At 31.8% G+C, this 61,080-nt stretch overlaps 2 protein-coding genes across 3 annotated transcripts; both read left to right on the top strand.

Moving 5' to 3' along the window:
- The first annotated feature begins 2,993 nt into the window (after positions 1–2,993).
- LOC148281075 (hatching enzyme 1.2-like) lies at positions 2,994–39,749 on the top strand. 2 transcript variants are annotated; one of them, XM_088227342.1, is made up of 8 exons: positions 2,994–3,211; positions 4,148–4,310; positions 26,705–26,878; positions 30,835–31,029; positions 31,310–31,419; positions 32,702–32,891; positions 36,550–36,686; positions 39,539–39,749. In XM_088227342.1, the coding sequence occupies exons 2-8, from the start codon at positions 4,214–4,216 to the stop codon at positions 39,629–39,631; spliced, it is 996 nt and encodes a 331-aa protein (XP_088083468.1). In that variant the 5' UTR covers positions 2,994–3,211; positions 4,148–4,213; the 3' UTR covers positions 39,632–39,749. The 2 variants fall into 2 exon arrangements, with proteins under 2 accessions (XP_088083468.1, XP_088083467.1); XM_088227341.1 differs by having other exon boundaries at positions 3,646–4,310.
- Positions 39,750–45,123: 5,374 nt separating this feature from the next.
- Positions 45,124–60,984, top strand: LOC148281074 (uncharacterized; the record flags this gene model as incomplete). The annotated part of the gene is made up of 4 exons (XM_088227340.1): positions 45,124–45,216; positions 56,120–56,458; positions 58,624–58,859; positions 60,791–60,984. Coding segments are annotated over exons 2-4 (644 nt in total), but the record flags the coding sequence as incomplete, so codon positions are not given.
- Between the last annotated feature and the right edge of the window lie 96 nt (positions 60,985–61,080).

Genomic DNA, 61,080 nt, shown 5'->3' with positions numbered 1-61,080 from the left:
TTGCATATTTTTCCCTGTTGAGATGCGTGACCGCTACTGACCACAATATATAGTGTTGGCGAATATCCAGCAATTATATTTTTTTGCTATCTATTGTTTAATTCTATAAACATATACATTACAACTTTTTAAACATTTGACAGTAATGGCGAAGAGACGCGTGCAGTAAGAACGAGAGTGAGTAAAAAAAATTTTTTTCACCTGTCTGATCTAAGGTAAGTCATTTTTAAACATCACATAAAGTTGAAATAAGACACATTCTTTATACTGCACAAAAAATATATTATAAAATTATACATATCTCCTTCATTATTTATATGTCAGTTAATTAATATTTTCGTTGTTTTATTGTAACATTAACTCCTGAATAATCCTGTCAAATAATCCTCAAGGGATCATTTTGTACACGTGGTAGGGCAAAATGATACTTTGGTAGAGGTTTTTGCTAAAATTGGTATAGAAATAACATGCTGAATAATAACACAATTTATTGAATTGTGGTTGATTGAAAAATAATTACTTAACTAGTCGTATTATTAAAAAAATTGCATTTTTTATGCATTAAATGTCAATTCTCCCTTAGAGGGATCATTTTGGACACGTTTTCCTTACATAATATAACATGTGATATAAACCAATTAAAATTTATTTTGGTAATTTGTAGAAGGAAAATCATATACGAGTACTATGTCTTTTCAATTGATTCAAATTTGTGAACTCTATTCGGGATTGTCCAAGAACTATTTTCGCTCTTTAATTTCATGGTGGTTAGAAGAGTAATCAGACAGTTGCCACAATTTTGTTTAAAAAATTCACGGACAATATATACCGTATTTTTCTGTTCATAAGACGCCATTTTTTGCTCTAAAAATCCAACCTTAAATTGGGGAGCGTCTTACGGTCCGATGCTTTTTATCGTCCGCAAAATGCGGTATTTGTCATGCCATGCCGTATTAAATAGACTACATGAACTCGGCAATAGTTATTCCTACGCATCAGATATATGCATTTAATGTAGTGTATTGTTTCTACAGAACAAATCTATGAAACCGTTTCAAAGATGGTGAACGGTTGACATACCTTGATTATTATTTACAAGGCTTATACAATCTGCCAGCAGATTTGAGAATTTAAAAAAGTTTTGTTTGAACTCGTTTATTTACCATAGCTGCTCCAAATTTGACTTACTTTGTCCTATTTAGAGATTTTTTATACAAAGTTTAGCGACTGCAAAAAAAACAATTTTAAAACGCTTTAAAATGAATCACTTGTCGGTACGTAATAAGTTTATGTTCCTTTAATTGTGTTTATGTTATTATATTAAAATATTGAATTGATCAACCATATTATGAAAACCGCTCTTCTCCACTCCTTCACTCTCTTTCCTTGTCCCTTCTTCTACTACTACTACACACCATCACACCATTTCCCCGTAGGCAGAAGGAATGAACCGCCACTCACGTCTATCCTGGCATACATTCCTAGCTTCTTTCACATTCATACATATTGTCGTACATGCCCTTTGGTTCTGTCTACTCTTGACATGACCAGATTTACGATTTTGGTTTATCTGATCATGCCACGTCTTCCTTCGTCGTCCTCGTCTCACTTTGCCGTTCATTTTCGTCATATATACTCGTCTTACCATTCGTTCTACATGACCAAACTATTTCAGAGACCCTTTCTTAATCTTATCAATTATACTTGGCTCAGATTCACACTCTCGCCTGATTTCATCATTTGTCACCCGGTCATATATTGATTTCCCACACATTTGTTTAAAAGATCCCATTTCAACCGCGTTCACTCGGCTTTCATCCTTCCTCTGCCTATTCCATGTTTAACTTCCATACATAAGTGTTGGGACTAAAACTTCGTTGCCAGTTTAGCTTCGATTAACATATTTTTATTGGCAATTACTGTGCTTAGTGCGCCGTTCATTTTGTTGCCCGCATTCACTCTCCTTTCAACATCTTTTTATACTCTTCCATCTCTTGAAAACATGCTTCCCAGATACATTCCCTTAACCTTAAGTGCTCTTTTCTTCTCTTATCTTATATATTACATTATTTTTTTCTCTTTGCCGTATAACATGTTCTCTCATTATATTTGTAAAAAACTTTAACTGGATGTATGTACAGGTAAACGACTTTTTTCGCCAGGGTTCCGTTCCGAGAGACACTGGCGTAAAAAAATATAAAGGTTAGGTTCCATGTCAAAATTCTAAAAACAATTTTACATGTTTATTTAAAACATATCCTATATTTGTTCTAGATAAATTATAAATATATTTAATAAATACAGTTTAAATTTGTTTACAAAATATATAATAATCTTTTTATGTAAATAATGTTTTTTTTATAATAAAAATTAACTCACCAGTTTGTCGGTACTAAATTAAATTCTCACATTTTTTTGAAAAAAGCATCCAATTTCATTTGCTTTGATTGTTGCTTCCTTTCTTGCAGAATCATAAGATAAACTACAAACATTTGAATATTCTTTTAATTGTAATAATAATAAAAAATATATAACATTGTACCTTTTTATTTTTCTTAAAAACAAAACGAAAACTTACTCGAAAACAATTTCACATACGCAATAGGCTGCTCCCATACACGGTAATAGAATAAAACAACGAGTAAAACTGTGTCTGCTATTAGAATCGCGGCGCCCACTGTTGTCTGGTGTCGGCCGAACCGGGGAATCCCACGCCAGCACCAACCAGCGTAATTGTAAACCGGCGTAAATTGAACCGGCACAAAACAACGTTTACGTGTACTATTATTCATATTCTCATATAACCATATTTGTTTTTCCTAAATAAATAAAAATAAAATATAAAATAAAAACTTTTCGATAGACGAATTTCAACCGGACTCTATTCATTCGGATGATGGGTCACGTGTGTAAAGTGTTACTTCAATAAGTATTTATTTGATACGTGCATCTGCATACTTCTGACAAAGTGTAAATAGTGTTCTTTAAACAATACGGTACTGGCATACGTGCAATAGTAAGAGTAAAGAGCTTATCAGTGTACAAAGCCTGATAGATAATAAGCTAACCAAACATTTTCAGTTGTAATTAAATTAAATAAAATTCTTAATAATTAAAATACATTTATAGTTTTCTTCTACTTAAATTTATATAGTTTTTCAGTGACCGGGTTTCGTCGTGACTAACATCGTCAGACTGGGCTCTATACTATGTACGTATTTTAATTATTATACCCAACTAGAAACCACAGACAAAACTTACTCTTTCATACCGATATCCATAGAACTAACTATGGTTTTCATTCCTCTATGCCCAAAACTTTTAGGTCTGCCAACAAACATACCAGTCTTGATTTCTTTGATAACAAATTGTCTTCTTTCAATCGATCACTGAATCAAATTCAATTATAAACACCTCTCTCCCGCTTCCACTCCCACAAAGTCTACAATAAACCATTGAGTCTTTCTATTTTTTTATAATAAATTTCCATGTATAAATGTATCCATTAAAATGCCCATTGAGCGTATATATAAATAAATAAGTAAATTATAATTAAAATTCAGTTCCATCGAGAAACGTCAGTAGAAAAACTCAAGTTATTAAATAAAATTCAACAATATTTTTAATTTGTCCAATTTTTTGTAGGAAAGGACTGGATTACATCCTCCAGGGAGCTGTTTATATATATTTTTTTTTAATTTCAAATATAGGAGTTGCTTTATTTTTTACTTTGCTTACAATGTACAAGGTTTAAATTCAAAAAAGTGGCTTTTTCTGCAATCAAATTTCTTTAAATTTCACTAAACGGTTGGGATCAGAGGGATATACTTATGTGGGCCAATCAGAAACTTCTCAGCAATTGCTCGTGTGGAGAAGAAACTACTTAAAACTCTTCAGAAGAAGCCTGCCTGTTGGCAGTAGTCAACAGGCCTTCCGTTCTACTAAAGAAGTGTTTGGCATTTTGTTCCCTTCTTTGGATTATTTTACCAATTGCCTGCACTATATTGATCATGTATGATACTACCTCTCGTATGAGTTCTTTATTACCTATCACCGATGGGGTGTTGCATAGATCTTCACCCAGGCTTCTGCATTGCGCCCCTAGCTGTTGTCTTTGAAAGCTGAAAAGGGGACAATTTATCAACAGGTGAGGGACATCTTGAAAAGTTTCACCGTCGCATGGGCAGCTGTCAATCTCGGAGAGTTTGAAGCGATGCAGGTAGCTCATGAACCCACCATGACCCGTAAGCATCTGAGTGAGCTCGTAGCCAGCATTCTGCATTCTCCTGAAATCATAGGCATGGAAAATGGTAGGTAAAAACATTTTAGTTATACTTCGGGTAGTCTTACTCAAATAACGATCGTTCCAGATTTTAAGGGTCGTGCTTTTTACTATCCGTTTTGGGCTGAAAATCAGGGGCGGTCTTCTTAAACGTAGCTATATTAACATATTACAACAGAGGTGAAGAACATTTTACAGAAGGGAATATAGAAATCTAGGCATCCAAAGGGCTTATGACTTGTCATTGGCTGGTTTAAGCATTTATCTACAAAAATTTAGACAAACTCAAAACACTGTTGATAAATCCACCTGGTCCAAGAAGAAGTATATAAATTGAAAAATATTTTCAGGCGTATGTAGGTGAAATAATTAAATCATATGAATCTCACCCGCAACGATAAAAATTACAGCTCTTCACAAACGTCGACAGATGGAAGAATCGAAAGAATACTGATGTTCTAATATAAACAGAATTGTGAATATAACACTGCGTGTAAAGTGGCCACTTAAACTAGCCAATGACAGGTCATAAGCCCTTTGGATGTGAATATATTCCTTTCTCTAAAAAGTTCTTCATTTGTTGTTATGTGTCAAATAAAATTCATTTGAAAAAATGGTTGTCTGCTTTGAAATCCTTATTTTAGGGTTTTAAAATATTGTAATTTTAACTAAACATCAAAATATCCGATACTTATCAAAAAGGAGAATGTATTTTGTATGAAGTAGGCAGTTAATATACATTAAGATTGGCCAATATTTTTTTTTCCGAATTTTGAAATGAAAGGTGTCTAAAAAGTTGCCTTTTAGATTACTCAAAATGCTTTAAAATATTTTAAAAATATTCGATATTGCTTTTGGCCCTCAACCAGAGCTTGAAGTTTTCGAAAAAGTCATTTTTTGCGCTAAACCGGCTGTCATTTCGTATTTAAGTAAGAAAAACAGTTCAATTAAATTTTATAATTTGAATTAAACCTTATTAAATAAGCATCTACGCGGTACGTTGTACTTTATTTTGAAATAAATGGGTAGCATTGCTTTAATGATCTATTTTTTTCGTCAATATAAGCCAGGCGCTCAACGGAATCAGTTCCGCGGAGTGTAAAACTTTTGCATTTCGGTAGTTTTAAAACGTGTTCGAATTTGTAATGTAATTAAGTTATATTTTTACTAACAAAAAATAATTTTATCAATATAGGTAATTAACAAAACGTTCATACAGTGATAAACTTCAAACCTCGGTTGAGGGCCAAGAGTAGTATGGAATATTTTGTTAAATAATTTTAACTTTCAATGCGATCCAAAACGCAACTTTTTAGACTCCTTTCACTTTAATGTCTACGCGACTTTAAGGTGCCCCGAGAATCTCAATAAAGTCGGACATGCAGATACGCAGGAATATCTCGTGAAAATGAAGACACCTACTAAATTAAAAAAATATCATTATAAGTATATATCTAGAATATAAATGTTTGTGAAAGCAAATAATTCTATCAAATCCCAAAAGGAACACAACCAGAAGTCAAACTAGAGGATGGGTCATAAGGTTTACCCCTAACTCTAAATTTGGGCAATTTCTATCGGATGATTTGCGAATTCAGAATATAATCATAACTTCAATAAAGACACTGGATTAAAAGTACTTCATGTTAAAAATAAAATATTAAAATTAGACAACTTAGAAATCTTAGAAATTAAAAAAGCTATTCATAATAAGAAAACAATAATTAATAACCAAATAAACAATATTTCTTTTAGTCCTCTCCTGTCTAATTTCGAAAAAAGTGATATCAAATTACCACCCGTGTAAGGAAAAAACGACTTGATTTATTGGGTCCACGTGTAGAATTTAGTGAACATGATAATAGTAAAAAGGAATTAATTCATTTGTTACGTAAACATTTACGAAGAAGCTTGTTTGCTTTAAAACCGGTCGTTGGAAAAAAAATTAATAAAAAATTAGTGGTTAAAAACAAAGTTGTTTTATTTATTTTTTTAGTTTATCCAAACTTTTGTAGACAAAAACTGGATTCAATCCCCTAGGGAGCTGTTAATATTAACATATTAGAACAGAGATGACGAACATTTTATAGAAGGGAATATAGAAGTCTAGGATTATACAGAGTTTATGACCTGTCGTTGGCTGGTTTAGGTTGCCACTTTACACACTGTGTAACATTCACCATTCTGCCTATGTTTGAACATCTATATTTCTTAATTTCTTCCATCTGTTGATGTTTGTGAAGTTAAAGATATAAAGCCCTGTAGATGTCTAGACTTCTATATTCCCTTCTCTAAAATGTTCTCCATCTCTGCTGCAACATGATAATTTTATTTCGCGTTAGTAAATATTGGTATTTAACTACTCACCGACTTTTTATGTCTCAGTATTTGCATGTTGGTATGGTGAGTGTCCTGACGAAGAGTAGGGTACGTTTTGAAACCGGTAGACATTAAAAGTCGGTAAGCGATTGTATACATAACCTTGCTCACATTAAATAATAAGTGATAGCTCTTACGCTTTTTGAGAAATCTTAGAAAATCCCGGAAATTAAGAAAATCACGTCAATTTGTAATTGGATTCTTTAAAGTATCAAAAGCAAAAACAACTAAAAATAACATAGAGTTTTGAAAAAAAAATATCTAAGCCTAAAATTTTTTATAGAAAATTACGCAAATACCAGTTTATTCGGAAAAATCTACGGTTAAGTGAATGTTATCATTGTCGATAATTATTTTACTAAAAATACAATATTATAAATGTTTTAATCTATCTTTCATAGATTCCGAGAAATACGACCCCAAACATTACCCTCTGGTGCGTTTGGAAGAAAAAAATATCTTTTTTTACAGTTTTAAAGTAATAAAGGTCCAGTAAAAATAATATTTTTTGCTAATTATTTTATTTTTGCTATATCATTGACCACGCCCCAAATACGTCAATTCGTTACTGACTATTCTAATTTTTTAAAAACATTGTCACAAATCTTGACGTCACAACTGTCAAGGCCAAACATACGACGTATTTTTTTGAAGTTCTTTTTTAAATTTATGTATGAAAATATTTCTTCACAATATCAATAATAAACAATACATAAAGAATAACAACAAATAACAAGACCAATTGAACGTAGTTATGCAGAAAGCAGCCAGTCTACAATTTGAAAAAAAGTTATCGAGTGCAGTAAGGTCAGTTCTGTTAAAAACAGCCAGACCGCTTTCATACAAAAAACTGTATAAATTACCACCTTAAAATGGTGTCACAAAAACGGAATTTCTTAATTTGCGAAAAACACCCACAGCACTAGAAAAACCTCACGGTAATTTGAAAATCATTAAAACTAGACGATTACGTAATATAATTCTTGTTTGTAATTTAAAAAAAAACTAATGTATTCATTGTTTATCATTTGTCAAAGCCAAAAACATTCCAACTAGTGAGTAGTTTTGAAAAATTCACTCTTTTCACTAGGGTTTTATTATCTTGGTTTCACGTTTCTATCGATGGCTGCTTTTTGCATAACTATGTTCAATTATGGATTTCATATAAGAACAAAAATAAAATATGTTTAAAAAAAACAAAACGTACAGTTCGCTAGGGGTGAAAGGAAGTGGGATGGGAAAATAGGGAAGGAAGAGAAGAAGAAGAAATAGTAAGTAAATATAAAATAATGAAAAAAGAAATAAAAATGTACACTTACAACATACATACATATACAAACAAACACATATACATATATATACATACATACGTACACATACACACATACATATGCATACATACAAACACATACATATACACACATACATATACACACATGAACATGCATATAAATATTTACACATACATACACATACATAAAAACATATACACACATGAACATGCATATATATATACACATACATATACACATGAACATATACGCATACGATTTTGAAAATACAATCATTTATCCTAGATCCATTTCATAAAAGTTGTCCTAGGTTGAAATAAGCTGCCACAAGAGCTGATCTCAATAAATAGTCTCAATAGGTTCAAAAATGGACTAGATTTGTTTCGAAAAAGTTAAAGCACGCCAACAACTAATTTTCGTTATAATAGATTTGAGCTGCTTGCTTAAAATTAATAATATTTAAAAAAGTAACAAAAAGAAAACTTCTAACAATGCGACGAAAAGAAAACAGAAGAGCAGAGTTCGGCAAACAAATTTGAACCTCAGAGGCAGACGGATACAAATCAAAACGTCAAATGTTCAACAATAGCCAAAATAATATATTTTCTCTGTGTGATTTCTAATCATTCAGAACATTAATTTGTACGTTCAGTATTTTAATACATTGGTTCTTTCATTATTAGACTAACATTTCTTCAAAAATTTTAATTACTTAACAACATCATTGAATAAAAATTTAATTAAAAAAAAAAACAGAAAATAATATGAAGATCCCATTGGGTTAATAGGTAAGTAATTTTTTTAAAGTTTTATTTATATTTAACTCATGATTTACGATAACTGAAGAAAAATTGTGTTACGTAAGTATTTTTAAAATTATTGATACATGTTATAAAACACATGAATGACGTATTTCATGACAATAAAATTTATGAGGGCATTTTAAAAATGACATCGATTATTTTACAAATTCAATTAATTAAATGGCTCAGAAAATTACTATTTGTTATATTTTATTGATTTAATTAAATAAAATAATTTAAATACTTCCATTTGCATCCAATGGTGCATAAGGGCACTTGATCACACGTAGCGTATCTTGATGTTTTTCATAAATTACTTAAGAGATTAGGAAACAGTTTACTGCATACGGAATATTTCAATTAGAACTAAGTTTATTCTGGAGTAATACAAGGATCAAGCCTAAGTCCACTACTATTTACCATCTTTATAAATGATATCGCGAAGGTCATCATCTTCTCCCAATTTCTTTCATTTGCCGATGACTTAGTTTATTCTGAAGTAATACAAGGGTCAAACCTCGGTCCACTCCTCTTTAACACCTTCATAAATGATATCGCGAAGGTCATTAACATATTTGAATTTTTCAAGTGTTAATATGGAAATATTTGAAAATTGCTATTTTCCTTTTTTTATTTATTATTTATTATGCAATTTATTGCATTCAGCCGGCGCGACGGTTGGCAAGCCCAGTCAGAAAACCCAGGCAGAAAAGCAGTCGCCATAGTAATATCATTTTATTTTCTCTATTTATTTATTTTTTTTATTTGGGAAAAAAACAACAGTTTATACATATATTGTCTACAGAAAATAAAAATAAATACAAACAATTTTTTTTCCAAGTTATTGATTAAATATATTATCGGTGACAAAATAAAAGCAATTTAATAATAAAGAAATGTTAGGCACTTAGAAATTGCAAATAAAATAGAAACAAGATAAATTAAAATTTATATTAAAAATTAATTTAAAAATAGTTAAAAAGGTACAAAATATAACAATGAACATACGAGTACATACATAATTACTGACATCGTATAATTAAGCGGGTGTACTGTCTATAAGGAATCTTCTATGTTTCATATAGGAGAGATGAAAAATGTCAGCGTGACCGGGTTTTTGTATGAGATACTCCTTGTTATTTTGCAAATGCAATATATTTTATTATTTTTTTATAGTAAACGCCGATTTTTTGCCAGTGAACTTCAATAATTTACGAGGAAAACAAAAAACAAACCGACGCGAACGTGGACTTAGAGATTACACACGCGTTGACCTATGACTGCAATAACTTAAGCATGTTCATTAATATGTTCATTGTGATCGCTAAAATGCTTAGCACGTATTAAGCACGTCGATAGTTATTTGAGATTGAGCGACAGGTCAGCTGACTCAGCGCGTTCGCGGTGATTTGGTGAACCATACATTTATTTGAGCCGAACGGTGTGATCCGTATCGTAGGCTCACTACCATAACCGTTACGCGGCTGAGCCCGCGACATTCACGTGAAATAATATATTAGCTTATCTTTGAGCCGGGACAAAACTCCACCTCAAGTTCTTGAGCAGCAAGCTGACCTGCAGCTCAAAAAACAACGTTTGACAATGTTTTGAGTATGTCCAAATGCTTGCAGACTAGCGGAATTTTTTCCCTAAGGAGTTGTTCATATTTAAATTTGTTGCAAAAGAGAGGGAAAACAGTTTTGAGAAGGGAATATGGGAGTTCACTTCCACATTAATTTATATTTATACTTTTACATTGTTTGTATTCTTTTTTTTATACAGAAAAATGTTCCCTCAATGGGGTGTCGCGTGCCGAGGGAAACATTTTACAAAATGTAAAACATGAATTAGATTATTTATTTATTTATTTATTTATTTATTCACACTCTTTATCAAAATACAATTCCATATTCACTTTGCCCAGCTAACAAGGGTACATACCCCGTTCCAAGCTAGGCAATTACATTTTTATATATTATAATATTTAACAAATTAATATAGAGCACAGACAAACAAAATATACACTTATTCGGATACACATTTTGATTCATATACATACAGACATACACACATATACACACATGTATATATAAATATACACATATATACACATGTACATACACACACACGTACATACACCCATGCGCATACACATACATACATTCATAAAAACATAGACAATTTATTTATGCGAAACTTCATGGTTGTCATCTATAAATATATTTTTTTTTAAATTATTCCTTATTTTTTATTTTTGACATCCAGTAAGGTTCTCCAATCCGTGGCATGCATCAACTTTTCTGACTCCCTACGACCAATGTCATGAAAGAGCGAGGTCAACACCTTCCGTAACTTGACAACACTCCCGTCTTTCCACGATTCTGGCAAAAGGTTATGGACCTTTTTGCCTACGTTATAGTGTTGTCTCGATGCCAGAACAGTGTTGACCCCTTCACTTAGTATCAGATCCCTATTAGAGTATCTTGTATTATGGTTGTGGTTGACGCTTGGGTAAATGTCTCTCTTTATGTGTGTAACCATTACCGTTCTCAATATATACTGTTGAATAATATTCAGTACTCTGAATTCTTTGAAGAGCAAGTCACTTGGATATCGAAATGTTTTTTTTAAGATGACTCGGATTAAAGATTTCTGTGCAATTGCTACAGGTTCAAGGGCGGTTTTTGTGCAAGCTCCCCAACCAATTAGACCGTAAGTCAACACAGAATTTGCCAGTGCATGGTATAGGTGTTTCAAGTCCGGGACTTTAAGTATATTTCTAAGTGGGATGAAAAAATGTATTAAGCGCTTAATTTTTGCAGTTATAGTTTCAATTTGTTCATTCCATCTCAAATACTGGTCTATAATTATTCCAAGATATTTTATACTTTGAACACTACTCAGTTTTTTGCAGTTGCAATTTACCATCACTGAACAATTATGTAGTTGAAGTTCGTGAATTTCATTCGGTTGCCCGGCGGAAGTTGCACTAAAACGTATGAACTTTGTTTTATCCGAATTTAAAGTCAACAGGTTTTCGTCTAGCCATTTTTTAATATAACTTAAGTCATTACTTGCTTTTTTATGAGTTTCTGACCAAGTTGATGCGCTATAAATTATAGCTGTATCATCTGCAAATGAAATGATTTGTCCAAGTGATGGCTTGTTACAAAGTTCGTTAATATATATAAAGAACAGCAGTGGTCCCAAAGTGCTCCCTTGTGGAACACCAAATGAGAGCTGAGCAGGTTCGCTCAAGTCACTACCCACTTCCACCTTCTGAAATCTTCCACTTACATAGCTGTTTAACCATTTATATAACTGCCCTTGGATTCCTATATTATGTAACCTTTTAAATAGAATTTTATGTGAAATAGTGTCAAAAGCTTTAGCCAGGTCCAGAAAAATAGCCAAGCATTTTTCCCTATTGTCTAGATGTTTAGCTATTGTTTCAGTCAACTTAGCTATTGCGTTTTCAGTACCCATGCCTGTCCGAAATCCATATTGGTTTTCTGAGAGTAAATTATTTTTTTCTAAATAGTTATTAAGTTTTAGTTTGACAATTTTTTCAATAATTTTAGAAACAGTATTGAGCAAGGAGATTGGTCTGTAGTTTTTAATACGTTTACTGTCACCATTTTTATAAATTGGTATTACAGTCGATTCTTTCAAATGTTTCGGAAAAATTCCTATATTAAAACTAAGATTAAATATAAATGCTAATGGTTTTGCTATATTTGTTTTAATTGATTTTATAACAATTGAATTTATTTTATCTGGACCCGTAGCTGTGCTAAGTTTCAAGGAGTCTATAGTTTTTATTATTTCAATAGGTGTTGTTGTAATTTCTTTAATTTTATGTGCTGAAGCAAGAGATGGTATATTATAAGCCAGGGTGTCTTCGTTAGATTTTAATTCACTAAGAATTTTTTGGGCTAAAGTGTTTCCAACAGAAGTAAAATAGTTATTCGCATGGTTTGCTATCGATTTAGTGTCTGATATTGAAGTTGTGTTATTTATGTCAATACTGTCTATTTGGGTAGTTTTCGATTTTGAAGTTCTTGTAATTTCCCTCACTATTTTCCACATCCGTGCAGGGTCGCAGTTACTATTTTCGTAAATCAGTTTTTTGTAGTAGTTTTGTTTCGCTAATCTTATATTCTTTTTACACAAATTTCTATATTTCTTATACTCGTATTGAATAATTATATCGCTAGGATTTTTACTGGCTTTTACATGTAATTTATTCCGTTTGTGAATATTTTGTACTAAAGTATTGGTTATCCATGGAGTGAATTTTAGTTTTTTGTGAGAGACATTTTTTGTGGTCGTGTGTTTGTTTATGTATTGAGTCAATGTTGTAATGAATGCGTCCATTGCCATATCCACGTCATTCTCCATAAAAACTTTTTCCCACATTTCGTTTTCTAGATCATTTGTCAAATCAGAGTATATTATTTTTGTAACGCGAGATTTTTTTTCCTTTGTAATGTGAGATTCAGATTTGGTACATATGGCAATGGTGTGATGGTCTGTTATATTAGAATGAAAAGTAAAGGCATCGAAACCATATATTCCTTTTGTTATAATATGATCGATACATGTATTACTTTGCTCTCTAGTAATCGCATCTGAAATCAAATGTAGACCCTGTTCGCCGAGAAAACAGGTATATTCATTTGCTTGATGGTGTTTATTGTTAATCGTGTTTATGTTGATATCTCCAATAACGATCTGTTTCCTGTGATCTCTCATGTCATTGAGTATAGACTGAAGGGAGTCGAGAAATGGGTGAATATTAAGAAACGATGGCGACCGATAAATAGCCAGGATTGTCAAATCATTACACGTTAGTTTTAGGCAATTAGCTTGAGAAAGTAACATTTCATCCACATTGACAATAAGTCCTTCCTTAACATATACAATTATACCACTACTTCTATTTATACATTTGATAGAATGATGCTCAATATAGTTATTAATCGTTTTAGATTTATAGCACTCATTTATCCAACACTCGGTGAGGATAATTATATCGAATTTATCATTAAAATTATCCAAGAAAGTTAAAAAGTTATCTAAGTTTACCGTACTCCTTATATTTTGGTGAATTATTTTTAAATTGTACCCATACCAGTCATATATCTTTATTTCTTCAAGGTTATCTATTGTTATATTATTATACATTTTGTCTAAAAAATTATTATTACTGTCCTCCATAATTAAATATTAAAAAGATATGCGTCAGGTTTTGAAATATTTTTATGTTGGAGAAAATAAATTTATAGTAATTAAAATGTACACAAATATTAATGGTCATTTGACTTGTGTAAATGTGATATGGTCGATAATAATAGATATGAGTAGTTATTATCGTTTCCTTGTAAATTTGAATACATTGGCATACAATTTTATTTCCAGAAAGTAAGAAAATACGACAGGATATTAAATTAACGGTTGTAAGATGCAATAATTTAACAATAAAATAGTATGGATATTTAACAATAGATGGTGTTTTAATTGTTTCTGTGATTTTGTAAAAGATAACATTTAGGCATAAATACAGAATGAAAGGATAAAAGTAGATTAATTCAAGATAGTTATAAAGAGTACAATGGAATTGAAAAACATTTATAGAAGAGGTTGGTACATTTATTCTAGTCACAAGCCAGAAATATATTTTACGGTTATCAGAGTATACACTAGTAATCGACATATTAATAATATATGTATAAATGATGTTTACAATATTGATCATCATATTGATGGCGTCTGTTTTACCGACAAGCGTTTTGATAATATCAATAATTCTACAGAATGTTTTTGGGTATACATACTGTAAAAAAGAAACTGTTTCCAAAAGATTTTTAAAATAAAAACATAAAAACAAATTTAAAAATAAAGTTTCTAACACATTACTTGTTTTTGAAATACTACAAAATAATTGATAAGTGCGTTCCTCATAGTAATAAGAAATGAAATTTATATTATTTATCATCTTAGTGGCGACTGTTTTACCGACTAGTTTTTCAATAAACGCGCTCGGTATTGTCATAATAACGTGTGACATTTGGTTAACATAGTAAAGTTGAGTCTGGAACAATTTTGTATGCTTCAATGGCATATAAATTATATATAAATGAATAAGTAACATTGAAAAATTTAGCATCGATTGTTGAATGATTTTTATTTCTTTAGTATAAAGTACTATCGTTAATGCCAAAAAAAAACCTTTTTTTCAGTAAAAATAATAACTGGTTTGTATTAAAAGTGAGTGTAAAAAAGATAATTCTATAATAATAGAAACTTAATTTAGTTTTCAAGTTCTTTCTAATAATAATAAATATTTGATAAATCATAAATCTTGTGAGTGTGAATTTAAAAACAATATTCATATCTAACCTGGAACTACTTAGGGAGTTTATCTTCAGATAAAATTGGAATGATCGGAGCACCGACATCTTTTCGCATGAATATCTTTCCATTCCTGGTCCAAACAAATTTATACTCTCGGTCCTTTCCAGCTTTCCTCGCCAAGTAGTATAAATGTTTAGCCCGAAATGTTAGTTGTTCCGCTATGTAGATCTGCCTGTTCGTTCCTAAGAAACCGACCTGTTTGGAGCTAAGTTTATCCTCCGGCTTCTTATTTGAATTGTGGTTTCTAACGTCTTTCAGTAACACTTCTTTCTTCATTCTTGTGTTTAGTTTGTAGATAATGGGACGCGGAGTGTTGTCTTCTGACGGTTTAGTGTTGGCTCTATATGCAGTTTCAACATCCAAGGCAGTTATCGATGTCTTGATAGTTTTACATATTCTCGTGAAGCTGTCCATGATATTTTCACTTTTGTCTTCGATTACCCCTGTTACTTCGATGTTGCAGGATTTCTTTTCATGTTCCTGTATCTCAGCAATTCTTTCCAGTTTAGTCACTCTATTTTCCAGTTCCAGATTTTTTTGTTTCAATTCATAAATGGTTTTTTTTGCAATATCGAGATTTTCTAGGACTTTGTTCCATCTATCCCCATCTTGTGCCAAGTTCTGTTTTAATTCGTCGTAGGAGTCAGCAATTCTTTTAACTTCACTTTGTAAAGCAGAAATTGCATTTCCTACATCTATGCCTATAGAGAAAGGTGGTTGAGGAGAATTAGGTTGCACCACCAAATCCTTGATTCTTATGTCTTTTATAGGAGCCATTAGTGTTGTGGATAATTTTTTTGATAAAAAACACTTAAATTTTGAAGAGTAAAATTTAAACACTCGTACCTGTCACAATAGTATTGTTGTCCAATTTATTAGCTATTTAACAAAGTTAAAATAATAATAACAATTAAAAAAACGTAATTAATCCAATTAACATAATTGTCATAAACATAATAAACAATAAAAAACTAAAATAATCATAAAAAACAACCAATTTATATGGACATGACAGGTCATAAGCCCTGTAAATGCCTGGACTTCCATTTTCCCTTCTCAAAAATGTTTTCCCTCTCTGTTGCAACAAATTTTAATATTAACAACTCCCTAGGGAGAAAATCCAGCCAGTCTGCAAGCATTTGGACATACTCAAAACATTGTTGAATTAACTACCTGGTAAAAGAAGAAGTATACAAAATTTTAAAATTGTTTGCAGGCGTTACCCAGTAGGTGAATTGGTTGAGCCGGATGAATCTCACCCGCATGCCAAAGGTTTCAGCTCTTTTACTTCACAAAAGTCAACAAATGGTAGAGTTGAGAAAATGTGGATGTTCAAACATAGGCAGAATGGTGAATGTTACACAGTATGTAAAGTGGCCACTTAAACCAGCCAATGACATGTTATAAGCCCTGTAAATGCCTAGACTCCCATATTCCTTTCTCAAAAATGTTTTCTCTCTCTGTTGCAACAAATTTAAATATTGTTTAAGTTACCCATGCTTAATTCTATGGTTTAAAAAAAAACCTTATATTTCATGATTTTCTCACAAAATTTTCGACTTTTTTAAAAGTCTTAATCACGTTTAAACCCTTTTTTAGTATATTTTTAAAAACATGTAGGTTAACATATTAACTTAATATATGTTGAAAAAGAGAGAGAATCTTGTAACCAAAAACTTCCTCAGAGACGTGAAAAATGTCAACTCCAAAAGTATTGTTCAACATAGAGATAGTCCTTCCGATTGGCATACACGTTGGTCCTATATATTGGAAAGTAGAACAGTCAATGATGCGGAACATAAAAGCTAATGCTCCACATAATTGTAGAGTTGCCAATCATACCGCCCAACAATCGAAAGAAATGCATAGTTAAATACTCACAACGTTTTAATGACGTCATCCACCGCTGCATAACGTCCGTTAGATAACGGTAAAGTAAATCAGGGTAAGTGTAAATACAGAGTTAGTGTAATGTACCTAAGTTTCGATAGTTTTTTTTTAAAGTGAAATCTAGTTATAAAGAACACAAGGTCATTTAATAAGTTAGTCAATAGGTGGATTTTTTGTGGCATTTTTGCTAGCAAAACCCTAGAAAATAAATTTTAATATTTTATTTCAAATTCAGCCTTATTTCAAAACAAAAAAAAAATGTTCAAGATTGTTCATTTAGAATATAAATTAATTCTCATGATTATTGGAGTCAGTAATAATAAATATTTTTTTCTATAAGTTACACTAAAGCTAGCGGTGCCCGTATCTTAACGGCCGAAGTGAACGGTGATGCAGGGGACAGCCGTCGTAACAGTGACTAGAGAGTGGTTTCCTAGGAAAACGGTTTCGATAACATTTATTTACACCGTTTTCCTAGGAAACTACTCTCTAGTCATTGTTACGACGGCTGTCCCCCGCATCACAGTTCACTACGGCCGTTAAAATACGGGCACCGCTGTCCTAGGAAACCCTAACTTTACTGTAAAACAAGTTTGTTTGTCCATACGCTCGTTTTTTGTTGTTTTACCGATTTCTCAATATTTTAACAAAATCGTTATAAAATATATATTGATATTGATGTTATCTGGTGCAGTAAGGTCAATTCTATGTCATGATAAAAATAGCCAGACCGCTTTCATACAAAATATGTACCACCTTCTAAAAATTGTGTTGATCATAAAAATATCATTTCTCAATTTGCGGAAAACACCCCAGCACTAGAAAAATCTTATGTTGCTTTAAAAATCATTAAAACTGGTCAAATACATAATTTGATTCTTGTTTGTGATATAAAAGAAAAGTGATATAGAAAAGTAGTATTCATTGTTTATAATTTGTTGAAGTCAAAAACATTCTAACTGTTGTGTAGATTTGATAATTCACTCTTTTCACAAAAGCGCCTTTATGTCAGTTTCCCTTTTCTATGGCAGGCTGCTTTCTGCATAACTTCGTTCAATTGGAGTCGATAGATTATTATTTTTGTCAAAAATTTTCAAAATTATTTTTAATAATATTTTTAATTCATCTCTTAAATTCATATGCCACACTTACCCTGATTCACCTAACCTCTCTTTTGATAAACCGCAGCATTAGAGCCTTGGCCGTTGGCAAATTTGTTGGGTTTGAATCGGGTTGTGATCCCGTGGGGGTTGTGGTTCAAGCCCCACTCTGTCCCAACTTGATTCCCATTTTCTAATCGTGAGTTACTTAAAGCTCGTTAAAAATGGTCCCACAAACTGAGAATTTACTATTTAAAAAATATTTTTCCAAGGCATCATGAATAAATACTCTTTTGTTTCATATGACATGTACTGTTTCAATAAATTAATAATTTTAAATTTCAATGATTTTAAAATCATAGTTATATCAATTGGGATAAAATCGGTACCTGTCACAAGCATTTAAAAACTGTTCACAAACATTCAAAATATTGATGATCATGTAATACTAAAAAATAAATAAACCACACATGCATATAATATAAAGGTACATTGTAAAAAGTAATAAATAAGTACAAATGTTAAAAACAGGAAAAACATAAACTACATATTAATAAATAACAATATTGAAAAAAACCTAAAATAAAAAATAATGATAATTACTTTTAAAAATTATGATTTAATCATCAGAATAAGGAAAATAATTATTGAAAAATAGGTTGAACCTATGTACCTACACGCGATAATATAATATTATTGTCTCTTCTGAGTAAAAGGTAAGAACATGTTATTTCATCATTCAAATACTTTTTTCTGGTTAAGGTGGATCTATCCAGCATCTGAATCGGTTGAATAAAATAGAATTTAACGTATTTAAATTATTCAGTAGTTACTATTTATATTTACCAGCTTATAACAGGTCGGGAGCCCTTTAAATGTTTTTTTGTAAAATGTCGCGGTATAAATATTTTTACATTACGGTTAATTTAAATGTTCATTTTACTTTATTTTACATAAATAATTAATAATTACTTTTATTTTACTTTATTTCGTTTTATTTTATCTTTTCTTTTTTTAAATTTAATTTAATCATTTTTTTTTTATTTTAATTTAAATACTTTATTTCATTTTATTTTACTTTTTTTATATTTTTTGTTTTTTTTTATAAATTTTAAATTTTTATCATCATTATTATCCTTTGTTTTGCATATTTTTTTAAATCATTTTTGTCACTTTTTTTGGCCCTGGATTTGAAGACGTTTGAGTTACGGGCTGCCTTCATTTTTGAGTATCGGCGGTGCCGTGACTTCAGACATTTGGACTTTTTCAAAATATTTTTTTTCGTTAAACCAACTGGCCTAAGAAATATTATCAATACGATCATCGCTACCGTGCCCCCTTCTCTTCCGCATCCAGTTCTATATTTGTAAACTAAATTCAGTGATTTTAAATCTGTTAAATTAAGGTTAGGTGATTTCAACGTTCCAGGTGCAAGTCTCTGGATCTCTCCTACATTATTAAACGTTTCAGCTGTTCATTTCACAAAAGCCAATAGATGTATAAGTTGTGGAAATATGTACAAAGGCAGAATAGTGAATATTACACATTGTGTAAAATGGGCACTTAAACCAGCCAGGTCGTAAATCCTGTAAATGTCTAGACTTTCATACTCATTCTCAAAAAAAATCTTCCTCTCTGTTGCAAAAAAACAATATTAATAATTGTTGAATAATTGTATTATTTTATGTAAATAATATGATAATAAATAAACAAAAATATATACTGATGTAATAACTTATATTTATTTTTAAAAAATATATATTTGGACCCCTGTATTTAGTAGCCTTACGTGTCATGTACAAGGCTAAGGTACTCGGAAAAAAAAAGTTTTTGTTTGTCTTGGAAATGGGATGTTCGATCACTGATTTTGGTTTATTACCTTTATGAGTCCAATCACCATTGTTGCAAAGTTCAAGAACAATGGCGCGTGATAACTACTTTTTACTACAGTGTGAATATCGTTTATATGGATATGGATAGTATAAATAACTTATATTTACAAATAAGTTATTAATTTAAAAAATACTTGGTACACTTCCACAAAAAAACAAAAAATTTACATGTAGAACATAAAGGTCAAAAGTTAGATAGATTAGAAATTTTGGAAATAAATAGGATAAAAAATAATAGCGATAGAATTTTAATAAATCAGCAGATAGAATTTTAAAACTCACCCTTATTAGCCCCCTTAGTTAGACCTTGTACATTGTAATAAAACAATAAATATTTTTCATAACATGTCCTCTTAAAGTACACCGCCAACACGTGTTTCGATCATTTGTCTCAATCTGTTCCATTGCAATATTGCGTATTGTATTTTTTTTCAACTTATTTTTAAATGTACCTACAATGAAGATAACATTTAGTTTTATATAAATTATCTATACACTGTATAATATTCACCAGTCTGAAGATGGCCATTAGAGGGTGAAAGCGCTAATTGGTCAAAATAAATAAGTGGAAGTGTACCAAGATTTTTTTTTAAAATTACTAACTTATATGTAAATATAAGTTATAACATCATTAAAATGGAATTCCATCAAGAATTGTCAATAAATAATTTAAATGAAATAAAAATATACATCATTTGGTGCTCAGAGTAATAATTCGTTCTAAATTTTTGTTTGTTTTTTAGTTTAACGACAAACGTGTAATGGGCGGTTTCAGTTAGCGCTCGCAATTCTCAACCTTAGTAACTACGGCCCGTTGTATTGCTGTAACCTGTGGCTAACTTCGTAGTAATTCATCCTATTATGCTTTATCTCCGTATGGGCGACCCTATTAGGTTATTATTTTAGGGTTTGGTGGAACGTCGTAGTGCGCTATGAGTAATTAATTGCATCATCTGAATGGCATGTGATGTTAATAACCTTATCTCCCTCAGTAGATTCACCACTTTTTTTTATTCTGAAAAGCGTTTTTTTATATATTTATTCTGCTTGAGTAAGAAAATATGCTTAAAACTCTTTTCTGTTCTCTAGTTTGCCCGCACCTAGAGTATTCCTCTGTTATCTGGTCTCCATATTATGATGTTCACATCAAGAATATTGAATCAGTTCAATATCGATTTTTGAGAAAGATAGGCTGGAGGTTGGGCTTATCCAGACACCTATATACGTATAATAAGTTCGAAAGTACCTTGAATATATCTTCTTTTCAAGACCGTCGAAATAAATCCGATCTAATAGTCCTATTTAAAATTCCCAACTCACTCTTTGATGCGCCTGAACTACTGAACTCAATAAAATTAAATATCCCAACTAGAAACCTCAGACAAAACATACTCTTTCATACCGATAACCATAGAACTAACTATGGTTTTCATTCCCCTATGCCCAGAATTCTTAGGTCTGCCAACAAACATACCAGTCTTGATTTCTTTGATAACAAATTGTCTTCTTTCAAACGATAACTGAATCAAATTAAATTATAAACACCTCTCTCCCGCTCCCACTCTCACAAAGTCGACTATAAACCATTGAGTCTTTCTAATTTTTTTATAATAATTTTCTATGTATAAATGTGTCCATAAAAATGCCCATTGGGCGTATATATAAATAAATTAATTAAAGGTTTTTGGCGTATATATTGTTGTGCTGTATTTAGTTATAAAGGTGCTAAACATGCTTTGTTTCTTTGTTGTTCTCAATACGTATAATTTTTAAATGTTAATATTATTTATGTTCCGAATTGAGTTTTGTAACTCCGGGGAATATAATTCAACGTATTATACTTGTAAAATACTTTGTATTATGTGATTTAAAAATAAAAATAAATAAATTAGGTGTAAATAAGAAGGGTATGATTTCGATAATAATTCACGTGCCGTTTTGTTAATTTATACAGAAAAACTAAATAAGTCAAATCGATTTCTTATCAATATTTGTCATACTTATCATATTTTAATTTTTTTTATGTCATGACGTGCAAACAAAAAACAGTACACCTGTATTTTTAAAATATAATATTGCTTTAATAAATTGAAACTGTTTTTTATTTAAAATAGTGACAAAGCCTTATAACCTATTGACACAAAATAAATAGTATTTATTATAATGATAATTAGATATACGTTAATATAAGATATTCTTGTATCATGTTGGTACTATTTTAAGACCTTATAAGAAAAATATAAAAAAATAATGATAATAAAACATTTTTAATTCAATTCAGAACGAAGTAGATTATGAAGTAGGAAGAGACAAAATAGATAGCAAGCCATTTATTTATTTATTATCCTATAAAAATTCTGTTATATTGGGTTGAACATATTTTAGCTTTCATGTAAAAACCTGTGTTCAGCTGGAATTTTTATATTAAAATTGAATATGATGTATTACTAAGCTTGGGTATAAGATATTTTAAATAATAATTCATTAAACAAAAATGTGTTGAAATATCTTCTTGATACTATATAGTGCCTTTTAAAAATAAATTTGTGAAATATAAATAAAATAAATGTAATATAAACCTGTCATAAAAAAAAAATGTGTCCTACCGGAAAGCCTTTAGACTTAGTGGTAACAAATTCTTTTATGTATGTTTTATTTATTAAATAAACGCTGCTCTGCAGCACTGAAACTGAAATAGGGACAAAACAAGGAAAAAATAGTTGGTTTAATTAATTAAATTAAGGGATTATTTTTTTATTTTTTTTTACAATTTTAAAAAACCCGTTAGGGTTACATTAGAAATTTAATATTGTCTAGTCATTTTATGTCTCGTCTAGTCTAGTTAGTTCAGTCATCATGTGCTTTTTCAGATTGATTTTAAATTTGTCTCCATTAAAAGTTTTCAAGTAGTAAGGTAGGTCGTTGTAGTGTTTAAGTCCATTATGTAGTATTTTTGACTGTCCTGTGTTTGTCTTTGCTTTTTCAATATGATAGTGTTTTTGTTGTCTGGTGTTATATTTATGTATGTCAGCATTTTTGACTAATATTATGTCGTCGTCTTATATGTTTCCCAGTGTTATTTTGTGCACAATTTTTAAGGTCTCAATTTTAGTCAAGTAGTTTATGTCAAACTGGTGTGTTTTTTTGTACAGTTCAGTCGTAGAGGTCAGGTAGGGTAGGTTGAATGTTAGTTTAAGAATTTTATTTTGTTGTCTTTGTATTCTTGTTATGTCTGTCTTGTTACCAGTTCCCCAGAAGGCGATCATGTAACTCAATTTACTTTTGACATAGGCTTCGTACATCATAATTTTTTCCTTTCTTGATATAAAATCTTTAATTTTGTAGAAGAGGCTATGTAGTGATGCCATTACTTTTGTGAGTCCGTCTATGTGTTTTGTCCATTTTAATTGTCTGTCCATTGTGAGTCCTAGGTAAGTCACATGTTCTAGTTCTTTAAGAGTTTCGTTGTTTATTTTTATGTTCATGTTATGGTTCTTCTGTTGTGTTTCGAAATGTATTATATTGCATTTATTGGCATTTAGTGTTAAGAAGTTTTTGTTTGTCCATTCTAATAGTTTTTGCACGTCATTGTTGATGGTTTTAGTGGTTTCAATGTCATTTTTGTTTTCATATAAAATTCCTAAGTCGTCCGCATAGATTGTTTTTTTTCCCATTATGTCACTGTGTATTATGTCGTTAATGTATATTATATAAAACAATGGTCCTAATATTGATCCCTGAGGTACTCCAAATTGCAATGTTGTTATTTCACTTTTGTGTTCTTCAATTTTCGTAAACTGTTTTCTTCCTTGTAGATAGTTTTTAAATATTTTGAGAGCTTGTCCCTTAACTCCTGTATGTTGTAGTTTATCTAGAAGGGTATCTATGTGGACTGTATCAAATGCCTTCTTGAAGTCAAGTATGAGTGCAGTCACTGTATTTCCTTTATCAATTTTGGTTTGTATACATTAATATAAAATATTTTTTTTTTAAATAACAAAGTGCAGCGACCCTGTAGTACGGTTCGACCTTTACTGTCCGACTTTCTAATTTTCATATTTTCAAATCAGTAACGTAACTTGTATATAGGGTTAAATACAGTAAACAAGTTTTTACAATAACTGTTTAACGCATGTGCGCAACCTTCGGTTCGCGATACGTGTGGATTCGGCCCGCAAAAGTGTGGAATTTCGATCGTATATTTTTTTAAATAATTTTAAAACACAAGCCACAACCAAATCCAAAAAAAACTTGGCTATGGACCCATGAAAAGTCGAAATAATTTACGCGCGTGCATGGGAGTAAGACTTGTTAGTAGTGGTGCAGGTGTTATATGCAACATGGCGTTTTGGTGTATTTTAGGTACACCCCCTCTGGAAGTTATGTTTGTCAGGAGCTGACTTCTACGAACCTACTACCCATTTGAATTATGGATTTAAGCTATTTGTTTATAAATAGTTTGTGTTAATTGGAATTTCAAATTACTAATTTTATTTATCACCGTCAGTGCACCTCAGTATACTGTATAAAGTCAATGTGTCTGTCACCCTTAATCTATTTCTTCCAGTTCTGATGGCAATACGGTATATAATTTATTTATTTATTTATTTAACTTTTTGTACATAATGTTATTTGTACGTTGGCGGGCTTATTGCCAAATGGCAATTTCTTCCAACCAACCGATAAAATAAAAGTTTTATTTTTATAATTCAAGTTACAGAACATATTCAATAGAAAAAAAAAAGATTTAAAAGTTAAAAATATATAAAAATAGAAATAAACGTATTTGTTTATAAATTACCTTAAATAAAAACTATTACTCAATGGGGAAAAGGAAAAAAGCGGAAAGAGAAAAAAGGAAAGGAGGAGAGATTAAGGAAGAGAAAGGAGATGTTTCTTCAGACGTGATCTAAACAGAGATAATGTAGTAACGTCTTTGATGGTGGATGGGAGATGATTCCACAGTCGAGACGCATGGACACTATACGAGTTAGAGAAGAAAGAGGAATTGTGTATGGGTATTAAGAGAGTGCCTTGAGAATGAGAACGAAGAGGTAAACCATGAACTGATAAGCGTTGAAATTTTTCACACAGGTATATAGGAGCGTTAGGACTATGAAGTACATTGAACAGAAGTGAGAGGGAGTGATAGTCTCTCCGCTGTCTAATTTTGAGCCATTTCAGTTGCCTACGATAATCAGAAATGTGGTCATATACAAGAGCATATGGGCCTTGGGTAAGAATGGCAATCCGGCCCCAGACAAGGAAAATGTTGCTTGCGCCTGCTCTAGGCTTTGGTAAATATTAATTTTGCGGTGGAAATTTTTGCTCGTAAATTTTGTATAAATTGGAATAAATATTTGATATTATTCACAACAATCTGTGCCGTGTAAAGGTAAGAAAGACATACAGTTTCACGAAAAAATGTACAATATTTTCAGTTTATCCAAATTTTTGTAGACTTATCATCTTAATCACTGTTACATGAATGTGAAGGTGATAAGTATTTCGCTTTGGGTACCAGTTCAGAAACAACGAAATGTTACAGTGGTGTCACTCCCTCCACATACCCGAAAACCATTTTCATGACCGACGTTCTTCCTATCGATTTTGTTCATACTAAAAAACTTTTTTTATTTGTCTAAATCCTCATGACCGAAATTTCAATTACACAAACAGTAGCAAAAACTGATTGATTTATAAGTTCAAAGTTCATTAATCAATAAACTTCAAAAAAAATTGTGACGAACCCCACGTGCAACTAAGCTTGTTTTGAAAAAACCGCTGCATCCGTTCTTGGACTTCAATATTAGTCATAAAATCAAACCACTTTGTGCCTAATATTCCCCTCTCTCAGTCTCAAAACTCAAAAATTTGGTGTTTTGAGTTTTGGTAAAGTCTCAAGATTCGCACCCATATTAAGTACTGTTATTATACAAGATTTTTTTTAAATTATTTTATTTGTTGGGGATATCAACAGTAACACATGAAAAAAAAACATAACAACTAAAATATATAGAGAAAAAAAACAATGACAGATATCCACAAAAATACATCAAATACTCGTACAATACATGCTAGTGTGTTTGTGTGAGTGTAAGTGTGTGAGAAGGTAGCTGAGTGGGTGTTATATTGAAATGAGGGTAGAAATTTGTGTAAATATTATTGCACAAGTGTCAAAAATATAAAAATATATAAAAAATTAAGAATTAAAAATAAAATAAAATATAATTATAGAAACTAAGTATAAGACAAAAAAGTGTGTTTTAAAACACGCATTTTAAATTTAAATTTATTACAATCAAACGGATCAATAAGGGGAAAGTAAAAATTATATTCACGAGCTAAAGTGGAGAGTTCTGTGCATAGTTCGTACGAACTGCTGGCATATAAAATAGAGAGCTCTACGTGTGACGGGTGCTGTAGCCATGGACATTCAATGATAACTCCGACATAAGAGTAAGGAAGGACTATTACCTATTATAATAAACGAATACATTGTTTATTTATTATTTAAATTACACATTTTAATACATTATGTCAATCGTTCATCTATTTAATAACTCGTGTTTTTTATTCTATTACTTTGTATTTATCTGCACGTTAAAAAAAATTCCAAAATATTAACAAATTTCTTTTTGCATTTCAGAATTATGCACGATGATCTTCCTAAAATACTTCCTGGCATTGCTTTTCGGAGTTTCTTATGTTCAGTCAGGAATACTGAATTGGTTCAAAGCAACTACTGAAAATCCTCTAACGGGCGTTGATACCGCAGAGCTTAAAACGTTCCTAGTTTCGTCTGGTAATGGAAAATATACACGTGAGTTGATTTTTCTTCATTTTTTTGTTATTAATTAGATTTATTTTTTTATCAATATTCCTACAGAGATGAGGTAGAATTTTTTCAAATTCAGGATTATCGATATTCGAGCGTTTACAGGGCTTACGACCTGTCATTGGCTGGGTTGAGTGGCCACTTTACGTTTTAACAACATTCCCCATTCCGCTTATTAGCGAATATCGACATTGGCATCATTTTGATTCCTGTATATATCCTATTAAATGAGAAAGCATTCACTAGCGTGTTGGAGCACCATCTATGTATTGATATTGAAGTTAAGTATTTTTAATTAGCATATTACTTTATTTTATGTATTTAAGACTCTTCCGAGTTAAATTAAGTACTAGTAATCGCCTGCAGATGATTCTGCAATTTATTTATACTTACATTTTGACCAGATCTTATTACACAACATTATTTTTTGGTATGTGTATTTTTTTGTACATACACAAATCTGGATTTCTCCCGTTTTATCAATATTCCTACAGAGATGAGGTAGAATTTTTTCAAATTTTTTCTCCCGGAGAAATCCAGATTTGTGTATGTACAAAAAAATACACATACCAAAAAATAATGTTATTAATTAGATTTTTTAAAATTATTATCTCAATTATCTCTTTCTCACAAGAGCTGCGATCTTAATCACCAGCTCTTACTCTAACTATACTCTTCTAGTTGTCCCTTGACTGGACTATTGGTTCCTTGGTTCGGCATTTTGGTATTTTCTTTTTTTAACTAGCACAAATCTTTTCAGGCTGTTGTGATTTCCCTTACTTTATCATAAACACTTTGAGCACCAGTAATATACTCTGATTAAAAATAATTTACCCAGTGCCCGGTCCATTTTTGTGAAATTTCATGCTTTGTGAAGGGTTTCTTTAAAGTGTCATAATTATGAAAATACTCAGTTAAATCGATTGAAACTTCTCAAATTTATTTAAAACAATTCGATAAGTCATTTTTGTAGGATGGTTTTGCCAACATTGGCCTTTATGGAGAGCCACATTGCCCATTGCAATGTTCGCACATATACAGGGTCTCACTCCTGTTTTGTGCTTTGTATCCCAGAGCCGTGTAAACACGTGATTATAATAACCGCGCTGTGTGTCCCGGTCCCGTGTTTTTACGTGGTTCACTAGCAGTGAAAAAATACTAATAAAAGTCACCAGATGTCAAAAAAATGCACTTTTTTAGACAGCTGGTAAACCACGTGAAATCACGGAACCGGGACACAACGCGTGGTTATATAATCACGTGTTTACACGGCTCCGGTAAACACATGTTATTATCTTAAATAATATATGTTGATTGAATTTGTGTGGTCAAAACTAGAATATGCAGGTGAATATCTAAAATTTCAACCATATTAATCAAATAGTGGTAATTTAGAAAAAAATATCTCTAGCAATCCGAGAAAACAACAAAAAAACAAAACAAACCATCACGCCGTTTCCCCGTAGTAGGCAGAGAGGATAGAACGCCATAACACTCTATCTTGGGATACAGACCTCGCTTCCTCTACATTCATATATCTTCTCATGATTATTCCTACTTTTGACATGTCCATCTTCAAGTATTTGATGGACTTGATCATGCCATGTCTTTCTCGGTCTTTCTCGTTTTCTGCCTACCATCAATATTTGCATCGTAGATGCTTTTAGCCGTGCTTTCGCTGTCCATTCGCTGTCCATTCGCTCTACATGTCCAAACCAACGCAGCACCCCTTTTTTGATTCTGTCGATAATGCATGTCTCCAAGAAAGATATATGAAATATTCATTGAATCGGATTGTGGTCCCGTGGCCAGTGTTGCGGACTCACGGATCAGAAGTCCGAGGCTCGAATCACACCCTACTCTAACCTGATTTCCATTTCCTAATAGTGAGTTATTAACAATTCGTTGAAAATGGCCACCAAAATTGAAATTCATGGGTTATTCATAAAAACTACATTTGTTGCCAAAGAGACGGAAATTTTTTTGAGAAGGAAATATGAAAGTCTAGGCATTTACATGGCTTGTAACCTGTCATTGGCTGGTTTAATGGCTATTTTACACACTATGTAACATTCTCCGTTCTGCCTTTGTTTAAACATACGCATTTCTTCAACTCTTCCATCTGTTAACTTTTGAAAAGTAAAAGAGCTGAAACTTTTGTGGATGAGATTCACCCGTCTGACACAATTCACCTACTAGGCAACGCCTGAAAACCATTTCTCAAATTTTAGGCTTCATCTTTTCCTAGTTATTTTAACCAACAAAGTTTTGAGCATGTTGGTTGACAGGCTGGATTTTCTTCCTAGGGAGTTATTAACATCTGAATTTGTTCTAACAAAGATGGAAAACCTTTTGAGAAGGGAATATGTAAGGAAATCTACGTACATATAATATGGGAATCTTTGACTTTATACGGAATATGGGAGTCTAGGCATTTACAGGGCTATAATGAATGCTTTGACTTCCAGTGAATGTTATACAGTGTGTAAAATATCAATATTGTTTTTTTATTTATAGGAAAAATATTCGTAAACCATATTTGCCGCAACAAATCGGTTTCTTAGAACAGGCATTTGCCCATATAGGAACCGATTGCAACATTAGGCGTATTAATATTTCTGGCTTGCCGACCCTTCATATACTGAGCCTACTCCTAGTACTAGCAGAATTTGCCAGAGTGTTTTTTGTGCCATTTTGTAACATTGTATGTATAAACTAATAAATAAATGAATGAATGAAAACCAGCTGATGACAGATCATAAGCCCTGTAAAGGTCTAGTCTTCCATATTCCCTTCTCAAAATATTGTTTCTCTCTGCTGCAACCAATTTAGATATTAATAACTCCCTAGGGAGGAAATTCAGCCTGTCTACAAACATTTAGACATACACAAAACATTGTTAAATTACAAGAACGATAATATTTCTTTGAAAAAAGAACAAAAAACATATCCTAAATAATGAACCATGAAGAATTACTGAAAGAGATCTCATTCCAGAGTCACGAACGAAATAGTAGCGTCTATGGTATTCTAGATCCTCAACGTTGTGGACTACCCTTGTTTCTTGGAAATTTATGGAAAAATTCACAAGGGTAGAACGAACCTTCTGGCAAATCAAACTATGACTCAAGGGGTGGATATGTTTAACAATACATCTACGCTGAAGACCAGGGCAAACTTCCTCAGGCTGTTCCTTATCTAACCCTGTCAACTATACTCTTTGGCTTTCTAACAACTTTCCCAAGTGGATGGCTCCAGTCACTAAGAAGGGTTTCACATTTTTTATATATTTTTTTTATTTATATCCCTACAGAGATGAGGTAGAATTTTTTCAAATTCAAGATTCAGGATTATGGATATTCGAGCGTTTACAGGGCTTATGACCTGTCATTGGCTGGGTTAAGTGGCCACTTTATGTAGGTACTACAACATTCCCCATTACGCTTATTTAGCGAATATCCACACTAGGTAACATTTTTGGTTTTTGTATATATGCTACGAATCAAGAACCCATCCACAAGCGAGTTGGAAGCGCCATCTATGCATTGATATTGAAGTTAAGTATTTAATTAGCAGATTACTTTATTTTATGTAGTTAAGACTCATCAGCCAAGTTAAATTAAGTACTAGTAAACGCCTGCAGATGACTCTGCAATTTATTTTTACTTATATTTTTACCAGATTTTTTATAACATTTTTTTGTGTGCACGTACACGAACCAAAAAAATGTTGGCAAAAAAAAAAAAAAAAAAAGGGGTTTCACAGTCCAAATCTAGTAGATCTAGCATGCTAATGCTCCTCCCTTTTTCCCTCCATACTACCGATAAGCATAAACCTCTTCGGCCTGTTACCCAGATGGGTATCCATGTCAAATATCCAAAGAACTGAAATACATTTTATTAAATAAAAGAGAGTAAGGAATGCAAACTGTTTGTTTTTAGCACCGCTCAACAATCTGCTGGCTTCGAAGCAGAATATTTGGGAAAGAAGTGGCAAATTCGAAGGCGATATAATCCTGAACCCTGATCAGATACAGTCAATAGTCGATGACGCTTCTGGAATGAGAAACGCCATGATAGCGCCAACCAGACTCTGGCCTTCGAAGATTATTCCGTACATAATCAGCAGCACATTTAGTAAGACAATGAAAAATTTTTATAACTATTATTTGTTTGCTTATTTGATCAATCTTGGATAGTATGTACATTTTGGGTATTGTGACATTTACAATCAAGTTAACAAAAACTACTCCACCTGTGAAATTGCAAGTAAATTTTAACACTTTGATCACCGGCCGAATACACATTATCGCTTGACATTTGCTTATATTGAGTTGCAATTTATTTTGTTTTTGTTATTTATGTTGTTTGTTGTTATTTTATTATACGTCGTACAATATTGTTAAAATACTTTCAGCTCCTGCTCAAGTGACCGCTATCACAAAAGCCATGAATAATATATCAGCCGTTTCTTGTGTTAAGTTTGAGAAAAGAAAACTCACAAATACAAATTATTTGACTATCAAAGTAAGTACAAAACGTAAAATAAAAATAATAAAATAAACGTAAAAAAAATAATTCTAAGAGTGATGCTGCGTTGTCCCCCCACTTTCCCATCTGAGACATTGTTTCAATTCATGAAGGTACTGGACATTAGACAATTCAAAAAAAAAAGTTGACACTTTTCTGGTCATGCATCAACAAGAGCAGATCCCAGCAAAACGCTCGTACGAGGTTTTCCTCTAATTTAAATTATTTCATTCCAAAAACACGTACGACGTTTGCTCAAAGGAGTTTCTCTATTGTGGCCCCAAGAGCCTACAGTGTCTTGGATGAACATATTCAGTTCTCCAAAACGAAAGCCATTTGCAGAAAGAGTTTACAAGTCCGGATTCTGTCTAAGAAAAGAGACCATTGCAGGAGACTGCTGCGAGATATTGCATAGATTTATAAACTATTAAGCGTGTTGTCCAGATGCTCTTTGAAATATGTGTTTTTTTATGTAATGATATTTTATTTTTATTTTTGATGTAATTTAATTATGTACGTTCTTCACTTTCCATTATGTTGTATCCCAACTCAACACAGGGCCATTGGTTTCATAAAGTTTGGGATACTTTTATGATTATTTTTTTTTTTTAGCACCTATGTATTTGTGTGAATAAATAAAATAAATAAACATTAAATTAAATTAAAAAATCCATTTTAAAAATAAATTACTAACGCTTTTACCATTATTGGTCATAATTACCAGAATAAAAACTTAGATTTTTTTTAAATTTTCAATGGGAGCCAAAACAATATTACTGTTTATCAATTTTTATAGCGGCCTTTTTTCGGCTTATAACATGTTAAATCATCACAAACCAGGTTGTGATCCCGTTGTGGTGTTGTGGACTCACAGACCAAAGGTGCGAGGTTCAAATCCCATTCTACCACAACACGATTTCCATTTTTCCAGCACAAGTTATTTACGACTTTTAGGAATCGGTCTAAAAATTCATTTATCTGAGTAAATAATAAAAACTCAAATATTTCACGTTTTAAAAGTTTATTCAATCATATTTATTACAGTTTATAGCCTTAATCATACATAATCGTATACAAAAAGACTGCAGGGAATAGTCAAATCGACATCGTTCAGTTCAGTCCTGTTCAATTGGTTCAATTTAGTTCACACTATTTATTTCGATGCCGTTTTGATTCCAAGCTCATCAATGTACTTTTCTTTTGTAGGGGTTCCTTACCACAACCCAGCAAATCCTATAGACCCATCAAAGTCATTTTTTGTTTTAACTATATGTTTTAGGGAAACGATCCTGGTTGTTTTTCCTACATTGGCATGAACGGGGGACCGCAAGACGTCAACTTTGAACCTGGCTGCTTCCTCAACGGGATCCTCGTCCACGAGTTACTGCACGCTGTTGGATTTTTTCACATGCACAGTACTCACAACAGAGACAGCTATGTCTCCATCAACTGGCCTAAGATTCTCCCAGGTAACCAGATTTTTTTTTTCAATATACATAAGGGGCAAAACAGAGTATACAAAAAATTAAGGATAATTACATAGCAATAAAATACATACTAACAAAAAAATCCTACAAAGGCATGGCCTGTTCGTGGGTATCCAAAAAAAGTTTATGAATTTTTGCTCCTATAATTAATAGGCAGGGATAATATTTTTTTATTATTAAGAAAGAGAAAAGAAAATTCTATGTAAAAGATAATGAAGTACTTTTTTATTTTATAGTAATTAAAAAAAATATATATATATATAAATAAAAAAAACAATAAAATATTCCTTATTATTAACAACAAAATATATCGTAGAAAAAAAGAGTTAATATCTTTAGTTTGAATCCAGGATAGTGCGTGTTTTTTAAAAGAAGGAAAATTTTGTAAGTTTGGGATCAATGAAATATTATCAGTAAAAAAGGTATAATTCATAAATGTTTTTTCTAATGTATAAATTGTGTATTATGTTATTTTGTGGTATGTAAATGTGATTTTTTTTTAGACCAAATAAAGATTTTATTATTATTATTAAATTAAAATACTAAAACATACGAGACGCGCCGCGCCCTGCCCTATAGAGTAAAATATTTGAAAAGTAGTGACACAAAAAATGTACCCATGGTTACGTTTTATTAATTACACCAGGGCTGCATTCAACGATCTTCAATATTTTATTTTCTCTTTCTTATATTATACTTGTCTATTCATTTTAGAAGCAAAGAATTAATAAACATTCCTTAGATACCAACGAACTGACCATGCCTTTGTGGGATTTTCGTTTACTATTTTTTTTATTTTTTATATTTGTTTATTTTTCCATGCATATATTATTTGTATAAAAATATAATTACAAAAATACACTTAAGAAAAATACATCTTAAAATTAAGCCATAAGATAAATTGGAAAAATGCTTACATAGACTTAAGCGTCTGAGCGTGGGCCATTCCTTTTTAATTATTAAAAAGTTTATATCATCTAAATATGGTACGACATGTCTAAGAAAAGAAAAGAAAAATAAAAGAAAAACCAAATTAACATATGCTGATGCTACGAAAACATGATTTATTTGCAGTATGCATTTATTTTTGATTTTAATTATTTTTTTAAAGGATGTGTTTATCTGTTCCTTTCATGCTAATCCAAGACCTCAAACCTACTTTAAACTGTACCAGTGATTTAATGTTTTATAGTTCCTTAGTTAGAAGATTGAAGGATCTTGGACCAACATGTAAGGAGTGCCTCTGTGCGAACTTAGTTCTGCTTTAAATTATTACTAAACAATTCCGTGTTCAAGTAAACATATTTCGGGCACTGAAATAAATTCTTACTGTTAATATGTATTTCAGCCAGACAGGCGCCGTGGCGTAGTTGGTTAGACGGTTAACTTTGAAACTGGCGTTGCGGGTTCGATTCCCGCCAGGGCAAAAAAAAAACCAGAAAGATTTTTTTCTCAATTGGTCTGGGTATTGTAGTGTATTTTTCATTACCTCCTTCCATATCCTCTCTATCCCACCTGCTGACAAACCTCATTCCTTTTTTTTTTAAATTAAATGCTATGTAATTGTTTTTTATTTTTTGAATACTCTGTTTTACCTCGCATGTATATTGTAAAAAAATTAAAATTATACTCATTTTTGCAAAATAAAAAAATTTGCATTTTAACATAATCAAAATTTGGTTTTGGTGGATTCCAATCCGAGTATTTTCTTAAATTCCTTATAATTTTGAACCATTTATCTTTTCACTGGATTTCGGAGAATGCAAAAATAACATTAACTTACATTGATTATATTCTAAAAACGTATTCCTATCAGTGCAGCCCTGTCAGTAAGAAGAGCTTCGCAGTTGCGCCACTTGGCGTAGTTTGACGTTTACTTCAAATAACATTTACATTTGAATATGAAATGTTTTAAGCTTTGTTAATTACTCGTGAGCAAACATTTGCCAATCAAAAGTTACACAATCTTTTTTACAATGTTTATTCGAAAAAAATACACGCTTTCGTGACATAAGCCGACATTTTGGTTTCGATTCTGAAACTCGCGCCTGGTCGAAGAACGACTACATACGCGCTGGATATGACTGAACGTTTGGGCATGAGTTAAGTGTCTTCATTGTTGAGGGCTCAGAGCATATCAATATGTCAATGTGCAAACTCAAACATTTGACTTTGATAAGAATAAAAATAAAGTTGTAAAACTGCTTCAAACGTATCTTTTGAAGTAAAAACACAATTTATTGCTGTTTTTTTTTTCAAATTGTTTATAGGTTTTTGATAATAATGTATAAGAAAAAAAACATTTAAAGTATGGGCCATCAAATAACTATGGGACTTCAATATTTTTTGTTCTAACCGCCTGACGCCCGGCCCTCGCCCTAATTCTTCCTCGGACTTAAGTATAAAAAGTAATGTAGAATATTTAATAAAAAACAATTTATTCCTAAAATTTTCTTGAGCAAAAACATTGAATTACGTGCCATTAATTAAACCATTAATTATTTATGAAAATAGAAAGTAAATATAAATTTTATGAAATGATATTAATAGCAATAAAACAGTAATTGAAAGTAAGCATTATGTGAAAAAAAAAAAAGTAAAACAATGAAATTAATGGCAAAATAAATGACATAATAATTCAGTATGGTTGATTTTGATAATAAGACTAATATCCGTATGCAGAGACAGAACTTAAGGTGAGGAAAGTACATTCTAATTTCAAATTCAGAGAATAACTCGAAGGTGAAGACAATAGAATGTACTTTCCTCACCTTAAGGTTTGTCCCTGCATACGGGTATTAATCTTGTGCAAAATCCCTCGCTGCGTCAGAGGTAGTTTGTTATAAAAATTGTGGAATTTATTCAGTATCCACTGCTTTAATACCAGCAAGCGTTGAATTTTGTTGAAAGCATAGCATGAGCATTATTACTGCTCTACCGGTGTTTTAGAACAAGCTATTTCAATCGTGGTATACCGGAGGACTCCGATGTTTTTACCATTGATAGAATCTGAATATATGAACATAATATTAAAATTCCTAAATTCCACACAAGTCATGGTCAAAATAGCTTTGTCTTCAAAGATGTAAAAAAATATAATTATCTCCCCAACGAACTAAAAACTATTAAAAATAATAAATCAATAAATAAATTTAAAGTAAATCCAAAGTAATTTTTGAACATGTGTAAAAACTTAATTAAATTTTAATTAGTATGAATGTATTATTGTTTTATGTTTTTTTTCTTTGAATATCCTATGTTTTTTTTTTCTTCATGTACTTGTATATTAAAAATTATATAAACTCTTATAAATAAATAACTACAACAGTGTAAATCACTCTCCAAGCACAAGAGTTAGTCTCTTTTTTTGGAGAGTTACAGTGATAACATTTACTAGGTGTATAAAAGTAGATCTGGATAGAATTTTTTTAAATATGTACCTTTTATGAAATTTATTAAAAAAAATAAAAATTTTAACATTCATAACTGAATTTTGCAAAAAATATAATTTGAGCTTTTCAGCTTTAAGGTACAGATTTTAACTATGGATTTTTGTGCAACAAATACACTTAAGCTGTAATAAAAAAATGCACGTAGCTAATACAATACATTTGATCTTGTAATTTTATTATTTTTTTAGCTGCTGTAAATGACTTTCGGAAGTTCACATCGGCCCAAGCTAACAACTATGATGTGCCATACGATTACGGGAGCATCCTTCACTATTCACAGTATGCCTTTAGCATCGATGGCAACAAGACAATCATTCCACTGCAGGTAAAATATTTTTTTTCAAACCTAAATAGTAGACTAACTCAAGAGAACCACGCGCCAACCATGCTCTAGGACCCGTTTCGTCTGCTCTAAGGTCTGAGAGATTGTTAGGGCGATTAGGGTCATTGCATAGGATTGGTTCTACTGTTTTTGAGAAGGATTCAATATTATGACGAGAAGGATTCAGTATTATGACGAGAAGTAATTTCGCTTGAGTTCGATAGGGATCATGTTAGGATCTGTGTTAGGATTTTGCCAGTAGTGTCTTGATAATTTGATGTTCCTCTGGTATAGATATTTTTGGTAAAGATACATATTGTTTTTCTTCTGTTGCTTGAGTGCATGTTGTATAGGACAAGTTATTCTAATGTTTCCTATGTGTATTTGGGTTTTGAGTCGTTGTTTGATTTGTTTGTATTACTACGTTCTTCTTTTTTTTTTCTTTTTTTTATTTTTATTTTATCTTTAAATAGTACAAACATAATAAATGAATGTCCTAATATTAACTTACATCTAATTATTATTAACATTTTTCAAACGATATACGTACACTTAAAAAGCAAACTTCTATAAAGCTAACACGAATAAGATTACTTTTTAAAGCTTATCTGCTAAACACATGTTTTTTTAATTGACATTTAAATGAAATAATATTTTTTTGCTCTCTTATTTCTAATGGTATTTCCTTATAATATAACTGTACAGCTCGGTGCATCAATAAGTTCTGTGTACTGTTTTCCTACGAAATGGTAGTCTTACTTCATGTTTATTTCTTGTTTTATATACGTGTTCACATTGATTAGAAAAAACCTTTTGAGTCAACTCTTTTGAGGTATAACCATTAATCATTTTATGAACAAAAAACATTGCATTAAAATATATTAGCTGACGTACTGTCATAATTTTTGCTTGTTTCAGCATCAACTTTATTCTGGTGTATTTATTTTTTCTCAAAATTACTCTCATACCTCTCACCCTATTCTGCAGAACAGTAAGTTTATTTTTTTCCCCTTCTTCCTTTCCGAGGCGGGATCTGGAGTGTGCGCCCGCGGTCTCAATTCGGAACTAACACTGGATTCCTTCACTGTCAAACTGGGAAATAAGAAAAGGGTGATTGTGCTGACCATGTCTATTTGATTGATCACAAATTGACAATACTGCAGTGAGGGGTACAATGAAAGCTTTTAAAGTTTCTTTGTTTTGTTATTTTCGCGGTTTGATTGTGAAGAAATATTACATTTTCGCTTAATTAGTTTTCAAAAAATTGATATTAATATGCGAAACTGAAGAAAGACACAAGTTTTTATGAGCAGTGTTGGGAAAGGGGTAAATGCTTTCATTGAATTTATCACGATCCTGGGCCAGTCTAATCAGCGCTGCTGCATCCGCCACACCGAACCACCGACTGAAATTTCTGAGCCATGATGCTCTTTTCCGTCCCATACCCTGCCAATCTTTCCTTCCGTAATCAGTTGAAGAAGGGCATACTTCTCATTGCAGAATATGTGACCAAAGTATGAAGCTTCTTTTGACAGTGGTCAGTAACTCCCTCTCTTTGTGCATAATGCTTAAAACCGCTTCATTGGAGATACGATTAGTCCATGATATTTGAAGCATTATTTTGCTCAGCCAAAGTTCGAAGGCCTTAATTTTGGTCATCGTTGAAACTTTAATAGTCCAACCCTCAACTCCATACAGCAACACTATATATACGCAATACATTGGCACAATGGCAGTTGTTACCGGAGGTTTCTGCGTCAGTTCTCTTATTACTTCATTTCTTACAAAGCTAAGCCATCGCACACCCAAGATTTTTCTGCGACACTTAAGCCCAAAAATCAGTATTTTGCCGTTTTGGGCCCTAGTGAGGTGCCACGATTCGCAGAATGAAGTTATGCAGGCGGTATATAGCTGGAATTTGGTTTTCAGACAGCCTTTATACTGTTGAATGTGGCGTCTGCTACTACTAGCCGCACTCCCAGTTTTTTTTAAAGAAAAGAAAATGAGAACACAAACAAAACAAAAAAAAACATTGCATCTTCACCATACACTGCTCAATATCTTGGACAGCTTTGACAGCTTTATTCCCTTAATTGAACGCGAACAGAAAGAGATGTCGAAAATACTCACTTTTGCTTCTTGATATTCCATTTCGAAGGCTTGTATCAAATAAAATAATATATTTAACGTAAAAGCAAACAAAATATCTTGTTGAACAGATAATTTTCTTTCGAATGACGTATAACCTTTGCTATTTTAACATATTACAGCAGAGATGAAGATCATTTTATAGAAGGTAATATAGAAGTCTTGGCATCTGTAGGACTTATGACCTGTCATTGGCTGGTTTAAGAGGCCATTTTATACACGTTGTAACATTCACCATTCTGCCCATATTTGAACATCTATGTTCCTTTAATCCTTTCATCTGTTGATATTTGTGAAGTAAATGAGCTGAAACCTTTTTTTGTGTGGGTGAATATGTTAATATTTACAGCTCCCGGGGAGTTGAATCCAGTCCTTGCCTACAAAAATTTGGACAAACTCAAAATATTGTCTAACTACCATTTCGTTTTTCTTTTGGTTCTCATTTTAAAATTTGGAAAAAAAGGACAAAACTTTTATTAACACCTAATAAATCATTCAACTTAATCCTTAGCATATATGACTAAATTAATTGTTTTACTGCGAATTTTTTCTTAAATTAAATTATTTACGGTATATTCTAAACAGTACCTCTGTTAAGCACCCTTGATGTATAATGTCGCAAAAATGGCATTTTATAAATTACCCGAAATAACGTTAAACGTATTTCTATAATTGTTACTAATGTTTGCATTTTTTTTCTTTTGCAGCCGACAACTTTGAACATTGGTCAGCGAGATAAAATGACCGCCGGAGACATCAGAAAACTGAACCTGTTATACTCGTGTCCTGCTGTTGGTTAAATCCTAGAAAATTAAAAATAAATAGCTTATAACTAATAAAAAAATAAAGTTAATCATTTGTATTATTTTTATCAAAAATACAATCCCAAATTTACTATAAAGTGTCATGATGTCATACATTAAAAAAAAAATACTATTCCACATACAAAATAATACTATACACAATAATATTCTTATAAACTTCTGCAATGCAGGTAAAAAATTCTGAAACTGATTATTAAACTTCATCGCATTTATTTATTTACTTAAATTATTGTATTGGTTGACCATCTACAATTCTCAAATAAATTTTGATTTTAATTTACTTTACTTTTTTCATTTATTTTATTAATCTTAGTTTATTTGATTTTATTTTACTTTATTTTATTTTACCTAATTTTATTTTATTTTATTTTATTTTATTTTATTTTATATTATTTTATTTTATTTTATTTTATTTTATTTTATTTTATTTTATTTTATTTTATTTTATTTTATTTTATTTTATTTTATTTTATTTTATTTTATTTTATTTTATTTTATTTTATTTTATTTTATTTTATTTTATTTTATTTTATTTTATTTTATTTTATTTTATTTTATTTTATTTTATTTTATTTTATTTTATTTTATTTTATTTTATTTTATTTTATTTTATTTTATTTTATTTTATTTTATTTTATTTTATATTACTTTATTTTTTTTTTTTTTTTTTTTATTGTATTTTTTTTTTGTTTTTTTTTTTTTTGTTTTCTTTTTTCTTTTTATTTAGTGACTTTATTAAATATTTTTATTTTTTTATTTATATGGGTACCTACCCATATATAATTTTTTAACATATTTTTTTTAATGCGTAATGATAAATAATGAACTATTCAAGGACAAGGACAAGGACACGTCATAAATAAACTGAATAAGCATTTTTCTTCCCTCCAGTCTTCAAATTGTTATATAATAAGTAAATATTATAAATCGTCAAGCGGGGGCGATACCGCGCTTGCCTACTTTACGAGGCATCAGATTCTCGACATCCTGGGCTTCCACTGCTGACAGTTTGTCGGCAGTTTATGTCACAACTTTGGGACGAGAACCTGACTTGGGAGGACGTAAAGGAGAGGTTCTTTGTGGATACCATATGCTCCAACTATGAAGCGGACATGGAATGAGGGTAAAATATCTTCTGTAATGCTGTTGTTTCTCAAAATAAAATTGAAGAATTAAACTATACCAGCAAATATAAAAACCCGTTTTTATTTACCTTCTCTGACGGAAAAATTATTCAATATTTATTTATGCTTAATTCAGTTAGTTCATAACATCTAAATAACTAAGATAAACGTTTTGTAACATTACATTGTATCAATAACATGTTTTTTCAGTTGATTTGACGTTAAAAAATCGCAATCGAAAATCGAAAAAAAAAATCACAACACTATTGTAATCTGTCTTAAGTCTAAATAATATATATATGATATAATCTCAGAGTAATAATGCGCCAAGCTCTAGAGGCGCTCAAACGTAGGAAAACCATTCTACGACTATTGGGTATTAAGTTAGCTACAGTTCGCAGCAAAACAATGGGCCGTACTCAGGTTGAGAATTGCCAAATGGATATTAATTTGCATTGTAAATATTTTTAAGTAATATGTACCTGCGTATGTATTATTGCAGGGTAATCCCAATTTATTTTTCTATAATTCGCCTATATTTATTTTGTAAAACTCGAAATACATGTGTGTGTTTATTTTTTTATTCATTTTATTCACAATATACTTATGTTACATTATTTATTGAGACATAAATCCCACCTCCATGGAACCAAAGTCCTGTGTTGAGTTTGTTTGTTTGTCAGTCACATCTCCAAAACGGCGAGTCGTAGCGGCCTGAAATTTGGACACTTTATTAAAGATGCGATTTAATGCGGTTAACATTGCTGTTTTCGAGTAAAATTTTAATCGACCTCTACTCGATAAAAACTCAAACTTTATATGGATGCCTAGTGCGGCCCTGACATATTGCCGATAATTAACTGTCATTATCAACAGTAAACATACTTTAATTCACAAATTCATATCTTAAATTGAGAAGTTTTTAGCAACACAATACACGTGTCAGGACAATAAAGCTAGGGTTTCCTAGGACAGCGGTGCCCGTATTTTAACGGCCGTAGTGAACGGTGATGCAGTGGACAGCCGTCGTAAAGGTGATTAGAGAGTGGTTTCCTAGGAAAACGGTGTTAAATGGTGTTGATAACACCGTTTTCCTAGAAAACCACACTCTAGTCACCTTTACGACGGCTGTCCACTGCATCACCGTTCACTACGGCCGTTAAAATACGGGCACCGCTGTCCTAGGAAACCCTAGCTTAAATGCCAAAAATCAATGTAAATCGTGGGAAAATATTTTTAATCAATTACCTGTGAAAACCCTCCAAACATACTGCAATTCACCACGGTCGATTTATTTTTATTATAACGTAAATATCCAAATTATTTACAAACAAAGCCAAGCACAGCTACAAAAGCATCCGATCAAACCGTTATGTTTATGTTGTCAAATAAAACAAAATGGCCACCAATCGGTTGCTAACCAACAAACCAAGATCGCTTCTGTGAAACATAGTGATAGGGCTTCTCTCTAGGTTACGCATTACTACTCTACTACGAGGATATAATGCATCTAACGGGCATTTTCTAGCGTCGGCGTCGTCAGCAAGGTAAGTTGTTCTGCAGATTGCAGTAATACCAGGAGTTTTAATTAATATCGCATTCATAGTAGGGTGGTGAAAAACATGAAGCTGTTATTTTAAAACAGTTGTTCTCCAAGTTATCGAAACAGTTCAATAAAATTAAATTAAACTGCTTACGAGAAACTGAAGCACCAAGAGAAGGGATATTATTAAACAATATCGATTAATGGCAGCAAAATTTAAATCCATTTGAAAAATATCTGCCACATCTTAAAAGATCTGATGCCAGTTTATCATCCCTTGCTTTTTAATTTTGCCTTATTTGTGGCTACGACCTCCCAAACACGGCCTTGCAAACCTCCAGGGGACTGACCCACAGAGTGAAAAACACAGCACCAATTTATTATTTTAGAAACGGTATTACGAAACAGATTATTTTTTGAAATGGTAAGTGTTACTGCTACTCTTACCAAACAACCCAAAATAACATCTCTAATTCATAGTAGTTATACTTCAATTAAAAAATTTTATTTATTTATTTTACATAGTATAAACTCAAAGATATTGGAGAAGCCGTGTAAATAGACTTCTCCTTTGCGAATTTAAATATATTTTTTATATGGCGGATAATTGAATTATTTTCTCCAAAACTGCCAATGTGAGCTAGTGGATTATGCAACCAACAATCTATTAAAATGTACTCGAACCAGAGAAAATCAATATGTAAAAACACTGACTAACCTGGTGTTGAGTCTTCTTCTGCGTCGGCGATCAGCTCACGTGCTAACGGGGAAACTGGTGATCGGGAAAACTGCATGCACACAATTGTATGGAGTCCGGAGGCGGCGCGGCGGATGATGATTGATGGTGATGGATGATAAAAATGTTCGCGGCGTTATATTGACTTTTACGGCGAAAAAGGCGAGAAATATTTTTCAACAATTAGAAAAGCGTGTGAACATAACTCGTTGAAAAGCGAAGAAGGCGCGGAGGACGAGCAGTGTTACCAACCAACAAATGTCCCGTCAGGCGTAGCAACCTCACAAATCAAAATTAGCCAGTATCTACTTACATGCGATTCTTCTGGCTAAAATACATTGAAACAAATTATCGGGTCAACCAGATATTTTGTGCTTTCAACATTCTCAAGAACCTTTCCATCTTATCTCATGAAAGAATTGAAGGGATGTTCGAATATGGGCATAATGTAGCCACTTTACACATTGTATAACATTCACCATTCTGCCTATATTTGAACATCTATATTCCTTCAATTCTTTCATCTGTTGATGTTTGTGAAGTTTGTGGTCGGAAGCCCTGTAGATGCCTAGACTTCTATATTACCTTCTCTTAAATGTTCTTCATCTCTGTTGTAAAATGTTAATATAAACAACTCCCCATGGAGTTGAATCCAGTCCTTGTCTATAAAAATTTGGACAAACTCAAAATATTGTTGATAAATTACCTGGTCCATGAAGAAGTATAGAAATTGAAAAAATAATATTTTCAGGCGTTGCCTAGTATGTAGGTGAAATAATTCAATTAGATGAATCTCACCCGCATAAATAAAGGTTTCAGTTCTTTAGCTTCACAAACATCAACAGATGAAAGAATTGAAGGAATATAGATGTTCAAATATAGGCAGAATGGTGAATGTTACACAGTGTGTAAAGCGGCCACTTAAACCAGTCATTGACAGGTCATAAGCCCTGTAGATGCCTAGACTTACATGTTCCCTTATTTAAGGTATTCTCCATCCCTGTTGTAATTTGTTAATCTTAATGACTCCCGAACGGGTTAAATCCAGTCTTTTGTCTACGAACATTTGGACAAACTCAAATATTGTTATCATATTTGGTTTAGTTATTTTTTTTTTAAATTAACTTTTACCAAAGACTTATAAACAAAAAAAAACTTAAAATTCACATATTCAGTAAAAGTTAAAACAATTTCATAATAAATGTAAAAATCAAATTGAATAGTAAAATATTTTAAAGTAATATAACAAGAAAATCGTAAAGTACTGTTTCATATAGCTGGGCAAAGTGAACAACACATTGTATATATGATGAAATATATAAATAAATAAATATAATAATAATTCAACAATATTTTGAGTTTGTCCAAATTTTTCTAGACAAGGACTGGATTCAACTCCCTGCGGAGCTGTTTATATTAACATATTACAACAGAGATGAAGAACATTTAAGAGAAGGTAATTTAGAAGTCCAGGCATCCACATGGGTTACTTTTTTTATTTAAATCTTGTATAATTTTTAAGTTTTATTCTTTTTATAAATCTTGGGTACAAGAAAACAAATGTTTATATTGTAAATATGTTAGTATTGTAAATTTTTGTAAAAGGCAGATTTGCCGTTTATGTTGATAAAATAAAATAAAAATAAAATAAAAAAATAACTCCCAAGGAGGTTGGTTGAATCCAGTTCATGTCTACAAAAATTTGGACATACTCAGAATATATGAACAATCAGAGTTTATTGATGATTTTGATGAACTGCACACACGTATGAAATAAATAACGCATATAACAATAGTTTAAGTAGTTATTCAATGCAATTTTGTAATTTTCCTTACTGAGGCGTGAACTTTGAACAAACACAATGTTATAATGGGCGTTTACGTTCTTGAACGAGTCTCTGATAAAAGGTAAATAAATACAACCGAGCTGTATTGACTTTATAGAACCTTGACTAAGGTGGATGGAGACGCATTTGATATTATTTGCCGCTGACGCATGACGATCGTCAGGTGTCGCAGAAAATATAATACACGATTGACGAACTCCGCGTTTAGTGCGGTTCTACTCACAGATTCGGGTGTTTTCCTTGCGCAGGCGTTGACATCACCAGTCGCAAAATCTATGGAATCAAAACTCCAATTATCCGGATCAATGAGTGTCAGATTTTATTGCTTTGGAAATATCACATACTTCGAATACCGATAAAAATATATGAAATAGATTTCGTCATAGTCGTTCCCTTTCCGCAGGTGCATTGGTACACAAATCGCAGCGTATCTTGATCAATATTGTTACATGAAGGTGAGATGATCAGTCTTACGCTTTAGGTAGCAGTCCAGGGACTATGAAATATTCTAGTGTGAAAACACACTTTAAAATAAATATTACAAATCAACCATGTCGGGAATCGAACCCGAGACCTCTTGCATGGCAGACTAACGCGCTGACCATTACACCACGAGGCCGACAAATTGATTTAGAATATTACGAAATTGATTTAGAATAATCAATTGTATTTTCCAAATCAATGTGGATTATTTTCATATTAACGTATATTTTTTTAATACGTCGCTAGAAAAACGCGACATATTCGACATTGATGGTTTAGACGTCGAGATTCGTGACAATGTTCATAACAAATTTGGATGGTCAGAAACAGATAAACGTGAATCGTGACGTATTAGGGGCATTTACAAAGGAATTATCGTTTTTGCGGGAATTAAAAATATTTTTTATGCTTTTAATAGTTAGGAAAAAAAATTTAATTTAATAAGAGAAATTGAATTTATGAACTTTGAACATCAAAAATGAAAGAAATTTTATTTTACATGTAGCGGATATTCGTGGTGATGGTGAAAATAAAAAAGAGAAAATTGGAAAGGAGGAGAGGTTTAGGAAGAGAAAGGGGGTGTTTTTTTCAGATGTGATTTAAACAGAGATACTGTAGTAACTTCTTTGATGGTGGATGGGAGATGATTCTAGTCGAATCGCATGGACACTATATGAGTTAGAGAAGAAAGAGAAATTGTGGATGGGTATTAACCCTTTGAGAGAGTGATTTGAGAATTACATTGAAGAGGTAAACCATTAACTGATAAGCGTTTAAATTTTTCACAGAGGTATATAGGAGCGTAAGGACTATGAAGCACATTGAACAGAATAATCTAATTTTGAGCCAATCCAGTTGCCTGCTATAATAAAAAATGTGGTCATATTTCCTAAGACCAAAAATATACTTTATGCATGTATTCTGAAGTCGTTCAAGTTTATTGAGTTGCTCACAGCTTAAATCAGTCATGGAAACATCGGCATAATCTAGAATGGGTAGTTGTAATTATTGTACGAGAGTTCAGATTTCATGTGACAGATGATCAAAATACGTTGTTTTATTGCTGTAGCAATGCAGTGCTCATCACACGATTGGGTACGGTATGGAAATGATGAAAATTAAAAACTTAATTACAGTTTTTCATTAAAGAAACTGTATAATAATAGAAATATTAAAAAGTTACGTTACAGCATCTCTTGTGGTCGTAAGTAAGGACAGTAAATACTAACTGCTGAATGCGAAGATGATTAGTCTTATTAAATCCACTGACGCTAAGTGAACTCAAATAACATTTATGTGAAAAACTTTATCGATTTCACTCTTTAGATAACATTTTTTTTTTTTTAAATCAGTGACTTCTTGTGAATATATTTACAGTGCTAAGTGTGTCGTAATTTTTATCAAATTAAAAAATTAACTTCGTCTAGATTTTATGTAATATCACTGAAATCAAATTCATCTTCCCGCGTCCAGACGCATGAACAATGCTGTTTTGTGTGTAAAGTAATGTATTTATTTAGATGGTTGGAAAAAAAACAAAACAACTTGTTATGATCTAAATTTGTTGCAACATAGAGAGAATACATTTTTGAGAAAGGATTGTGGAAGTCTAGGCATTTACATTGCTTTTGACCTGTCATTTGCTGGTTTAAGTGGCCTCTTTACACACTGTGAACCTTTTACCATTCCCCATGTTTTTTTTTGCATTTTACAATAGGAATACATGAGTTACAAATAAAAAAAAAACTACTACATTAACACAAAAAAAAACCCACAAAGGCATGGCCTGTGTGTGGGTGAACATTATATTTTTAATTTAAATAAAGTCTAATGGAAGAATACGATAGACAAAAAGTTCAAAAAATGAGTGATAATATTTGAACACAATTTTTCTGTCGATAAAAATAAGAAAATATTAATCAAAATTTATTCTACTCATTAAAAAAAGAAGCTGGATAACTTAGATTTTTTCATCCACAACTTCAACAAAAATTTAAACCGAAATAAATTCAAATAATGAATCTATCATATTGTCCTCAATAAATGCGTTGTAAAACAGTTTGGAGCTATGAAAAATGAGTGTCTTTTCCAGAGTCTGGATTTTCAATAATGTTTAAACATCCGTATTTATTTATTTATATATACGCCCAACGAGTATTTTTAAGGACATGTTTATTCACAGAAAATCATCATAAAGGAAAGTAGAAAGACCCAATGGTCTATAGTAGACTTGGTCGGAGTGGAAGCGGGAGAGAGGTGTTTATAATTGAATTTGATTCAGTGATCGTTTGAAAGAAGACAACTTGTTATCAATCAAGACTGGTATGTTTGTTGGCAGACCTGAAAATTCTGGGCATAGGGGAACAAAAACCATAGTTAGTTCTATTGTTATCGGTATGAAAAGGTCAGCTTTGTATGAGGTTTCTAGTTGGGATATTTAATTTTATTGAGCTCAGTAGTTCAGACGCATCAAAGAGTGAGTTGAGAATTTTAAATGGGACTAAAATGTTAGATTTATTTCGACGGTCTTAAAGAAAATATATATATAAAGTAAAAAGGTTCCTTCCGTGCCCAATCGTGTATCGGGCACTGCGTTGGTATACCAATACTAACCAACCCTTTATTATTATAAGTAAATAATATGGAAATATTCATCATTTATAAAGCTTTAAAAAATAATGGTCCTTTGATCAATAATCAAACAACCTTTCAATATAGCCTATTATTCTATATTTCATTGTTATGCTCACCCTTAACCTATTGAACTTAAGCTCCTCCTTCTATCTTTTTTACTTTTTTCAACTATTTCTCAAACAACATAAAATATTTTCAAAATCCAATCAGCGCATGTTTGTCATATCGTGTTGGTTTTAGTTTTTTTTGCAACAACTGTGGTGAAGGTGTATAGTAGGTTTTTCATGTTGGTTTAATTGGTGTCCTGATGAAGAGACGGGTACGTCTCGAAACTGGTAGACATGGAAAAGTCAGTTATTCATTTATATAAATATTTAATAACATTAAGTAACATTTTTCACCACAAAGTTAATGCTTTAAATATTGAAAACCAATACTTTTAAAATATTTATTTTGCTTAAGGAACGCACGTCACACTGCGATATGAATTTCTTTTCACCGGTACATTATGTTTTTACTCTTTTCTGATAAAACGTGTAAGAAAAAAAAAGAAAAAATTAGAAATTCTTGATTATTTCAATAACGATAAAAAAAATCAGTATCCATACAAAAAAATCACATATTCATTTTTATTTTACCGGGAATCGAACCCAACCTTCCGTGCGTGATTCAAGCGTCCTTACCACTAAACCACGGAATGTTTCCTACAACTTTCGTTGTTCATAAGTTTGACTCACTATTTTTTTTATCAGGAATCCTGAACGAGTGTTTTCGGCTCGATGGCTACTTTCAGGTAAAAACCCTTAAAAGGAAAATCGATTAGAGATAGTCCACCTTGTAGTGTAATGGTTGGAGTGTTAACCTATCATTTTGAGGTCGTGGGTTTGGTTCCTGGGAGGGTTTCCATAAAATATATGTTTATAAGGTGGTTTTACACTGCAATATTTCACGTTCCCGGGATTTATTTATTTATTTACATTTTAGTCCATTAATAAATTTAGTAAAATAAAAATGGAAACTTACATTCAGTTTTTTTTTTTAAGACTTAAATGGATTTTTGGGGAAAATAAGATTATAAGAAATAGTAAAGATTAAATATATATAAAGACAAAAAAAATAATAATTAAAGAAGATTATTAAATTAAGAAAAATAGCGCAAGTCAGTAAAAGGTTTATCAGGAAAAGAAATCATAGACATTAAGACTAGTTCATAAATGAATTGTTAGAAAAAATGAGGCTTAAGTCATCCTTTTCTGTTGCATCTTTAAAGTAGGATTTATAAAGTCTAGAGGCAAGGATAGTTGCGTGCTTCTATCATAGTGTTCGTGTACACTATGGAATCTCCAAGACTTGATTTATTCTGGAAACTTTGGCGGTTTGAGTTTTAAGGAAACAAGTGCTTACAATTTATAACATATTTATTACATTAGGGATACTATATCCGACTTGTATTTAAAAGTTTCGCTTCTTGGAATAATCGGATGGAAGAACATGGAGGATTAACACCCGAAGGGTAAGACCTTATCATTTTATCTTTTTGTATCACATGTTCAAATACACTCCTTGAACTTTTCTGTACGAAATACACTCCATGTACAGGAGCATAAGGAATAGAACCGAAACCCTGGACGATTGATTTCGACTCGATGTTAGCGCGTCGGTCTACCACACTTGAGAGTGGACCTTGGACATGAGATATTTCACTATCCCTGGACCCATATTCATAAATACTCGACGCCTACACGTTCGGGATGTTTCGGAATCCTCCCGAAGTGGCTTCGTTAATAGCAATCGTGTCGAATGGAGATACATGACGTGTTACCCACCGCAGTAATAACCTAAACAAACCAAATTATAGTTCACACTAATATACTATTGAAATTAGACAGGCGCCGTGGCGCAGTTGGTTAGACGGCCAACTCTGAAACTGGCGTCGCTGGTTCGATTCCCGCCAGTTGCAAGAAAAAATCCAAGAAAGATTTTTCTCAATTGGTCTGGGTGTTGTGGTTTATTTTTCATTACCTTCTGCCATATCCCTTCTATCCCACCTGCTGCCAAGCCTCAAAATAGAGGCTTCGTGGGTTATTCCTTAAAAAAATATATTTAAAAAAAAAGAGTTTAAAATATTTTTGTATCCGATATGAATTTACTATTTAAAACATTCTATTAAATATTAACATAATACAACAAAGATGAACAACATTTTAGATAAGGTAATATAGAAGTCTAGGCATCCACAGGGCTTATGACCTGTCATTGGCTGGTTTAAGTGGCTACTTTACACACCGTGTAACATTCACCTTTCTGCCTATATTTGAACATCTATATTCCTTCGATTCTGTTGACGTTTGTGATATTAAATAGCCAAAACCTTTATTGTTGCAGACGAGATTCATATGACTGAATTATTTTACGTACATACTAGGCAAAGTCTGAATTTTTTAAAATTTATATGCTTCTTCTTGGACCAGGTGAATTTATCATCAATGTTTTAAGTTTGCCCAAATTTTTGTAGACAAGGACTGGATTCAACCCTGGATTCAACCCTGGGAGCTGTTAATATTAACATAATACAACAGAGATGAAGAATACTTTAGTGAATGTAATATAGAATACAGAATGTTACATAGTGTGTAAAATGGCCACCAGCCAATGATAGGTCATAAGCTCTGTGGATGCCTTCTCTTAAATGTTCTTCATCTCTGTTGTAGTATAGTAACAGTTCCCTAAGGGGTTAAATTCAATCCTTGTCCACGAAAATTTGGACAGGGTCAAAATATTGTTATATCAAATACTTTAAACTTGTTAAAACTAACTAACAGAAGAAATATTGTAGATTTACTGAATTTATTTAAGATTGTTAACTTTAGATGGGACTGTCCAAAACTATTAGCACTCATTAACTCCAAGGTAACTGGGCGAAGGACTCTTCAAGTACCTCCGTTTTGTTGCAACAATTCGCGAACAGTATACTCAAATAATGCTATTCTGAATTGACTCCATGAACTCGGCAATAACTATTCTGACGTTGCTGATATTTTTAGCAATAAAGAATAGATTATATAAATCAACTCTACTTTATCATTTTAAAGATGGTGAACGGTAATTTACATATGTTGAATTGTAGTGCTTTTTATATTTACTTTTGTATGGGTACTATTTATTGTGCACATATATACGAGTATACTTCAAATTTTATTTTATTTTATTTTATTGTTATTATTATTACTGTTTTTTTTTTAGATATAAATGAATTTTATTGCTTTTTTTTCTGTTGTTCCTTATTTCTGAGGGTCGTGATCATTGATACTCTCACCAGCCATTCCATTGACAAAGCGTATCCACTCTTCACGGCCTGCGCCCTCTCCACAGCTCCATATAGGGTCGCCTGTGACGTTGTTTTCACCCGGTCGATCGATCGAGCTGCAGCTCTGCCTCTGCTTCTTCGTCCTGGCACACTGCCCGTGATTATTATTTTCTCCAGATTTTCTGGGTCACGTCTAGCTATGTGACCGAAGAACTGCAGCATACGTTGGCAGCATATGGCCGATAGGCGAACTTTTATGTTGAGTTCTTCCAGTATAGAGACATTTGTTCTTCTGGCTGTCCTTGGTATTCTCAGCATTCGACGCCAACACCACATCTCGAAGGCATCTATTCTCTCCTGCTTACGTGCTTTAATTGTCCACGTTTCTGCGCCATACAAGAATATTGGGAACACAAGCGTACTATGAATATTTTAGTTTTTTTCGAGATGCCCCGATCTTGCTAAATTTTGGTCAGTCGAGTCATGGCATTTTTTTGGGATTCGGAAGCTTCTTTTAATTTCTAAAGTACATGCTCCGCCCGCAGAGATTGATGAGCCTAAATTAACAAAATCTTGAACTTTTTAAAGTACCTCTTAAAAAATTTAAAAATCCTTTTCTTTTTAAATTTAAAAGTTTTACATTCACACATTGTTTAATTTTTTTTTTTCTATTTTTATTTTTAGAATCCATATCTAACCACGTTCTTAACACAAAACTGCTGTTTTATAATATTTATTTAACATTATACTTTTTTTTTCATATTGTAATGAAGTATTTATATTGAATTCTGTAACTGCGTGCCATGTATAGTATATTAATAAATAAATAAATATTTTTTTATTTATGGCGTAGCTGAAATACTACAATGAAACTGATAAAGTTTAATTTGTGTTTGTTTTTTATTATATATTATACTTTATTATTTATGTTTAAGTAACATGTATTTTTGACCCATATATATACTTGTTATTTGTAAAATAACGATTATTAATTTTTTGCATTTGATTAGCTAGGCATTTATAATTAAGTGTTTCAGTTTTTTTTTTATTGTTAAATTAGTAAAGAACTACTTATACTTTAAAAGATAAAATATTTCCATCTTAGAACAAGCTGAGCCATGTTCGTTTTCATTTTCTACTCACTAGTTTTATATAGATTCCCTGTTATTTAATATGTTTACTTAAATCACGCAATAAATTTATAAAATAAAAAAAAACAATAAAAAAATGTGTATGTTGAATGACGTTAGCAGGCGCTACTTAGGGTCGATTTTTGCCGTTTTCAAATTGAACGAATTGGCCAACAATGCATTGACACATAAAATTCGTCGACATTCATATGATTTTAATTTATTAATAACATGACGCTAGAATAACAGATCTGTGATTTTTTTGTGTTGTTTTTTTATTCAAAATATAATCTGAGCATAATAGCCATTCTGTAAACCTATATGTTTTATTTTTTTAAGTTCTTTGTAATAAATATATATTGACAGCGAAATATTAATTAATCGATTGACCATAAAATGCGCGTTGTTTATGAGATATCGGATAATTGTCATCGGCTGAATGTCATATTATTATTAATAATGGTCAATATTATATCCAGAAAATTTATTTAAAAATTTTGTGGCATCTCTAATGTAAATTTTGTATTTTTATGGAAAGAATTTAATAAATTAAGGAAAGTTTGTAGCTGGCGTTCGGTTACCATCCAAATACAAAAAACATTATCCACATATCGTTTCCGTAAGAAAATATTTTCGATAGAATTATTAAATATCTTATTTTTTAAATTGTTTACGAAAATGTTTGCAAACAAGAGGACTAATGGGGGCACCCATTAGTAAACTTTCGAATTTATTATAAATAAAATAATTAGACTGAAAATAGTTTTGATCTAAACATAAATTACGCAGTCGAGTTAAATATGATATAAATAAACCCTTACTCAATTCCAAATATTTTGATAAATCTGACCGTATACTTTAAGTTTCTATAATGAGGGTTTAGAAATAGATATGTAACGTAAAAAAAAAAACATTTTACGCTGCTTTGACCCCATATCGTTTAAAGCATTAATTAAATTAAATGTTTTTTTTGTGTAAGTTGGTACGAACAATTTATAATTATTTATCATTGACGATGAAAAATTACAAAATAAGCGCTTCAAATATAATTTTATGGTACATTATACTGTTTAAATAGAATTGAGAAACATTGAAAAATAGTTTTGCAAATAAAGCCCAAGTGCTCCGTCATAAAAAATTCAAACCTTGAACCGCATGCAAACACTATAGTGTAAATTCATTAGCTGATCTCTATTTTTTCACACCAACCGTTTTCATGTTTCTTCATAGTGCTAATTGCCTACTGATACTTCTGCAATTGTTTTCTTTTGAAGCAAGATAGTTGACAGAGATGGATGAATCTTCACAAAGGAATATGGAATTAAGATAAAGAACTATTATTAGCTAAGATTGATAGACATTTTGGCAAAGATGGAGAACATGCTTGGTGCAAAGAGCACTGCATTGGTGCTTATGTAAGATTTTGCTTGTTCATAAAGGGAGCCTCTTGACCAGTTGGAGATAACAGAAGAAAACGACGTTATACTTCAGTGTGTATTTATTACATCTTGAATTAATTTATAGAATTTGGTTGTGAAGCCCTAGAGCAGGGGTGCTCAAACTTGAACTGCTGGCGATCTACCTCAATATTTTTAGACTACTTACGATCGACTTGAGAGGCTGCAAGTATGTGTGATGCAGGGTTGTCGTACATACACGATACACCCTGCCTACCTAGGTAGGGTGTACCGTAGCATATATAGATATTAGCTTTCGACTCGGTCGATCGCGATCGACTGGTCGATCGCGATCGACCGTTTGAGCACCCCTGCCCTAGAGTAATGGTGATAACTGTATTGAACTGATTTGAAATAATTCACGTCTGAACTGAACTTGACCGAACTACTGATCTACGACTGGCCTCTTTTATTAGCCGTCCCAATAGTACTCTCTTCTTACGAGTGAGGAGTTAAAGTCATTTTCTATTTCCCTTACTGCCAGCACTTTGACATCCATGCTAGGAAATCAGCCATTCAATTTTTTTTTTATTGTGGGATGTTTATTTTATTTTATTTTATTAACATAAACGGCAAATCTGCCTTTTACAAACATTTATAATATTAACATATTTGGCTTAATTTTTTTTTTTTTTTTTTTCTAAAACATGAATTTTAAAAACAAGATTTATTAAAAAAAAATCAAATCAAAAATTATACAAGATTTATATTTAAAAAAATAACCTAAAAATTATACAGCATATTCAGTATAAAGTTTAAATAATAAAATATTCTATAGTAAATCAACAAGAAAATCAGAAGTACTGTTTCACACAGCTAGGCAAAGTGAACAAAAAACTGTAAATGGAATGCATGAATAAATAAATATAATTACCATTCACCATCTTTGAAAAAGTTCAAAAGGTTTGTTCTATAGGAACAATACCCTACACTTAATATATCAGATACGTGGGAATAACCATTGCTGAGTTCATGAAGTCTATTTAATACTGCATTACAAGTATACACTGTCCGTGAATTGTTGTTACAAAACGGCGGCATCTGTCTAGTCATTCTTATGTACAAGAAATGCAATATTAATTTTTTGCAGTGTTCTTAAGACGACAGTCAAGCCAGCTTTAGTTTCCGGGTGAATGCACAGTATAATTGTTACGTATCTGGATTTTTTTATTGCATAAAAGGTATGTGATCAGTCTTTCTCTCCAAGGACAATAAAATATTGCAGTATGGAACCACATTTAAAACATATATTACACGTTGACTCTACCAGAAATTGAACCCAGGGCCTCAAGCATGAAAGGCAAATAAGCAATCATCATGTACACTTTGAGGCAATTTATTGTCACTATAATTCTTTTTCAGGATTTTTGCTTCAGATTAAAAAATAGGAAACACTCGTAAAGGGTTAAGGTTCTCTTTCTATAGTCTTTACCTGGTCGGACTTGGCCACCCCCATGGTGACAAAATTTGAATGATAATTTATTTATGCATTAAAAAAAAGTATTTATACGACCCTATAAAAAAAAGGATGTATGACTTTTTATAGCAATAACTGATAATCCATTTCAAGTTATATGTAAGTTTGAAAGCTTGATCCGTTGAGATAGTCAGTGTCAAGTTTGAACAAACAAACAACGTCGACTTCCATAGTTAATTGCTTGATTGTGGTATAAATAGTGTTGTGACTTGTACACAGGGTGTCAGAGTTATGAGAACGACAATAATGATCTAAATTGACGATATTAAATTTATACAAAAAATAAACTAGTAAACACAACTTTTCCTACCGTTTGAATTTACAATAGGGTCATGAGGAAGGATAACAATATTTGACACAAGCTCTTTATATAACTTGCTCAACTCAAAATAAAAAAGGCATTAAATGTAGTGGATTTAAATTCAATTAAAATCGTGGCTTATGAAATTGAAAACTTTAAATAATTACTCATTAATTAACTAAACACATTGTTTTTAAGTATGAACGAAACCGATTGGAAGACTTTGGGTCTTTATTATGTTTTTTGGGTGAGTATACGTGGAGGGATTCACTGGTTTGTTTGTTTGATTGATTTGATACAATTAAACCAGACAATTAAAGGTTGCAAGCCCTGCTAATGCCTTGACTTCCATATTCTCTTCTCAAAAACGGTTTTCTTCGCTGTAGCAATGATCGAGTAACGATAATTTTTATAACTCCCTGAAGGTGGAATCCAGACTCGTCTGCAAACGTTCGGACATACTTTAATATAACTGTGATAAAAATTGATTATGGAATCATCATAAGCCATAACAAACTGTAATATAACAAGAGCCATATAAGTTACTAAAATGGAAACAAATTTTGTTAGGTTGCTGATTTTTGCTTGTATTTTCGTTGCATTTTTTATGGTTTGTGGCAGTAGTGAACCTATTCTGGAAACACAATCTATATATTATGGACTTGTCAAGACTGCTGTTAACCACGATAATATTTCGAATTGCAAAACACAGCTTGGAAAAATAGAGGAAGGAGTGAGGACACACCAAAAATGGGCTTTGAAACGTAAGTACCAATTTATTTGACCCTACCTCACTAACCTTATTTTCGAGTAACGGTGTAACTAACCTTTCATCTGTCAGATAACGAAACAGAACATCAATATTAATTTAATCAATTTTATTTTTTATAATTTGCATGGCTATCTTAATTTTCAGGCCAGCACGTAGTCAACGTATTTTTAGAATTAACCTACATATAGCTAATGCACATAGAAACATTATGTTTGCCACAAATAAGTCTTTCGCAGCCCTTGCACGAGTATTTCGTCATGCGATGTTTTTGGCAGGGCAAAAGCTATTTTTTTTTTGCTTAATAGGTAGTTCTACTTGTTAATTGACCACTGCTTTCTTCGCAATTTTATCATGTATAATTACTTAAATTTTACTTTTAATATATGAGGATAAAAAAGTTACTACCAACAAGTAACTAACAACCTTTCGTCTGTCAGACGACGATTACGCGTTAGATCCTAATCTAATTACCATGCGTCCACAATCAATGCGTGTGGGTAAATAATTTCGCTTTTTACGAATTTGCTAGATGTGAGCAGGGAGGCAGGCGGAGGGAACTTATTGAAACTGCATAAGCACGGAATGCCCATAGATTATTTGACGAATGGTTAGTGATCTAGGGTTAACTTAGAAAGCATGATCTAGAAAGCATCCTGAAAGCGTCAGGTCATGTTCCCATGTTCCTAAGAACAAATGTCGAAAATAAAAAAATGGAATTGACTCCGGAAAACTGAATTGGATTGTTAAAGTAGGCAGCCAAAAAAAGGCGATCGTTCAAAATAATTTCGATTTTTTTTTTTAACAGCGAAATTGGAAAATAAATATTATGAAGTATTAGAAAATATTTATCAGGTGGATCGGAAGTCAGATGGATAAATATTTAGTTGTTAAAATATTCAAAAATCGAGGCGTCAAAGTTTTTTAAAACAGTTACAATGCTGAGTAAATGTTTTTTTTTTGTCACGTGCTGTGCATGTCTTAGGAGAACCATTACTTGGGTTGCCTCCTCTTCATACTTGTGGGTTTTGTTTTCTCATGTATTACTTATTGCATATTCCTTAGAGTGTTTTTGCATGGCTTTTTTAATTTTACTGTGCATACTTGTAAAATATTTATTCAAACTCTTGTTCACTCTTTCTCAATAGTATCTGTGCACACACATTCTTTTAGTACATTATTTATTCTTGTCATTTATTGAAAATGCATAATAATATAACGGTTCTGCAAAACGCATTTCTTTCTGTATTATTTAGTTTAATTTAACAGTATTCAACTTTAACAGAGATGAAGAACATTTTAGAGAAGGTAATATAGATGACTAGGCATCTACAGGGCTTATGACCTGTCATTGGCTGGTTTAAGTGGCCGCTTTACACACTGTGTAACATTCACCATTCTGCCCATATTTGAACATCTATATTCCTTCAATTCTTTCATCTATTGATGTTTGTGAAGTTAAAGAGCTGAAACCTTTATTTATGCGGGTGAGATTCATCTTATTGAATTATTTCACCTACATACTAGGCAACGCCTGAAAATGTTATTTTTTCAATTTCTATACTTCTTCATGGACCAGGTGGATTTATCAACAATATTTTGAGTTTGTCCAAATTTTCGTAGACAAGGACTGGGATCAAATCCATGGGGAGCTGTTTATATTAACATATTACAACAGAGATGAAGAACATTTAAGAGAAGGTAATGTAGAAGTCTAGGCATCTACAGGGCTTATGACCTGTCATTGGCTGGTTTAAATGGCCACTTTACACACTGTGCAACATTCACCATTCTGCCCATATTTGAACATCTATATTCCTTCAATTCTTTTATCTGTTGATGTTTGTGAAGTTAAAGAGCTGAAACCTTTATTTATGCGGGTGAGATTCTAAGGTTATAAGCCCTGTAGATGCCTAGACTTCTATATTTCCTTCTCTTAAATTTTCTTCATCTCTGTTGTAATATGTTAATATAAATTAATTTTGCGGTCAATAACTAATTTTGGACCTCGGACTTTTGATGCGCGAGTTCACGATACTAGCCACGGGATCACAAACCAATTCATAATAATAATGTGATAATTAATGTGATGTTACTAAAATTATCGTAAGAGTAGCCAGTAGTAGTAAGGAATATCAAAATTTAATTTTCTGCTTCTAGTGTTGGACGCTTCAGGAGCTCCTGAGACGGGGTTCTACTGGGGTAACACGTACTGGATGGGCTCCAAGAAACAGTGTGACCTTGCGGCCTCCCTGAGGCAGGCCAGGGTTAGCCCCTACATCAAGCCATACAACTTGGAAACCAACGATACTATTGCGGCATTTCCAGTGTCTTATTTTTCCGCATACTTCTACCATAACTCTACTCTTCAAATATTTACACACTGGGATAACGAGGTGAGAATGACTTATATTACTACCGTGATGAAAAATATATTTTAAGAAGAAAATGCATGAATGGAGGAGGTATGTAATAAATAAGCAATACTAATAATAATTATTATTATAATAATCAAAGTTTATTAACAAAAATAACAATAACTTTATCTACTACATAAACACTTACGTAATGGATTTCTCTGGATCATGTCTAGTCTGCCTAACTAGGTACAACCTGTTTTAAGGCAGACATTTTATGCAAAAATAAACAATAACATTACTACCTACTTGTTTATACTATACAGCAATACAATATTAATTTATTAGGAATTTATTTTTGGTGAATTTTCCGATTTTTCTCGACCTTAATCCAGTAACCAATTTTTTACAAATTTGTTAAATTAAATCCGGGTCATGGTTTTGCAATCTTTGGGTAACATATTAAATATTTTGGGGCCCAGAAACCTGAAATTTCTTTGCCCGAATTCAAAGTTTGTGATAGACCCCATGACCCATCCTCTAGTTTGACTTCTGGTAGTGTGGGAGTGTTCCTTTTGGGATTTGATAGAATAATTTACGTGCACAAACATTATTATTCTAAAAATATATAATTGTCTTATATCTAAGATCTCGAATTCCTCAAATAACTCGACGCTGGGGTACCTGAAGGGCTTTTTAAAAATTATTTTAATGATTTTAATGCTTTCTATATCTTTAAATGTTAGGAATCTTTGGGACATTTTTTTAATTTTTTATTTTATTTATTTATTTACAATTTTTAAAAACCCGTTAGGGTTACATTAGAAATTTAATATTGTCTAGTCATTTTATGTCTCGTCTAGTCTAGTTAGTTCAGTCATCATGTGCTTTTTCAGATTGATTTTAAATTTGTCTCCATTAAAAGTTTTCAAGTAGTAAGGTAGGTCGTTGTAGTGTTTAAGTCCATTATGTAGTATTTTTGACTGTCCTGTGTTTGTCTTTGCTTTTTCAATATGATAGTGTTTTTGTTGTCTGGTGTTATATTTGTGTATGTCAGCATTTTTGACTAATATTATGTCGTCGTCTTGTATGTTTCCCAGTGTTATTTTGTGCACAATTTTTAAGGTCTCAATTTTAGTCAAGTACTGGTGTGTTTTTTTGTACAGTTCAGTCGTAGAGATCAGGTAGGGTAGGTTGTATGTTAGTTTAAGAATTTTATTTTGTTGTCTTTGTATTCTTGTTATGTCTGTCTTGTTACCAGTTCCCCAGAAGGCGATCATGTAACTTAATTTACTTTTGACATAGGCTTCGTACATTTAAAAAACTTCCCTTGGGCCCGATTTAATAAACCAGTGGAAAGTTATCTAAGTACCCGATTAAATCACTTTTTATGACACACTGTCATATTGAGTTTTATTCATATCACTGAATTCGTCTGGATAAGATCAATCTGCCAAAATATGGTTATTAGTATTGACATTAGTCTATTTAAATGTACCTCCATATCAGACATAACATAAACTACATTCCATACACTACTATCAACGAACCACACTCCTAACACAACACTCTAAACACACAAAAAAATTACAAGACAAATATAAATAATATCATCTGTATTCTCATTACATCTTGTTATCTTTGTTAGAATTGCGTGTTGTAAATTAGGATTGGTGTTGTGTTAGGTTTATGTTTTCATAAAAAAAATATTTGAAATCAATGTAGCGCTAAACGCAAAACCATAAATAAATAAATGATTCGAAGTACAATAATCACTTCAATTGCCCGTTTGTATCTTTTATGCAAATCCAAGGCTTTAAACCTATTTACTTCATACCTTGAACTTTAATAATGATTGTACATTCTGTCATACCTTTGGTAGTATATTGAATCACCTTAAACAAACATATTGTGTAGTGATAATTTCTTAACCTGTGCAAATATAGGTTTAATAAATCTTTGTTTTCTAGACGAAGATAACTCTGGGGATGTGTCTCCCAGCTTCGTGTGATGAAGACGAGATCAGCCTGCTTCTCCAGAAGTACTTTGACTCCAAAACCCTCGTTTTTCAAGACCTTTACAATGCTTCCTTCAAAATGGATGGAGTTTTAAATACTGGCAAAGACTATCCTTGGATCAGGCATCCGATGTCCATCATTTTTATGTAAATATATATTTTTTTAATATTGAAGAACATTTGCATTGCAACAGAGAGGAAAACATTTTTGAGAAGGGAATATAGACGTCTAGGCATTAACAG

This window comes from Micrasema longulum, unplaced genomic scaffold (assembly GCF_059751315.1).
Source record: "Micrasema longulum isolate JH-2025_06_02 unplaced genomic scaffold, ASM5975131v1 h1tg000500l, whole genome shotgun sequence".
Lineage (NCBI taxonomy): Eukaryota > Metazoa > Arthropoda > Insecta > Trichoptera > Brachycentridae > Micrasema > Micrasema longulum.
Note: the sequence above shows the minus strand (reverse complement) of the source record. Positions and strands in the feature narration are given on the sequence as shown.

Coding starts and splice junctions, on each gene's coding strand:
- LOC148281075 (XM_088227342.1), top strand. CDS start 4,214: ATGCAGGTAGCTCATGAACCCACCATGACCCGTAAGCATCTGAGTGAG. Junction 26,879..30,834: donor TGGTAATGGAAAATATACAC/GTGAGTTGATTT, acceptor GTTTGTTTTTAG/CACCGCTCAACAATCTGCTG. Junction 36,687..39,538: donor AGACAATCATTCCACTGCAG/GTAAAATATTTT, acceptor TTTCTTTTGCAG/CCGACAACTTTGAACATTGG.